The sequence below is a fragment of the Triticum urartu genome, chromosome 6A (genome assembly GCF_056163025.1).
Source record: "Triticum urartu cultivar PI428250 chromosome 6A, HENAU_Tu73, whole genome shotgun sequence".
In the NCBI taxonomy this organism is placed as follows: Eukaryota; Viridiplantae; Streptophyta; class Magnoliopsida; order Poales; family Poaceae; genus Triticum; species Triticum urartu.
The window spans coordinates 171,494,426-171,566,514 of record NC_141878.1 but is presented as its reverse complement, the minus strand read 5'-3'; the positions used below and the strand labels follow the sequence as shown (position 1 = coordinate 171,566,514).

Sequence of the window (72,089 nt, the reverse complement as noted above, 5' to 3'; positions counted from 1 at the left end):
GTGGGAAGGTCCATATCGGTTAATACGAGTCACCAGGCCTGGCGCAGTCTGCCTGGAGACCAGAGATGGCATTCCGGTGAGCAATTCCTGGAATATCGAACATCTTCGCAACTTTTACCCCTAAGGCGCGGTTGCCGGGAGCCCCGGCAACCCCCATTTTGTACTAGCCTTGCCGGCAATGGCATGTAACCCTATGTACAAAGCCAGGCGTAGACCCGGTGCACAGTCAAGGAAAGGAATCCCTTAGTATGTATAGTTTCCTGTCGATTTCCATGTTCTTGCCATCTCTCCTTTCCAGCCATGGCGAGGACACGCGATCCCGCTAAGGACCCGGCTCTGACAAGAAGTGGAGAAGACCGCCCGACACGGCGATCCCCAGCAAACCAAACAAATAAAGTTTACCTCTTGCCCATTCGTGTTCATAACCTATGACTTGTGCATTAGAAAACCTCGCCACCCTTCTTTAAAAAAACTCGGGTGCTCCCATTCCCGGCCCGAATGCTGCTTCGGTTGGAGTGGTCGTAGTAGCCCTTGTTAGAAGGGGGTGGACGGGGGGATGGGCCCTTTGTCTGTAACCAGGAAGATGTGATTCTCCGGCAGGCGCAGAGGGCACCGGCAGGACAGCTTGCCGGGAAGACTCGTTTATTTACACTAAGGAGGCATTTTGCCTCTGCACGAACGTACGCATGCACGGGTTCCCGGCAAGGCTAGACTTTTTCATTAACATGCTGATACAAGTACAGAGGTTACAGGACACAAGCATGGACTCGAGAGATTACATTATCTAGAAATTAAGATTTGGCAAGTGCCTACAATTTAAAAGAAAGATAGGTGCCACGTGATCTCCGTTCTTGCCACTTTCCTCCCAGGTGCGGCAGGTGTAGGCAAGAAGGAAGCAGCGAGGAACGCGCCAATGGAGAGCTTGACGAGGAAGACCCTCGGCAGGGCCCGTGCCGAGGGAGGAGGGCAGCATGGTCAGTCGGAGTCGGCGTCCTCCCGCCTGACGCCCTCGTCGCCGTTGTCATTGTCCTCCTCATCACTCCCGCTCGAGGAGGAGGTTTCGTCGTCAGTGGAGCTCTCCACGCAACACCTTAGACGAGTTTCCAAGTGCCCAAAAACCTTGACGGATGATACGTCCATTTTGCATCATGCTTTTATATCGATATTTATCGCATTATGGACTGTTATTTCACTTTATGTCACAATACTTATGGCTATTCTCTCTTACTTTACAAGGTTTACATAAGGAGGGAGAATGCCGGCAGCTAGAATTCTAGGCTGGAAAAGGAGCAAATATTAGAGACCTATTCTGCGCAACTCCAAAAGTCCTGAAATTCCATGGAACATCTTAAAACAAATAAAGAAAAATCCTCGCCAAAGATGAAGCCCAGGGGGCCCACACCCTGCTCATGAGGGTGGGGGCGCCCCCCCTAGGGCGTGCCCCCTACCTCGTGGGCCCCCTGATGGCTCTCCGACGCCCATCTTCTCCTATATGAAGTCTTTCGATGAGAAAAAAAATAGGAAGAAACTTTTCGGGACGAGACTCCGCCGCCATGAGGTGGAACCTTGGCGGATCCAATCTAGAGCTCCGGCAGAGCTGTTCTGCCGGGGAAACTTCCCTCCGGGAGGGGAAAATCATCACCATCGTCCAAGTAGATTTGCTGCACAAGCTCAAGTGAAGGAGGAAGCAGGGGTGGCGAACAAAATGTTGGTATGGAAGATCTCTTGCTCCCCCCCTGAAGGGTTCTTAGATTACCAAGTAAGGAAGGGAGGTAGGTACCATCACCAACGCTCCTCTCATCAGGAGAGGGCAATCTCCATCAACATCTTCACCAGCACCATCTCATCTCCAAACCCTAGTTCATCTCTTGTATCCAATTCTTGTCTCAAAGTCCGGGATTGGTGCTAGTAGGTTGCTAGTAGTGTTGATTACTCCTTGTAGTTGATGCTAGTTGGTTTATTTGGTGGAAGATCATATGTTCAGATCCTATATGCATATTATTACCCCTCTGATTATGAACAGGAATATGCTTTGTGAGTAATTATGTTTGTTCCTGAGGACAAGGGAGAAGTCTTGCTATTAGTAGTCATGTGAATTTGGTATTCGTTTGATATTTTGATAAGATGTATGTTGTCTAGCCTCTAGTGGTGTTATGTGAACGTCGACTACATAACACTTCACCATTATTTGGGCCTAGAGGAAGGCATTGGGAAGTAATAAGTAGATGATGGGTTGCTAGAGTGACAGAAGTTTAAACCCTAGTTTATGCGTTGCTTCGTAAGGGGCTGATTTGGATCCATATGTTTCATGCTATGGTTAGGTTTACCTTAATACTTTTGTTGTAGTTGCGGATGCTTGCAATAGAGGTTAATCATAAGTGTGATGCTTGTTCAAGTAAGAACAGCACCCAAGCACCGGTCCACCCACATATCAAATTATCAAAGTATCGAACGCGAATCATATGAACATGATGAAAACTAGCTTGACGATATTCCCATGTGTCCTCGGGAGCGCTTTTCCTATTATAAGAGTTTGTTCCGGCTTGTCCTTTGCTACAAAAGGATTGGGACACCTTGCTGCACTTTATTTAATTTTGTTACTTGTCGCTTGTTACAACCTATCTTATCACAAAACTATCTGTTACCACTTATTTTAGTACTTGCAGAGAATACCTTGCTGAAAACCGCTTATCATTTTCTTCTGCTCCTCGTTGGGTTCAACACTCTTACTTATCGAAAGGACTACGATAGATCCCCTATACTTGTGGGTCATCAAGACTCTTTTCTGGCGCCGTTGCCGGGGAGTGTAGCGCCTTTGGTAGGTGGAATTTGGTAAGGAAAAATTTATATAGTGTGCTGAAATTTACTGTCACTTGCTACTATGGAAAGTAATTCTCTGAGGGGCTTGTTCGGGGTATCTTCACCCCGTCCAGTAGAGCAAAGATTTTCTCCTCAACCTATTAAACCTATTGAAAATGAAACTCCTTTTGAATTTCCTTCGGGTATGATGGAAAAACTACTAGCTAACCCTTCTATAGGAGATGGAACAAAGCATCCTGATGAGCACTTAATATATGTGGATTATTTAAGCTTGCAGGTATACCCGATGATGTTGCTAAGAATAAGGTCTTCCCTTTATCTTTGAAGGGAGACGCATTGATATGGTATAGGCTATGTGATGATATGAGATCATGGGACTATAAAATATTGAAGTTGGAATTTCATCAAAAGTATTACCCTATGCATCTTGTTCATCGTGATCGCAATTATATATATAATTGCTGGCCTCGCGAAGGAGAAAGCATCGCTCAAGCTTGGGGGAGGCTTAAATCAATGCTATATTCATGCCCCAATCATGAGCTCACGAGAGAAATAATTATGCAAAGTTTTTATACTCGGCTTTCTGATAACAATCGCACCATGCTCGATACTTCTTGTGTTGGCTCTTTTATGATGAAGACTACTGAATTCAGATGGAATTTATTGGATAGAATTAAATGCAACTCTGAAGATTGGGACCTCGACAAAAGTAAGGAGTCAGGTATGACACCTAAATTTGATTGTGTTAAATCTTTTATGGACACCGATATTTTCTGTAAGTTTAGCACTAAATATGGACTTGACTCTGAGATAGTAGCTTCCTTCTATGAATCTTTTGCTACTTATGTTGATCTCCCTAAGGAGAAGTGGTTTAAATATCATCCTCCCATAGAAGTAAAAGTAGCTGCACCTATTAAAGTTGAAGAAAAGACTGTCACTTATAATGATCCTATTGTTCCTACTTATATTGAGAAACCACCTTTCCCTGTTAGAATAAAAGATCATGCTAAAGCTTCAACTGTTGTTCGTAAAAGCAATATTAGAACTTATACACCTCCTGAGCAAGTTAAAGTAGAACCTAATATTGCTATTGTTAAAGATCTCTTGTCTGATAATATCGATGGGCATGTTATTCAGTTCGAAGGTGAAACTGCTAGAATTGCTAAACCTTGTGCTAAAGATAAACATGGACCTGTGGTAGGCGTGCCTGCTATTTCTGTTAAAATAGGAGATCATTGTTATCATGGCTTATGTGATATGGGTGCAAGTGCTAGTGTTATACCGCATACTTTATACGAAGAAATTAAGAATGAAATTGCACCTGCTGAGTTAGAAGGTATTGATGTCACAATTAAACTTGCCAATAGAGATACTATTTCACCAATTGGAATTGTTAGAGATGTTGAACTCTTGTGTGGGAAAACTAAATATCCTGCTGATTTTCTTGTTCTTACTTCTCCGCAAGATAGCTTTTGTCCCATTATATTTGGTAGACCCTTCTTAAATACCGTCAGTGCTACCATAGATTGCACAAAGAATGTTGTTACTGTTGGCTTGGATGATATGGTTCATGAGTTTAATTTCTCTAAATTCAGTAAACAACATCGTGAGGAAGAATTACCTAGTAAGGATGAAATTATTGGTCTTGCTTCTATTGCCGTACCTCCTAATGATCCTTTAGAACACTATTTGCTAGACCATGAAAATGATATGTTCATGAATGAAAGAAAGGAAATAGATGAAGTGTTCTTTAAACAGGAACCTATTCTACAACACAATTTGCCTGTTGAAATTTTAGGGGATCCACCTCCACCCAAGGGTGATCCCGTGTTTGAGCTCAAACCGTTGCCTGATAATCTTAAATATGCTTATCTTGATGAAAAGAAGATATATCCTGTTATTATTAGTGCTAACCTTTCAGAGCATGAAGAAGAAAGATTATTGAAAACTCTGAAGAAGCACCGTGCTGCTATTGGATATACTCTTGATGATCTTAAGGGCATTAGTCCCACTCTATGTCAACATAAAATAAATTTGGAAGCAGATGCCAAACCAGTTCGTGATCCTCAATGACGTCTGAATCCTAAAATGAAAGAAGTGGTAAGAAAAGAAATACTAAAGCTTCTGGAGGCAGGTATAATCTATCCCGTTGCTGATAGTGAGTGGGTAAGTCATGTCCATTGTGTCCCTAAGAAGGGAGGTATTACTGTTGTTCCTAATGATAAAGATGAATTGATTCCACAAAGAGTTATCACAGGTTATAGGATGGTAATTGATTTCCGCAAATTAAATAAAGCTACTAAGAAAGATCATTACCCCTTACCTTTTATTGATCAAATGCTAGAAAGATTATGCAAACATACACACTATTGCTTTCTAAATGGTTATTCTGGTTTCTCTCAAATACCTGTGTCGTCTAGAGATCAATCAAAGACTACTTTTACATGCCCTTTTGGTACTTTTGCTTATAGACGTATGCCTTTTGGTTCATGTAATGCACTTGCTACCTTTCAAAGATGCATGATGGCTATATTCTCTGGCTTTTGTGAAAATATTTGTGAGGTTTTCATGGATGACTTTTCCGTCTATGGTTCCTCTTTTGATGATTGCTTGAGCAATCTTGATCGAGTTTTGCAGAGATGTGAAGAAACTAATCTTGTCTTGAATTGGGAAAAGTGCCACTTTATGGTTAATGAAGGTATTGTATCGGGGCACAAAGTTTCTGAAAGAGGTATTGAAGTTGATAAAGCCAAGGTTGATGCTATTGAAAAGATGCCATGTCCCAAGGACATCAAAGGTATAAGAAGTTTCCTTGGTCACGCTGGATTTTATAGGAGGTTCATTAAGGACTTCTCAAAAATTTCTCGGCCTCTCACTAATTTATTGCAAAAAGATATACCATTTGTCTTTGATGATGATTGTGTAGAAGCATTTGAAATACTTAAGAAAGCATTAGTCTCTGCACCTGTTGTTCAACCATCTGATTGGAATTTACCCTTTGAAATTATGTGTGATGCTAGTGATTATGCTGTAGGTGTTGTTCTAGGGCAAAGAGTTGATAAGAAATTAAATGTTATTCATTATGCTAGTAAGACTCTAGACAATGCTCAAAGAAATTATGCTACTACTGAAAAAGAGCTTTTAGCAGTTGTATTTGCTTGTGATAAGTTCAGATCTTATATTGTTGATTCTAAAGTAACTATCCAAACTGATCATGCTGCTATTAAATATATTATGGAAAATAAAGATGCTAAACCTAGACTTATTAGATGGGTTCTCTTGCTACAAGAATTTGATTTGCATATTGTTGATAGGAAGGGAGCTGAGAACCCCATTGCAGACAACTTGTCTAGGTTAGAAAATATTCTTGATGACCCACTACCTATTAATGATAGCTTTCCTGATGAACAATTAAATGTTATAAATACTTCTCGTAGTACTCCATGGTATGCTGATTATGCTAATTATATTGTTGCTAAATTTATACCACCTAGCTTCACGTACCAGCAAAAGAAAAAGGTTTTATATGATTTAAGACATTACTTTTGGGATGACCCACATCTTTATAAGGAAGGAGTATATGGTGTTATTAGACGTTGTGTACCTGAGCATGCACAGGAACAGATCCTACGCAAGTGTCATTCCGAGTCTTATGGAGGACACCACGCTGGAGATAGAACTGCACATAAGGTATTGCAATCTGGTTTCTATTGGCCTACTCTCTTCAAGGATGTCCGTAAGTTTGTCTTGTCTTATGATGAATGACAAAGAATTGGTAATATTAGTAGACGTCAAGAAATGCCTATGAATTATTCACTTGTTATTGAACCGTTTGATGTTTGGGGCTTTGATTATATGGGACCTTTTCCTGCCTCTAATGGATATACACATATTTTAGTTGTTGTTGATTACGTTACTAAGTGGGTAGAAGCTATTCCAACTAGTAGTGTTGATCACAACACTTCTATTAAAATGCTTAAGGAAGTTATTTTCCTGAGATTTGGAGTCCCTAGATATTTAATGACTGATGGTGGTTCACACTTTATTCATGGTGCTTTCCGTAAAATGCTTGCTAAATATGATGTTAATCATAGAATTGCATCTCCTTATCACCCATAGTCTAGTGGTCAAGTAGAGTTGAGCAATAGAGAGCTCAAATTAATTTTGCAAAAGAGTGTTAATAGGTCTAGAAAGAATTGGTCCAAGAAACTTGATGATGCATTATGGGCTTATAGAACTACATACAAAAATCCTATGGGTATGTCTCCGTATAAAATGGTCTATGGAAAAGCATGTCACTTACCTCTCGAACTAGAACATAAGGCATATTGGGCTATTAAAGAGCTCAACTATGATTTTAAACTTGCCGGTGAGAAGAGGTTATTTGATATTAGCTCACTTGATGAATGGAGAACCCAAGCTTGTGAAAATGCCAAGTTGTTTAAAGAAAAAGTTGGCATGACAAAAGGATACAAAAGCGTGAGTTTAATGTAGGTGATTATGTATTGCTATACAACTCTCGTTTAAGGTTTTTTGCAGGCAAACTTATCTCTAAATGGGAAGGCCCCTATGTTATCAAAGAGGTCTATCGTTCCGGTGCCATAAAGATCAACAACTTCGAGGGCACAAATCCAAAGGTGGTAAACGGTCAAAGAATCAAACATTATATCTCAAGTAATCCCATAAATGTTGAAACCAATATTATTGAAACCGTAACCCTGGAGGAATACATAAGGGACACTTTCCGGAACGTTTCAGACTCCGAAAAGGAATAGGTATGTGGTACGGTAAGTAAACCGACTCCAAAACAATTTTTAAGGCAATATTTCTCCGTTTTGGAATATTTAGAAAAATAGAAAAATAAGTAGCAGTCCGAGAAGGACACGAGGGCCCCACGAGGGTGGTGGGCGCTCCCTACCCCCCTGGGCGCGCCCCCTACCTCATGAGCACCTCGTGTGCCCTCCGGACTCCGTTTTCTTGCACGTTAGGTATTTTGGTCGGTAAAAATTCATTATATATTCTCCCGAAGGTTTTTACTCCCGTATCACGCAAACCTCCTCTATTCTTGTTTCGAGCTGTTTTTCTGATAGATCTAGATTATCATGACGTCCCCAAGTGCTTCCAAGGACAAGTCCTTCGAGAAGGTCATCAACCCTTACCTCGTGGAGGTGCTGCGACACCCTCAAACCATTGAGATGCGTGATGGGTTGTTGCACATCTGCGATGGTTAGGGACCAAAGGGAACCGGAAGCGTGGAGACGAGGCTCAAAGCAATGGAGCAACAAGTTTTCAAGTGCCAGGGGATGGTGGAGTGTGGAATCAACGCTAGCCACATGATGCTCGCGGAATTCACCAACAACTACAAGCGGGATGCCAAGAACACCGAGGAGGCCATCTTCAAGCTATATGAGAAGATCGAGCACCTCCAAGCCCAAATCTATGACCTGCAAAACCAAAACTGTGAGTATGAATATAGATTCAAAAGAATGAGTTTGGCTGCAGATTTGAGGATTCCGGGGACTCGATCATCCTTCTATGATGGTGAACCTATGCCTTGGAAGATGGATGACAAGCCCGCGTCATCAACAACACCTCCACCTTCTTCACCAACCAAGGAGATATAATCACATGGGTATGGGCACTCCCCTTGGCAACTGCCAAGCTAGGGGGAGGTGCCCCGGTATCGTATCACAATCACAACTCCTATCTTTACCGTTTTTCTTAGTTTGATCCTATTAGTAGTATCTTGATCTAGTAGAATAAAGTTTATGGCATGATCTAGTTTTGAGTTTTGCTTTATGATCTCTCTATGTAATCGAGTCCGTGAGCTATATATAATAAAGATTAGTGTTGAGTCAAAGGCTTGATTATTTTTCCATGATCTTGGGTGAATAAAAGAAAAAAGAAGAAAAGAATAAAAAGAAACAAAAAGTTCATATTGATCTTATTGAGAGTAATGACTTCACATAGAAAGAGTATGATGATTAAAAGTTGTTGGGAGTTGGCAAGCATAGCTTTGGTCATTGTTGCAATTAATAGGAAGTAATAAGGAAAGAGAGGTTTTCACATATAGAAATATTATCATTGACATCTTTTATGATTGGGAGCACTCATTAAAATATGACATGCTAAAGAGTTGATGTTGGACAAGGAAGACAACGTAATGAGTTATGTATTTCTTATATCTGAGATAAAGTATGTTGTCATGGATCCTCTAACTTGTTGAGCTTGCCTTTCCCCCTCATGCTAGCCAAATTCTCAGCACTAAGTAGAAATACTACTTGTGCTTCCAAAATCCCTAAACCAGTTTTGCCATGAGAGTCCACCATATCTACCTATGGATTGAGTAAGATCCTTCAAGTAAGTTGTCATCGGTGCAAAGCAATAAAAATTGCTCTAAATATGTATGATTGATTGGTGTGGGGAAAATAAGCTTTATACGATCTTGTGATGTGGAAGTAATAAAAGTGACGGACTGCATAATAAAGGTTCATATCACAAGGGGCAATATAAAGTGACGTTCTTTCGCATTGAGATTTTATGCATCCAACCATAAAAGCGCATGGCAACCTCTGCTTCCCTCTACGAAGGGCCTATCCTTTATTATTATCTTCTACCTTCTGCAAGAGTCATGGTGATCTTCACCTTTTCTTTTTCATTTTATCCTTTGGCAAGCTCAGCATGTTGGAAAGAACATGATATATATATATATATATATATATATATATATATATATCTAATTGGATGTAGGGGAGCATGAACCATTATTGTTGGCATTACCCTTGAGGTAAAAGGTTGTGGGGCAAAACTATAAGCCCCTATCTTTCTCTGTGTCCGATTAAAACTCCGTAACCACAAGTATCGCGTGAGTGTTAGAAATTATGGGGGACTAAATGATAGTTGAGTATGTGGACTTGCTTTTTAGCTCTGACATAGACTCTTTTCGATGTTATGATAAATTACAATTGCTTCAATGACTGAGATTATAGTTTGTCGGAGCCCAATAAGGTTTATGATTTATACTTTTGCATTGTGAATAGATCATCACTTGAACATAAGTAATCATATGACAAAAGCTATATATGTTGCTGCTATGAGAATAATCATGATGCCTTCATGTCCGTATTTTATTTTTATCGACGCCTCTACCTCTAAACATGAGGACATATTTATTGTTATCGGCTTTTCACTTGAGGACAAGCGAGGTCTAAGCTTGGGGGAGTTGATACGTCCATTTTGCATCATGCTTTTATATCGATATTTATCGCATTATGGATTGTTATTTCACTTTATGTCACAATACTTATGGCTAGTCTCTCTTATTTTACAAGGTTTACATAAGGAGGGAGAATGCCGGCAGCTGGAATTCTGGGCTGGAAAAGGAGCAAATATTAGAGACCTATTCTGCGCAACTCCAAAAGTCCTGAAACTCCATGGAACATCTTAAAACAAATAAAGAAAAATCCTCACCAAAGATGAAGGCCAGGGGGGCCACACCCTACTCACGAGGGTGGCCCCCCCCCCTAGGGCGTGCCCCCCTACCTCGTGGGCCCCCTGGTGGCTCTCCGATGCCCATCTTCTCCTATATGAAGTCTTTCGATGAGAAAAAAATAGGAAGAAACTTTTCGGGACGAGACTCCGCCGCCACAAGGCGAAACCTTGGCGGATCCAATCTAGAGCTCCGGCAGAGCTGTTCTGCCGGGGAAACTTCCCTCCGGGAGGGGGAAATCATCACCAACACTCCTCTCATCGGGAGAGGGCAATCTCCATCAACATCTTCACCAACACCATCTCATCTCCAAACCCTAGTTCATCTCTTGTATCCAATTCTTGTCTCAAAGTCCGGGATTGGTGCTAGTAGGTTGCTAGTAGTGTTGATTACTCCTTGTAGTTGATGCTAGTTGGTTTATTTGGTGGAAGATCATATGTTCAGATCCTATATGCATATTATTACCCCTCTGATTATGAACATGAATATGCTTTGTGAGTAATTATGTTCATTCCTGAGGACAAGGGAGAAGTCTTGCTATTAGTAGTCATGTGAATTTGGTATTCGTTTGATATTTTGATAAGATGTATGTTGTCTAGCCTCTAGTGGTGTTATGTGAACGTCGACTACATAACACTTCACCATTATTTGGGCCTAGAGGAAGGCATTGGGAAGTAATAAGTAGATGATGGGTTGCTAGAGTGACAGAAGCTTAAACCCTAGTTTATGCGTTGCTTCGTAAGGGGCTGATTTGGATCCATATGTTTCATGCTATGGTTAGGTTTACCTTAATACTTTTGTTGTAGTTGCGGATGCTTGCAATAGAGGTTAATCATAAGTGGGATGCTTGTTCAAGTAAGAACAGCACCCAAGCACCGGTCCACCCACATATCAAATTATCAAAGTATCGAACGCGAATCATATGAACGTGATGAAAACTAGCTTGACGATATTCCCATGTGTCCTCGGGAGCGCTTTTCCTATTATAAGAGTTTGTTCCGGCTTGTCCTTTGCTACAAAAGGATTGGGCCACCTTGCTGCACTTTATTTACTTTTGTTACTTGTTGCTCGTTACAACCTATCTTATCACAAAACTATCTGTTACCACTTATTTCAATACTTGCAGAGAATACCTTGCTGAAAACCGCTTATCATTTCCTTCTGCTCCTCGTTGGGTTCGACACTCTTACTTATCGAAAGGACTACGATAGATCCCCTATACTTGTGGGTCATCAACGGAGAGCAGGCCGTTCTCCATCAATTTGAAGTGCAGGATGAGCCCCTCTGATAGGCTATGGGCACGGGCGAAGGCTTTCCACCCGTGGCGGAGATACATGACATGAGGGGCGGGAAAGTCGACATCGACCCTCATGCCGCCATTCCTGCAGCCCCTCATATGCAGCCTCAAAGCTTGTGGTGGGTCGAGCTCCATCTCCCGAGTGAACAGAGAGGGGAGACGGAGGTGACCGTGCACTGACTTGTGCAGCCTGATGAAGAATTCGCAGGGCTGGTCTCCGACATGGCCCTCCATTGGGGGAGGAGCCGCTGGCGGAGGCGCGGCTGTTGTGCCGCCCCGTCCTCCACGGCAGCCTCGGCCTCGCCCCTTCCCTCTTCCTCACGCGGCCGGCTCCGCCACCATGAGCTCTTGGGGAGGAGGGGCACGCTGTCAAGCATAGACTCCCGTCGCTGCCATCGGAGCGCCGGCGTGGCCTCTCGCCATAGCGAGGGGAAGGAAGGAGTCAATATGGAAGAAGATGGATGTTGGAGGATTGAAGGGTGCAATCCCCCTCCCCTTCTTATAAAGTGGTGGGGCCGGGGCTCGGCCGCCCCACTTAACAAATCCGGCCACCAGGGGCATAGGGAATCGGGACCGACCCGCTGCTCCAATCAGCAACGACCCGGTTTCCCGCCTCGCCATTAAGGCCCGTGCCCTCCGCGTCCACCACCTACCATCCTTGGGGTATGGAGGACACATGGTGAGCAGGCCAGGATCGAGAAGACAAGTGAAGCGATTGTTTTCCACCCCATGATCGTGGGGCGCGGGTGCCTTGAAGGCCACGACCCGGGTCCACTTAGTAAATGAGTCGCGCCCCTGCGTTTTCCTCTTTTTATGGGGAAGGCGCGGGCCACCTCTTTACCTTTTGACACGACGTGACGCAAGCGGACCGCAACCGCCCCACGCAAGACCCCCACGTCACGCATTCAACGTGGGTCTTGGGGAAGCACAACTGGTGAGGGAGTTACTATGGTAAAACTCCGCTACATGCGCGCACGCGCACCGTTCTAGGCCTGGCCCAATAACGCTCCGCGCTTATATGTGACCCAGGCCCAGGGGCTCCTGTCGGTGTACAAAAGTAGGGGTCCTTTTTGTACCCCTTTACTTGTGCGCAAGCAGTCGCAGCCACACGCCTGCGGCCGCGCTTGGCGGGACAGAAGAGGAAGCAAAGACACAAGACTACCAGAGCCACGCTCGAGGCAAGAGGCATGAAGAGCAGAGGGGTGAGGTAAAACTCCCCCCGCAAGGCCCTTGCCGTGGTGACCTTCACAACCCCGGCAAGAGCCTTGCCGGGGCGACTTGCCCAACACCAACAAGGCTGCCACCCTTGAATCTAAGAGTCCCGACGCCATCAACCACATCAGAACCAAGGCTCGGGAGGCGCCTCCATGGTGGCATGCAGACCTTTGTGAAGACAAAGGGCCTGCGAGGCCTAGATAGGAACCAAGAAACAATACAACAGCAAGGCTCCTTGCCGAGGATGCCCACGAGGCCCCGGCAAGGCTCCTGCCAAAGATACCCACGAGGCCCCGGCAAGACTCTTGCCGAGGGCGCCCACAAGGCCCCAGCAAGACCCTTGCCAAGAAGATCTGCAAGACCATGGCAAGGCCTTGCTGCCCCGTCGCCACCCCAGCTCAGCGGCCGACCCACCAACTAAGCAGGTACCCACGTTGCAGTACGTGGCTCCTAAGCCAACTAGTCAAGCACCTACGTGGTGGCATCCAGATCTTCGTGAAGACCCTGCCACCACGCCAGCTCAGCAGCCTGCCAGCCTACATGGCGCTGCATGCCTCGTTAGCCTGGGCGCGTGTCGGAGCAAGGCGAAGCGGCGACGGACGGGACGGGCTTCGTTGTCGTCCCCGATAAATCAAGTGGACACCTAAGTAGCGCTTTTAATGCATTTTGTCCCGTGATGTGAGGCGATAAACTCGACTACTGTACAACTTTCCACCTCCTGTGTGCCAATGTAGTAGCCCCTTTTACTATAAAAGGAGGCCCGTGGCGTACTTTGAGGGGATTCGGACTTTTTGGACCCTGCACACTTTGTAGCTAGTCCAAGAACACCAGATAAACACAAACCAGCAGGAGTAGGGTATTACGCATCACTTGCTGCCCGAACCTGGATACCCCCCTCCCCCGCGCGCGCGTTGATCTTCTAAACCCTCTCTTTTTACAGCCCCGTGCCCGCCAACCGTAGTAGGGATTCCCTGTGATCCCATAGGTGTCGTTCTTGAGCACCGACACTTTGACGGCCAGTATGTTTTGAATATTCAGATCCAAAATGATATGCGTTTCTCAGAAAATATTTTACTGGGTATTATATGTACATATTATTCCATAACAAAAACAAGTTTCCAAAGTTACATTTCGTGTAAAAGACACCACTTTTTCGTGAGCTAGAGGGAGTACTTCACTAACTGAATTTGCCCCAGTAATTATTTTGCAAATGGTATATACATATTTGTTCGCATTTGGGTAGTCCCTTCTTCGTAACCAAACATTTTGGTACAGCCAAAACAATACAATCTTGACTCTCGAGAAAAAAATAAATGGGCCTTGTAAGCAACTTACTATACCTTTCATCTCAGCTATCCGGTCCATTGTTTTCTCTGAATAAGCGGGGGACTGGTAAGCATCTGTCAGAATCTCTATTGCTTCAGCTGCCATTTTTCTCCTAGCTTTGGAACTCTCTACAATTCCTGCATGTATATGGGATCACATAGCCAAAGTAAAGATGGTGTACTTCTTGTTCAAAGTATCATATAACGAAATGACAAGGAAAAACAGGTACTTGATACGTCTCCAACGTATCTATAATTTTTGATTGTTCCATACTATTATATTATTTATTTTGGATGTTAATGGGCTTATTTATACACTTTTATATTATTTTTGGGACTAACCTACTAACCCAAGGCCCAGTGCAAATTGCTGCTTTTTTGCCTATTTCAGTGTTTCGCAGAAAAGGAATATCAAACGGAATCCAAACGGAATGAAACCTTCAAGAGAGTTATTTTTGGAACAAACGTGATCCAGAGGACTTGGAGCGGACGTCAAGAAATCAAGGAGGAGGCCACGAGGCAGGGAGGCGCGCCTGCCCCCTGGGCGCGCTCCCCACCCTCGTGGCTCCACCGACCTACTTATTCCTCCTATATATGTCCATATACCTCGAAAACATCCAAGAGCACCACGAAACCCTATTTTCACCGCTGCAACCTTCTGTACCCAAGAGATCCCATCTTGGGGCCTTTTCCAGAGCTCCGCCGGAGGGGGAATCGATCACGGAGAGCTTCTACATCAACACCATAGCCTCTCCGATGATGTGTGAGTAGTTTACCTCAGACCTTCGGGTCCATAGTTATTATCTAGATGGCTTCTTCTCTCTCTTTGGATCTCAATACAAAGTTCTCATCGATCTTCTTGGAGATCTATTCGATGTAACTCTTTTTTGCGGTGTGTTTGTCGAGATCCAATGAATTGTGGGTTTATGATCAAGATTATCTATGAACAATATTTGGTTCTTCTCTGAATTCTTATATGTATGATTGGTTATCTTTGCAAGTCTCTTCGAATTATCAGTTTGGTTTGGCCTACTAGATTGATCTTTCTTGCAATGGGAGAAGTGCTTAGTTTTGGGTTCAATCTTGTGGTATCCTTTCCCAGTGATAGCAGGGGCAGCAAGGCACGTATTGTATTGTTGTCATCGAGGATAAAAAAGATGGGGTTTATATCATATTGCTTGAGTTTATCCCTCTACATCATGTCATCTTGCCTAATGTGTTACTCTGTTCTTATGAACTTAATACTCTAGATGCATGCTGGATAGCGGTCGGTGTGTGAGTAATAGTAGTAGATGCAGAATCGTTTCGGTCTACTTGTCGCGGACGTGATTCCTATATACATGATCATGCCTAGATATTCTCATAATTATGCACTTTTCTATCAATTGCTCGACAGTAATTTGTTCACCTACCGTAATACTTACGCTATCTTGAGAGAAGCCACTAGTGAAACCTATGGCCCCCGGGTCTATTCTCTATTATATTAATCTCCCGTCAACTAGCTATTTCTGGCGCCGTTTATTTTGCAATCTTTATATTCCAATATATATCATAAAAATACCAAAAATATTTATCTTATTATTATTATCTCTATCAGATCTCACTCTCGTAAGTGACCATGAAGAGATTGACAACCCCTTTATCGCGTTGGTTGCGAGGTTCTTATTTGTTTGTGCAGGTATGAGGGACTTGCATGTAGTCTCCTACTGGATTGATACCTTGGTTCTCAAAAACTGAGGGAAATACTTACGCTACTTTGCTGCATCACCCTTTCCTCTTCAAGGGAAAACCAACGCAGTGCTCAAGAGGTAGCAAGAAGGATTTCTGGCGCCGTTGTCGGGGAGATCTACCACAAGTCAAGACATACCAAGTACCTATCACAAACTTTTATCCCTCGCATTACATTATTTTCCATTTGCCTCTCATTTTCCCCTCCCCCACTTCACCCTTGCCGTTTTATCCGCCCTCTTTTTCCGTTCCCCTTCTCTTTTCTGTTCGTCTCTTTTCGCTTGTTCCTTGTGTCCCATGTGCCGTCTTGGCCAGTCCTTTATCTACTCCTTTGTCTCCCGAGAATGAAGTTCTTAATTTTAAATAAAGGGAGGGAGAAAATCTAAAAGATGCTTGGTACAGAATTTGCAATGCTCAAAATAGATCTACTAGGAAGCAATCTACTTTCGTCCTTCTTCGCAATTTTTATGTAGGCATCACTCCTTGGAATAGATATATTCTTGACACCATTACCGGAGGGAATTTCTTGGGTAGCCATACTTCTGATTCTTATAATGCTATGTTAGATCTGTTTGGCCCACCACCTCTTTTTGTTAATGGAACTGTTTTAACTTTGGAACATGTTATGCAAAGGCTGGAAGTTATTGAAAATAAAGTTGCCACTATAGAGTTGATTGAAAATTTGGATAAAAAGATCCACAACCAGATTATCCAATACGGATCTAAGGTAGGAGTTGCTCTTAAATTTTTTAAAGAAAAGGAACCCATAGTTAACGAAAAGATAGATCAAGATTCCACAAGAATTGATAAAATTGAGGATATTATTACCAACTTAGGGTCTGCCTTTTCTTCAGTGAAAAATACTCCAAAACCTTCTAATGCTAACTTTGCCAAATTGATGTACGTTCCTAAAAATAAGGGTGAAACTTCTAGTAAGGGAAATGCGGATCTCAAATCCGTAAGTGTTCACCCCAACTTTCTCGCTATCATTAAGGAACCTCTTGCTACAAATGATTTTCTCAATTTCTTGCCTAGGAGTTTGATCGTTAATAAAAAGAAGGAAACTCCTAAGGGTTATAAGTGTTCCACTGAAGAATTGCGTACCAAAGATGATAATACCTAGATATATTCTTGCTTTTATGCCTATCAAGGGGCGTTAAACGATAGCGCTTGTTGGGAGGCAACCCAATTTTTATTTTTGTTTCTTGCTTTTTGGTTCTGTTTAGTAATAAATAATTCATCTAGCCTCTGTTTAGATGTGGTTTTATGCTTTTAATTAATGTTTGTTCCAAGTAGAACCTTTGGGAAGACTTGGGGAAAGTCTTTGTGATCTTGCTGTAAAAACAAAAACTTTAGTGCTCACGAGATTTGCTGCCATTTTTTTACTGGAGAGTGCGATTAGGTTGATTCTTTTTGAAGATGATTAATAGATAAATTACGCACGTCCAGAAATTTATTTTAGAATTTTTGGGGTTATATAAGTATTATAAACCTACAGATTACTACAGACTGTTCTGTTTTTGACAGATTCTGTTTTTCGTGCGTTGTTTGCTTATTTTGATGAATCTATGGCTAGTATTGAAGCTTATGAACCATAGATAAGTTGGAATACAGTAGGTTTAACACCAAAATAAATTAAGAATGAGTTCATTACAGTACCTTAAGTGGTGATTTGTTTTCTTATACTAACGGAGCTCATGAGATTTTCTTTTTAAGTTTTGTGTTGTGAAGTTTTCAAGTTTTGGGTAAAGATTTGATGGATTATCGAATAAGGAGTGGAAAGAGCCTAAGCTTGGGGATGCCCAAGGCACCCAAAGGTAAAATTCAAGGACAACAAAAAGCCTAAGCTTGGGGATGCCCCTGAAGGCATCCCCTTTTTCGTCTTCTTTTGTCGGTAACTTTACTTGAGGCTATATTTTTATTCACCACATGATATGTGTTTTGCTTGGAGCGTCTTGTATGATTTGAGTCTTTGATTTTTATTTTACCACAATCATCGTTGCTTTACACACTTTTTTGGAGAGACACACATGAATTGGAATTTATTAGAATACTCTATGTGCTTCACTTATATCTTTTGAGCTAGATAATTTTGCTCTAGTGCTTCACTTATATCTTTAGAGCATGGTGATGGTTTTATTTTATAGAAATTATTGATCTCTCATGATTCACTTATATTATTTTGAGAGTCCTTTAGAACAGCATGGTAATTTGCTTTGGTTATAAAACTAGTCCTAATATGATAGGCATCCAAGATGGGTATAATAAAAACTATCATAAAGAGTGCACTGAATACTATGAGAAGTTTGATACTTGATGATTGTTTTGAGATATGAAGATGGTGATATAGAGTCATGATAGTTGAGTAGTTGTGAATTTGAGAAATACTTGTTCTAAAGTTTGTGATTCTCGTAGCATGCATGTATGGTGAACCATTATGTGATGAAGTCGGAGCATGATTTATTTATTGATTGTCTTCCTTATGAGTGGCGGTTGGGGATGAGCGATGGTATTTTCCTACCAATCTATGCCCCTAGGAGCATGCGCGTTGTACTTTGTTTTGATAACTAATAAATTTTTGCAATAAGTATGTGAGTTCTTTATGACTAATGTTGAGTCCATGGATTATACGCAGTCTCATCCTTCCACCATTGCTAACCTCTCTAGTACCGCGCAACTTTCACCGGTACCATAAACCCACCATATACCCTCCTCAAAACAGCCACCATACCTACCTATTATGGCATTTCCATAGCCATTCCGAGATATATTGCCATGCAACTTTCTACCGTTCCGTTATTATGACACGCTTCATCATTGTCATATTGCTTTGCATGATCATGTAGTTGACATCGTATTTGTAGCAAAGCCACCATTCATAATTCTTTCATACATGTCACTCATGAGTCATTGCATATCCCGGTACACCGCCGGAGGCATTCACATAGAGTCATATTTTGTTCTAAGTATTGAGTTGTAATATTTGAGTTGTAAGTGAATAAAAGTGCGATGATCATCATTATTAGAGCATTGTCCCAAGTGAGGAAAGGATGATGGAGACTATGATTCCCCCATAAGTCGGGATGAGACTCCGGACGAAAATAAAAAAATGAGGCCATAAAAAAGGAAGAAGAAGGCCCAAATAAAAAATGAAAAAAATGAGAGAAAAAGAGAGAAGGGACAATGCTACTATCCTTTTACCACACTTGTGCTTCAAAGTAGCACCATGATCTTCATGATAGAGAGTCTCCTATGTTGTCACTTTCATGTACTAGTGGGAATTTTACATTATAGAACTTGGCTTGTATATTCCAATGATGGGCTTCCTCAAAATGCCCTAGGTCTTCCCGAGCAAGCGAGTTGGATGCACACCCACTTAGTTTCTTTTTGAGCTTTCATACACTTATAGCTCTTGTGCATCCATTGCATGGCAATCCTTACTCACTCACATTGATATCTATCGATGGGCATCTCTATAGCCCGTTGATACGCCTAGTTGATGTGAGACTATCTTCTCCTTTTGTCTTCTCCACAACCACCATTCTATTCCACCTATAGTGCTATGTCCATGGCTCACGCTCATGTATTGCGTGAAGATTGAAAAAGTTTGAGAACATCAAAAGTATGAAACAATTGCTTGGCTTGTGATCGGGATTGTGCATGATTAAATACTTTGTGTGATGAAGATAGAGCATAGCCAGACTATATGATTTTGTAGGGATAACTTTCTTTGGCCATGTTATTTTGAGAAGACATTATTGCTTTGTTAGTATGCTTGAAGTATTACTATTTATATGTCAATATTAAACTTTTGTCTTGAATCTTTCGGATCTGAACATTCATGCCACAATAAATAAAATTACATTGAGAAATATGCTAGGTAGCATTCCACATCAAAAATTCTGTTTTTATCATTTACCTACTCGAGGACGAGCAGGAATTAAGCTTCGGGATGCTTGATACGCCTCCAATGTATCTATAATTTTTTATTGTTCCATGCTATTATATTATCTGTTTTGGATATTAATGGGCTTATTTATACACTTTTATATTATTTTTGGGACTAACCTACTAACCCAAGGCCTGGTGCAAATTGCTGTTTTTTTGCCTATTTCAGTGTTTCGCAGAAAAGGAATATCAAACGGAATGAAACCTTCGGGAGAGATATTTTTGGAACAAACGTGATCCAGAGGACATGGAGTGGACGTCAAGAAATCAACAAGGAGGCCACGAGGCAGGGAGGCGCGCCTGCCCCCTGGGCGCGCTCCCCACCCTCGTGGCTCCATCGACCTACTTCTTCCTCCTATATATGTCCATATACCCCGAAAACATCCAAGAGCACCACGAAACCCTATTTCCACCGCCGCAACATTCTGTACCCAAGAGATCCCATCTTGGGGCCTTTTCCAGAGCTCCGCCGGAGGGGGAATCGATCACGGAGGGCTTCTACATCAACACCATAGCCTCTCCGATGATGTGTGAGTAGTTTACCTCAGACCTTCGGGTCCATAGTTATTAGCTAGATGGCTTCTTCTCTCTCTTTGGATCTCAATACAAAGTTCTCATCGATCTTCTTGGAGATCTATTCGATGTAACTCTTTTTTGCGGTGTGTTTGTCGAGATCCAATGAATTGTGGGTTTATGATCAAGATTATCTATGAACAATATTTGGTTCTTCTCTGAATTCTTATATGTATGATTGGTTATCTTTGCAAGTCTCTTCGAATTATCAGTTTGGTTTGGCCTACTAGATTGATCTTTCTTGCAATGGGAGAAGTGATTAGCTTTGGGTTCAATCTTGTGGTATCCTTTCCCAGTGATAGCAGGGGCAGCAAGGCACGTATTGTATTGTTGTCATCGAGGATAAAAAAGATGGGGTTTATATCATATTGCTTGAGTTTATCCCTCTACATCATGCCATCTTGCCTAATGCGTTACTCTGTTCTTATGAACTTAATACTCTAGATGTATGTGGGATAGCGGTCGATGTGTGGAGTAATAGTAGTAGATGCAGAATCGTTCGGTCTACTTGTCGCGGACATGATGCCTATATACATGATCATGCCTAGATATTCTCATAATTATGCACTTTTCTATCAATTGCTCGACAGTAATTATTTCACCTACCGTAATACTTATGCTATCTTGAGAGAAGGCACTAGTGAAACCTATGGCCCCCGGGTCTATTCTCTATTACATTAATCTCCCGTCAACTAGCTATTTCTGGTGTCGTTTATTTTGCAATCTTTATATTCCAATCTATATCATAAAAATACCAAAAATATTTATTTTATTATTATTATCTCTATCAGATCTCACTCTCGTAAGTGGCCGTGAAGGGATTGACAGCCCATTTATCGCGTTGGTTGCAAGGTTCTTATTTGTTTGTGCAGGTACGAGGGACTTGCGTGTAGTCTCCTACTGGATTGATACCTTGGTTCTCAAAAACTGAGGGAAATACTTACGCTACTTTGCTGCATCACCCTTCCCTCTTCTAGGGAAAACTAACGGGGTGCTCAAGAGGTAGCAAGAAGGATTTCTGGTGCCGTTGCCGGGGACATCTACCTGAAATCAAGACATACCAAGTACCTATCACAAAGATCGATATATTGGAATCCTATGTTTGGACATCAGAATTGTTCCGGGTGAGTTCGGGCATTTACCCGAGTACCGGGGGGTTACCGGAACCCCCCGGGGAGTATATGGGCCTTATTGGGCCTTAGTGAGATAGAGAAGAGGAAGGCCAAGGAGGAGGGCGCGCCCCCTAGCCCAATCCGAATTGGGTTGGGGGCCGTCCCCCCTTCCTTCCTTCTCTCCTACTCCTACTAGGGAAAGGGGAATCCTACTCCCGGTTGGAGTAGGACTCTCCCTAGGGCACGCCGTAGAGAAGGCCGACCCTCCCCTCCTCCACTCCTTTATATATGAGGGAGGGGGCACCCCATAGACACACAAGTTGATATCTTAGCCGTGTGCGGTGCCCCCCTCCATAGATTTCCACCTCGGTCATATCGTTGTAGTGCTTAGGCGAAGCCCTGCATCGGTAACTTCATCATCACCATCATCACACTGTCGTGCTGACGAAGCTCTACCCCGACACTCAGCTGGATCTAGAGTTCATGGGACGTCACTGAGTTGAACGTGTGCAGATCGTGGAGGTGTCGTACCTTCGGTGCTAGGATCGATCAGATCGTGAAGACGTACGACTACATCAACCACGTTGTCATAACGCTTCCGCTTACGGTCTACGAGGGTACGTAGACAACACTCTCCCCTCTCATTGCTATGCATCACCTAGATAGATCTTGCGTGTGCGTAGGATTTTTTTTTGAAATTACTGCGTTCCCCAACAGTGGCATCCGAGCCAGGTCTATGCGTAGATGTTATATGCACGAGTAGATATACATATTGCTTGCCATCACTAGTTGATTCTTGATTCAGCGGTATTGTTGGATGAAGCGGTTCGGACCGACATTACGCGTACGCTTATGCGAGACTAGTTCTACCGACGTGCTTCGCACACAGGTGGCTGGTGGGTGTCAGTTTCTCCAACTTTAGTTGAATCAGATTCAATGAACAGGGTTCTTTCTGAAGATCAAAAGTCAATCACTATACCGCGTTGTGGTTTTTGATGCGTAGGTAAGAACGGTTCTTGCTCAGCCTGTAGCATCCACGTAAAACTTGCAACAACAAAGTAGAGGATGTCTGACTTGTTTTTGCAGGGCATGTTCTGATGTGATATGGTCAAGACATGATGCTAAATTTTATTGTATGAGATGATCATGTTTTGTAACAGAGTTATCGGCAACTGGCAGGAGCCATATGGTTGTCACTTTATTGTATGAAATGCAATCGCCATGTAATTGCTTTACTTTATCACTAAGCGGTAGCGATAGTCGTAGAAGCAATAGTTGGCGAGATGACAATGATGATTTGATGGAGATCAAGGTGTCAAGCCGGTGACGATGGTGATCATGACGGTGCTTTGGAGATGGAGATCAAAGGCACAAGATGATGATGGCCATATCATATCACTTATATTGATTGCATGTGATGTTTATCCTTTATGCATCTTATTTTGCTTAGTTCGGCGATGGCATTATAAGATGATCTCTCACTAAGTTTCAAGGTATAAGTGTTCTCCCTGAGTATGCACCGTTGCTATAGTTCGTCGTGCCGAGACACCACGTGATGATCGGGTGTGATAAGCTCTACGTTCACATACAACGGGTGCAAGCCAGTTTTGCACATGCGGAATACTCGGGTTAAACTTGACGAGCCTAGCATATGCAGATATGGCCTCGGAACACTGAGACCGAAAGGTCGAGCGTGAATCATATAGTAGATATGATCAACATAGTGATATTCACCATTGAAAACTACTCCATCTCACGTAATGATTGGACATGGTTTAGTTGATATGGATCACGTGATCACTTAGATGATTAGAGGGATGTCTATCTAAGTGGGAGTTTTCAAGTAATTTGATTAATTGAACTTTAATTTATCATGAAGTTAGTACCTGATAGTATTTTGCATCTCTATGTTGTTGTAGATAGATGGCCCGTGCTATTGTTCCGTTGAATTTTAATGTGTTCCTAGAGAAAGCTAAGTTGAAAGATGATGGTAGAAATTACACAGACTGGGTCCGTAACTTGAGGATTATCCTCATTGTTGCACAGAAGAATTACGTCATGGAAGCACCGCTAGGTGACAAACCCGCTACAGGAGCAACGCCAGATGTTATGAACACCTGTTAGAGCAAAGCTGATGACTACTCGATAGTTCAGTGTGCCATGCTTTACGGCTTAGAACCGGGACTTCAACGATGTATTGAACGTCATGGAGCATATGAGATGTTTCAGGAGTTGAAGTTAATATTTCAAGAAAATGCCCGGATTGAGAGATATGAAGTCTCCAATAAGCTCTACAGCTGCAAAAATGGAGGAGAATAGTTCTGTCAGTGAACATATACTCAAAATGATGCAAACATAGGTGATGTTAGTGATGTCGGGAAATTAATAAGACGACATACTTATGCTCCTAGTTATTGTCAGTTGAGTAAAGATAATGGAGTGGACAAAGTTTTGGTTAGTATTTGTACGCAAGAAGCTGCATGTATGTTTGATCAAGGCGTGCAGGAATTTGGTTATTTTTTCTGGTTGTCACGTACAAAACATGGCCCGTCTATACATGCACAAGAGATATTTTTTATTGAGACTAATCAAAGAATCCTAACCTGGTACTATTTCTCGTAGTCAAGACCGCCGGAGCAACAAGAGTACGTCAACAGATTTAAATGGTGGCAGTTGCTTTCCTTGAGAGATATAGGTTGGGGGCCACCTAATAAATTGTGTTTTGTTATTTTAGGTATTTATTTTGTAATGATTACCTGCTAAAATAAAGCACGTGATCAGTTTTACTTTCCTTAGTTATTTTGACCAAGAGTTAGAGATAGAAAGAAAGTTTGTTCGGTCAACTTCTTAGGCAAGTTTGAGTCCGCAGGTATACTAGTATATATAGTCAGAGTATGGTCAATGTAAAAGGTTAGGTTATATTTGGATATGAAATAAACAAATGTGTTTTCGAGGGTAGACTCCCGTATCAAGTTTTTGAGGTAGCTTTAGAAAATCTCTGTGTTGCGATTTCTTCGAGGAAATTGTTTTGTGCGTGAGGTGCCGTCGTCCAAATTGTTTCTCACGTGCTGAGCCGCAAGGTTCAAACCCTCTATTTCGTGTACATCACGTGCACGGGCGAGAGGTTACTACTGCTGAAGGTGGAGTGTCGTGAAAGATCGGACCGTAACAACAGATCAGATCTCGCAACGAGGTTCGGTCCACATCACAGAATGTCTAGGTACCACAACCACTTGACTCAGTTGGGAGTTAATCTTACTGATGATAGTGTCATTGACAGAGTTCTTCAATCACTGCCACCAAGCTACAAGAGCTTCGTGATGAACTATAATATGCAAGGGATGGATAAGACAATTCCCGAGCTCTTCGCAATGCTAAAGGCTGCGGAGGTAGAAATCAAGAAGGAGCATCAACTGTTGATGGTCAACAAGACCACCAGTTTCAAGAAAAAGGGTAAAGGGAAGAAGGGGAACTTCAAGAAGAATAGCAAGCCAGTTGCTGCTCTAGTGAAGAAGCCAAAGTCTGGACCTAAGCCTGAGACTGAGTGCTTCTACTGCAAAGGGACTGGTCACTGGAAACGGAACTGCCCCAAGTATTTGGCGGAGAAGAAGGATGGCAAAGTGAAAGGTATATTTGATATACATGTTATTGATGTGTGCCTTACTAATGCTCGCAGTAGCGTCTGGGTATTTGATACTGGTTCTGTTGCTAATATTTGCCACTCGAAACAGGGGCTACAGATTAAGCAAAGATTGGCTAAGGACGGGGTGATGATGTGCATGGGAAATGGTTCCAAAGTCAATGTGATCGCCGTCGGCACGCTACCTCTACATCTACCTTCGGGATTAGTTTTAGACCTAAATAATTGTTATTTGGTGCCAGTGTTGAGCATGAATATTATATCTGGATCTTGTTTGATGCGAGATGGTCATTCATTTAAATCAGAGAATAATGGTTGTTCTATTTATATGAATAATATCTTTTATGGTCATGCACCCTTGATGAGTGGTCTGTTTTTACTAAATCTTGATAGTAGTGATACACATGTTCATAGTATTGAAGCCAAAAGATAAAAGTTTAATAATGATAGTGCAACTTATTTGTGGCACTACCGTTTAGGTCATATTGGTGTAAAGCGCATGAAGAAACTCCATGCTGATGGACTTTTGGAATCACTTGATTATGAATCACTTGGTACTTGCGAACCATGCCTCATGGGCAAGATGACTAAAACTCCATTCTCCGGAACAATGGAGCGAGCAACAGACTTGTTTGGAAATAGTACATACTGATGTATGTGGTCCGATGAGTGTTGATGCTCGCGACGGGTATCGTTATTTTCTTACCTTCACAGATGATTTAAGCATATATGGGTATATCTACTTGATCAAACATAAGTCTGAAACATTTGAAAGGTTCAAAGAATTTCAGAGTGGAGTGGAAAATCATCGTAACAAGAAAATTAAGTTTCTACGATCTGATCGTGGAGGTGAATATTTGAGTTATGAGTTTGGTCTTCATTTGAAACAATGCGGAATAGTTTCGCAACTCACGCCACCTGGAACACCACAACGTAATGGTGTGTGTGAACGCCGTAAGCGCACTTTATTAGATATGGTGCGATCTATAATGTCTCTCACTGATTTACCGCTATCGTTTTGGGGTTATGCTTTAGAGACGGCTGCATTCACGTTAAATAGGGCACCATCAAAATCCTTTGAGACGACACCTTATGAACTGTCGTTTGGCAAGAAATCCAAGTTGTCATTTCTTAAAGTTTGGGGATGCGATGCTTATGTGAAAAAGCTTCAACCTGATAAGCTCGAACCCAAATCGGAGAAATGTGTCTTCATAGGATGCCCAAAGGAGACTGTTGGGTACACCTTCTATCACAGATCCGAAGGCAAGATATTCATTACTAAGAATGGATCCTTTCTAGAGAAGGAGTCTCTCTCGAAATAAGTGAGTGGGAGGAAAGTAGAACTTGACGAGGTAATTGTACCTACTCCCTTATTGGAAAGTAGTTCATCATAGAAATCAGTTCCAGTGATTCCTACACCAGTAAGTGAGGAAGCTAATGATGATGATCATGAAACTTCCGATCAAGTTACTACCGAACCTCATAGGTCAACCAGAGTAAGATTCGCACTAGAGTGGTACGGTAATCCTGTTCTGGAGGTCATGTTACTTGACCATGACGAACCTACGAACTATGAGGAAGCGATGATGAGCCCAGATTCCGCAAAATGGCTTGAGGCCATGAAATCTGAGATGGGATCCATGTATGAGAACAAAGTGTGGACTTTGGTTGACTTGTCCGATGATCGGCAGGCCATAGAGAATAAATGGATCTTCAATAAGAAGACTGACGCTGACGGTAATATTACTGTCTACAAAGCTCGACTTGTTGCGAAAGGTTTTCGACAAGTTCAAGGAGTTGACTACAATGATACCTTCTCACCCGTAGCGATGCTTAAGTCCGTCCGAATCATGTTAGCAATTGCCGCATTTTATGATTATGAAATTTGGCAAATGGATATCAAAACTGCATTCCTTAATGGATATCTTAAAGAAGAGTTGTATATGATGCAACCAGAAGGTTCTGTCGATCCAAAAGGTGCTAACAAAGTGTGCAAGCTCCAGCGATCCATTTATGGACTGGTGCAAGCTTCTCGGAGTTGGAATATACGCTTTGATAGTGTGATCAAAGCATATGGTTTTATATAGACTTTTGGAGAAGCCTGTATTTACAAGAAAGTGAGTGGGAGCTTTGTAGCATTTCTGATATTATATGTAGATGACATATTGTTGATCGGAAATGATATGAATTTCTGAATAGCATAAAAGGATACTTGAATAAGAATTTTTTAATGAAAGACCTTGGTGAAGTTGCTTATATATTGGGCATCAAAATCTATAGAGATAGACAAGACGCTTAATTGGACTTTCACAAAACACATACCTTGATAAAGTTTTGAAGAAGTTCAAAATGGATCAAGCAAATAAAGGGTTCTTGCCTGTGTTACAAGGTGTGAAGTTGAGTCAGACTCAATTCCCGACCACTTCAGAAGATAGAGAGAAAATGAAAGTCATTCCCTATGCTTCAGCCATAGGTTCTATCATGTATGCAATGTTGTGTACCAGACATGATGTGTGCCTTGCTATTAGTTTAGTAGGGAGGTACCAAAGTAATCCAGGAGTGGATCACTGGACAGCGGTCAAGAACATCCTGAAATACCTGAAAAGGACTAAGGATATGTTTCTCGTTTATGGAGGTGACAAAGAGCTCGTCGTAAACGGTTACGTCGATGCAAGCTTTGACACTGATTCGGATGACTCTAAGTCACAAACCGGATACGTATTTTATTAAATGGTGGAGCTGTTAGTTGGTACAGTTCCAAGCAGAGCGTCATGGCGGGATCTACATGTGAAGCGGAGCACATAGCTGCTTCAGAAGCAGCAAATGAAGGAGTCTGGATGAAGGAGTTCATATCCGATTTAGGTGTCATACCTAGTGCATCGGTTCTAATGAAAATCTTTTGTGACAATACTGATGCAATTGCCTTGGCAAAGGAATCCAGATTTCACAAGAGAACCAAGCACATCAAGAGACGCTTCAATTCCATCCGCGATCAAGTCAAGGACTGAGACATAGAGATTTGCAAGATACATACGGATCTGAATGTTGCAGACCCGTTGACTAAGCCTCTCTGACGAGCAAAACATGATCAGCACCAAGACTCCATGGGTTTAGAATCATTACAATGTAATCTAGGTTATTGACTCTAGTGCAAGTGGGAGACTGAAGGAAATATACCCTAGAGGCAATAATAAAGTTGTTGTTTATATTTCCTTATATCATGATAAATGTTTATTATTCATGCTAGAATTGTATTAACCGGAAAATTAGTACATGTGTGAATACATAGACAAACAGAGTGTCACTAGTATGCCTCTACTTGACTAGCTCGTTGATCAAAGATGGTTAAGTTTTCTAGCCATGGACAAAGAGTTGTCATTTGATAAATGGGATCACATCATTAGAGAATGATGTGATTGACTTGACCCATCCATTAGCTTAGCATGATGATCGTTTAGTTTGTTGCTATTGCTTTCTCCATAACTTATACATGTTCCTATGACTATGAGATTATGCAACACCCGAATACCGGAGGAACACTTAGTGTGCTATCAAATGTCACAACGTAACTGGGTGACCATAAAGATGCTCTACAGGTGTCTCCGATGCTGTTTGTGGAGTTGGCATAAATCGAGATTAGGATTTGTCACTCCGTGTATCGGAGAGGTATCTCTGGGCCCTCTCGGTAATGCACATCACTATAAGCCTTGCAAGCAATGTAACTAATGAGTTAGTTACAGGATGTAGCATTACGGAACGAGTAAAGATACTTGTTGGTAACAAGATTGAACTAGGTATTGAGATACCGACGATCGAATCTCGGGAGAGTAACATATCGATGACAAAGGGAACAATGTATGTTGTTATGCAGTTTGACCGATAAAGATCTTCGTAGAATATGTAGGAACCAATATGAGAATCCAGGTTCGCTATTGGTTATTGACCGGAGATGATCTCAGTCATGTTTACATAGTTCTCGAACCCGTAGGGTCCGCACGCTTAACGTTCGGTGACGATCGGTATTATGAGTTTATGTGTTTTGATGTACCGAAGGTAGTTTGGAGTCCCGAATATGATCACGGACATGACGAGGAATCTCGGAATGGTCGAGACATAAAGATCGATATATTGGAAGCCTATGTTTGGACATTGGAATGGTTCCGGGTGAGTTCGGGCATTTACCGGAGTACTAGGGGGGTTACCGGAACCCCCCGGGGAGTATATGGGCCTTATTGGGCCTTAGTGGAATAGAGGAGAGGAACGCCAAGGAGGAGGGCGCCCCTCCCCCCCCCCTAGCCCAATCCGAAGTGGGTGCCCCTCTCCCCCTTCCTTCTCTCCTACTCCTACTAGGGAAACTGGGGGAATCCTACTCCCGATGGGAGTAGGACTCCTCCTAGGGCACGCCATAGAGAAGGTCGGCCCTCCCCTCCTCCACTCCTTTATATACGGGGGAGGGGGCACCCCATAGACACACAAGTTGATCTCTTAGCCGTGTGCGGTGCCCCCTCCACAGATTTCCACCTCGGTCATATCGTTGTAGTGCTTAGGCGAAGCCCTGCATTGGTAACTTCATCATCACCGTCATCATGCCGTTGTGCTGACGAAGCTCTCCCCCGACACTCAGCTGGATCTAGAGTTCGTGGGACGTCACCGAGCTGAACGTGTGCAGATAGCGGAGGTGCCGTACCTTCGGTGCTAGGATCGGTCGGATCGTGAAGACGTACGACTACATCAACCGCGTTGTCATAATGCTTCCGCTTACGGTCTACGAGGGTACGTAGATAACACTCTCCCCTCTCATTGCTATGCATCACCTAGATAGATCTTGCGTGTGCGTAGGAAATTTTTTGAAATTACTGTGTTCCCCAACAGCATTGGGAGAGGGACGGGAGGGAGAGAGAAGTGTACCTGGTCGCCCAGGAACGCCTCGCTAGAGCCAGAGATGCAGCGAGGCCTGGGACGGTTCTTGGCGCCGGGAGGCCAAGCACGCGCCATGGCCAGCGGGAAGCGGAGCCGCACGTGGGGGAGAGGGAGGAGACGGAGAGGAGCCGTCGGAGTCCACCGGCGACGAAGGCGATGCCCAACCCAAACCCCTAGCCACAACTAAGAGGCCTTGCTCCGCGAATCTGGCTTGATGGGAGGAAGAGACGGGTCAAGGGGAGGTCTTTGGGGTGGTGCGCGCTGCCGGGAGTGGGAGTGGAGGAGGAGTAGGCGAAGGTGGCGGCCGATGGATGAAGGAGATGGCGGCGACGTGTGGTCACGGGAGGGGTGGAGGAGGAGCGAGTGCGGGCGCGGTTCTAGGGTTCTCTCCATGGGCGTGCTCCTGTTTTATATAACTGTGTGTGAAATGACAAAAATGCCCTTGGAAGGGCACGGGAACTACAGGCGGTGGCACGGGCGAGAGTGGCACTACTCATAGCGAGAAATATCGGACGACTCACGTCAATCAGGTAAATATCCGACGGCCGAGGTCATCTGGGCGCGAGATCGGACGGCCCAGATCCCATCAGAGAAACGATCCGACGGCCAGCAGACACTGAGCTCTGAGAACGCTCAGTTTCCCCTTGGTTTCTTGTTTCTAGATGTTGAAATCTCAAAAGTGGGCTTATATTTAAGAACGGGGGAGCAGCTGATTTTTTCTTTATCTAAAAAAACTGATTTTTAATTGAGGTAAATAATAGAGAATAGGGTTTGTTACAAGTACAAAGAACACGTTATTACTCTCGCAAAATTATTCACCCCAATTTTTTACTCCGACGATGACCCAAAGGTTGGGTTTGGTCGAGATAATGGTAAGCAAGATTGTCGGTGGAGTGCTTTTAAGCCTGAAAACTCTTGTGTTTCGTTCATTCCAAATTGTCCACAAGATAAGCATGGTGAGGGAGGATTGTTCGTTCTGTTGTTGGATCGAACCACTAAGCTAGCGCTGTTGGGACTTAGAGTACCATGCATGAAACAAAAGAGTATTTTCATTCCTCTGCTCTACCAGCCAAAACATAAAAGGACACTTCACACCCAATTTGAGACAGCAGATTGGAAACACCTTGCTTGTCGGTTTGGCATGCCGTCAACGCAGGTACTTGCCCACCAAGCCTCGACCAGTCCATGAAGAGCCAAGTGGAAGTGACCAACCCAAAGATGTGAAGTTTTTCGATGACCAAGAACCAAGGCCTTAGAGTGTAGCGACATGCAAAGTAGGTAAATACCGCAATTTGGCTACCCACGCTTGGCTAATCTATGGGCGGTCCAAATTTTATCTTGAAGTACCAACCACGCAAAGAACTTGACTTTTGGAGGGAGCCCAAGCCTTCCAAACCATTTGGTCCATGGGTGAGTGCACCATCCCTAGGAATTGCGCCCCGTAGGAGGAGGCCACCGCGTAGTGCCCACTAACCGTATGTTTCCACATAATGTCATCCTTAGCGAGCTTGTCAAGATGCACCTCATGCAAGAGCATCCAAATGGTGAAAAATTGTGTGTTATGCTCAATGGAAACGGTGGTGGAGGGTTTGATCTTGAGAATCCACACATTGTGCTTGAGGCCTCCCGCACCTTCCAATTCTTTTCATGAGGAAGCTTTGTGGATGAGCATGGAAATGTCTTTAGGCTTGCACCCAAGGAGCCAATGTGAACCCCAAAAAGAGGTCTCCGCGCCATTATCAACAGTGATGGTGGTGGATGCATAGAAAAAATTGAGGTCCTCCTCATGACACGAGTTTCCTATCCCCCACCCACATCTTGGTAGGCTTTTCCATTCATACCAAGGCCACCGCAAACAAAGAGCACGCGCAAACTTGTTAGTGTTGAGAACCTCATGCCCCCATAGTCAAGTGGCCGACAAACAATCTCTCAATTCAGCTTGCATTTTTTCCATCATCTTGTCCGAGCCGGACCATAGGAAAGCTCTCTCAAGTTTGTTTACATTAAGAAGGGTGCTTGGCGGGATGACCAATGATGTGATGAAATAGACCACTTGGGAAGTGATCACGAACTTGATAAGAGCCATGTGTCGAATGGTGTTGATGTTTGGCCCTCATAAGTTGTCAACTTGCTTGCAACCTTGTCCATAAAAAAATGTAGATCCAACAACTTCAATTGCCAAACTAAGAGATGAAATCCCAAGTACCGCAAAGGGAAGGAAGCCCTAGTCGTTGGGAAACTTTGGGTTATATGATCAAAGTCAAGATGATTGCAACGAGTGGGAACCATTGAACTCTTGTGAAAGTTGGTGTAAAGGGCAAACTAAGGTGTAGCCTAGTGGTGGGAAGGGGTTGATGCCTTCCCACCCATCCAGGTTTTAGGCATAGTACTTGCAATTTGGATTTGTTGGACCAATTATACTGTAGGGGTTTTCTTATAGTCTTTCTATCAAAAAAAAGTTGGTGCAAAGGTCCGTGACCTCCCCAAAGCATCGCAAGATTATCAACATATTTTTATTGATAGGAGCCATGAACACAGCCGCATCGTCCGCATAAAGAGACACTAGTGTAGAATCGGGCTATAATCCCGGTTCGTAAGGGCCTTTAGTGCCGGTTCTAGAACCGGCACTAAAGTGTTGCGACTAAAGCCCCCCCCCCTTAGTCCCGGTTTAGTATAACACCCCCCCCCCCCCCCCCCCTAGTCCCGGTTCAGTATAACCGGCACTAAAGGCCAGCCACGTGGCACGAGGCCGCGCCGTGGGCTGGGGAAACTTTAGTCCCGGTTGGTAACACCAACTGGGACTAAAAGGTTGTTAGTTTTCCATTTAATTTTTTGTTTTATGAATTATGATTTAATTATTTTTCATTTCAAACATATTCAACGGTATTACATACTGTACATGTTATGCATAATATATATATATATATATATATATATATATATATATATATATATAGTGTTACTATTCATCATCCAGGGTGCATCATAAGTTATTCTTCACCCGAGGTAATCTTACGATCATTTCATAATTAAATTATGTTTGGAATTCAAATAGTTACATTCTTATTGATTCACTAGGTAAAATTTGACATAAGAAAATAAAAATATAGGTCATAAGACAAGAAAATTTGCAGTTTATGTGTATTTTAGACTATGTTTTTACGTTTGTAATTTTACATAACACAAAATATTTTTTACAACGATTATATATTTTTTTACGGTCCCTTTTTGCGTCGGAAATAAGACAAATCTTACGGACCGTAAAATTACGATGCATTGATGGTAAAATAGAGGGGGTGAAGAATAACTATTACTCATCCAGGATGACGAATAGCGCGACCCTATATATATATATATATATATATATATATATATATATATATAATTTCTCGTAGAACCGATCAAATATATACTCCCTCCATTCCATAATGTAGTGCTTCCTCTATCCTCGTACTTCAACTTTGACCGTAAATTTAACTATCAAGACCGATTGCGGAGGGAGCAAAAATTATATCAGTAAATTCGTATTCAAAAGAAGTTTTCAATTATATAATTTTTTCTCCCGTCGCAGTTGGTCTCGTTGGTTAAATTTATGGTCAAAGTTGAACCTCGAAAAACACGGGCGCACTATATTTTAAAATGGAGGGAGTATATATATATATCACATCGTTGAATTCGACCAGATGCACGATCGAAGAACCTGAATCTGCGGCCGCTCCCGCGTGCTTCCACGTCCCCAGCCCTGCGTGTCCTCGACAGTGTAGCCGATGCGTCAAGCAGAGAGTCTGGTCGAGGGCAGGTCTCGTGCGTGGGGCAGCGAAGGCGTGTGCAAGGCCGGCGGCTAGTGCGTCGAGGGGTGAGGCGTTGTTGGTGGCTCCCACGTACCTGAAGGCGGAGCCGGAGGCCGCGGTGGCTTGAGTCAATGGCGGAGGATGCATGGCAACATGGTTTCAGCCTTTCAGAAGGGGCTGCGGGGCAGAGCGGAGCGGGCGACGGTTGGCAGCGTGGGCGTGCGGTGTCAGTTTTCGTTTGCGAGGGGATTATGGTTTCGTTAGCGATCCATTTCGTTAACAGAGATTTTGGACAATTAGATTGATGATTAGAGAGCTGATATGCTTAATTGTGGATCTGCACTTTCATGCTTTTACAGGGATAGTAGATAGCAACAAAGAGAAAAATGTCTTTGATACAGAGAATAGTAATCAGATAGTACAATCTCTCCCTTACATTTCTCCAGCCAAATTTGTAATATGATATAGTATCATAAGGAAGCTTTGTTCGGTTAATCCTCTCCCCAAGAGGATTGGAGGGGATTGACAAGGATTGATTCGTATTTTGACTTAAAAGAGGTTTAAATCCCCCTCAAAACCCTTAAATCCACTCGGATTCACACGCAACTGAACAAGGCCGTACGGGTAACGCAGATCCACGTATGTCAACATCAAGTGGAAAACAAAAATTAGAAAGGCATAATTGCAGAAGTTGCATTTTGAACCAAATGGTATTTATCTATGTATAAAACAGGGTGTGAAATCTAACTAGAACTTGAGGTGAACAAAAGACAAGTTTTGATGTAGATGCCAACAACGCTCTACCTAATCCATCAGAAAGCTACAGATAACATGAACGATACATATCAAAGGATTGTCCCCCCTGCGTAACTGTGTACTTCATGGCAAACAGTGAATAACTTCGGTGGCACTCGTGAAGATGTTCGCGGGCAAAAATACCAGGGATCTTCTCATGCAGGATTGCTAGCCTTTCAGTCTTTTACCAAAAGGTCTGATTGCTCCGGGAGTTCACTGTCTTCGCCATTTCTGCCAAGTTCCTTCTGGCAGGGGACATTCATCGTTTGCTGCGAAGAGATAATTCCCGCAATGGCTTTCATGGCAGCAGCAGCCCGGTCACTGCTGACCACTTCCTCACCAGATCCCTCCACAGGTTCAGTAATCTTACAAGGACCATCTTCATTCTGCTGTGGCGGAGGCACAAAAAAGGGTATCTTGCCCCTCTGCCAGTCATGAAGTACCATCTTGGCTGCTGTTGTCAGATCAGGTTCCCCACCCTAAGAATCAAAAACAGAGGTTGAGAATGAAGCAGTAGATCAGCCCACTCATGGGCTGGGGCCTGGCTAGTCTAGGTTTTGAGTTAACAGCGTTCATCAATATTCTAATCATAAAAGTCAGTAGCTGTATGTTCAACTCTGAATATAGTGAAGTCGGATATATTACTTATTATATAAAGACATACAAGTGTTACGAAATTGCAGTACAGTATGTTCATCTCTGAACAGGCAAGAGAAATATTTGGCAAAATTGTAATAGGAACGGACAATATCACAAGTTTACGCTGTACCTTGAGTAGCTTTCCACTCATCTTGCTCAGCTGGACGAGAAAATCATTATCATCAGCCCTGGTGAGAGCAAGATCAGTAAGTATAAAAGATGTGTCATCTCCTCCGGCTGTGGGTTTTAGTTATTATAGTGAAGGAACACCATCAGGTCAACAATGATGTGTGACGTTCATTATGGACCAGAGTACTTAATAACCAGATATGCCAAGAGCTCCAGAGTTCTAAACATTAGGAAGACTTCAAAAGCAACGCTGTGCACAAAAAAACACAAACACAGCTAATAGGCTGCTATTAGCACTATAGCTAATATAGTTTGCAGCTGTGATATATATCATCTTTAGACGTTACTCCCACGGTAGTGATTAGATATGCTTTTATGATCTTGTTTTTACTCCGTTTATGTTATGTGCAGTTTATAAGCATGGGATTATTATTTGATGCTTTAGCACCGCTATTTAATTTTTCAGAATATTAATCAGTGTTACCTAGATACTACGATATCTCATATAGGATAGCTTCGGTGACTGCCTTTCCAGGACCTTGCCGCTAAGAAGCTTTATCAGAAGAGAAAATATGTGTGCTCAGAAAGGAACACAGCTACAATAAAAGTAAACTAGAACCTTCGGTTGTGTGAGTGCATGTGTTTGGGGAGGGGGGGGGGGGGGGTACCAGTCTTGTATTTTGTAAGCTCTTTGTAGATGCTCCTTCTTTACACGCCTTAGAACTTCCCCAATGTGCTCAGAAGCATCATCCAAATTTGTCACCCGTACCTGGTGACAAATATTAGTACGTTATTTACTAAAAAAAACTCAAAACTAGCATTGCTAAACCAGTGCTAGTCAAGAAAAACAAATATTACTGTCATTCCATAAAATAGGACAACTCTGTACCAATACCCTTCCTACAATGCATATCATGAAATAACAATATACATGAAGACATGGAAATGATGGTTGCAATTAAAGGAATATAATTACTTTCATGTTCAAATGGAAGTTCAACACTTCCTTGAAATAGGAACAAAGATGAGAACATAAAAAAAATAAGATGGGAAAGATAAAAACAGATGAAAATGCTTGAATATCTGCAATTTCAAAAAGAGAAGACAAAAAGGGCACAAGTAGAGATACATACCACACCCTTAAGAACTACATCAGTCTCTGTATCATTGTTTTGGTACACAACCCCAGGGCAATCAATTAAGAAGATTCTTTTAGTCATGGTGATGTATTGCCACACCTTAGTCTCTCCAGGAATCGGAGCTACCTTGCAAACCTACAGGTATATAAAAATTCATCAGAAATTTTTCTTAAAAATTGTCATCTAAAGGACAAGAAAGAAAAGAGAATTACAGTCTTGGAGCGTAATGTGTTGATAACTGAGGACTTCCCAACGTTGGGATATCCAACAAATCCAACAGATATGGCTTGCTTGTCACTCCTCAAACGGGCAAACTGCCTTAATACTGAAAGAAGAGATCCCTGGAAGTGGTTCAAAAGTATAAGTGCACACTATAAAGGAGCACAACAATCATAACACAATATAAAAAAAAACTCACTTACTTTTCCAAAAGACTTGTTGATGCTCGCATGGAATGCTAGGGTGGGATAGTCCCTGGACAGAGTACGCAACCACCCTTTTGTTGCCCAAGCAGGTATTAGATCACACTGAACAACAAATGAAATGTGCCCAATCATCATTATGTTGTAATGCATTGCAACAGGTAAACAATCAACATTTGCACTAAGAGCACAACTTAAAATGATACCTTATTTAGTAAGAATACCAGGTGTTTGTGCTTGGCATTCTCCTTCAGATGTTTCTCCAGATGGTAGCATCTCGTGCCCATTGGATCCCTGGCATCCAACACCTGTGGAAGAAATAACAATTTAAGCAATCAATATATACAGATACTAATTTAAAACAATATCTACATGCAGAGAAATTCTATTGATTACATAGTAAAGAGTAACTCTGATGGGGTCACCACATTGTGTAACACTGACCTGCACAACAACATCTGAAGAGTCAAGAACTTTATAAAGTTCACCCCAAATTCTTTTGCTTTGTCCCTTCTCAAACATATTATGCCTGACTAGATCCCTTAAGCCATCTTCCTCTTCATCCTTCGGCAACTTTGATGAAGCATGTTTTTCCTCAAACGCATCTAAAAAGCACAAAATAAAAGTTTACCAAGATACACAGCTATCCTTGACAAATAATACATGCAACTTCATGCAATTAAATATTACTTTAGAAAATTATGGAACTTCTTAAGACTGACACACTTATTCTTTGTCATATACAGTAGCAGATGAACAGCCAGTAGGCCAGATTTCTTTGTTATATGCATGCAAAGTTGAATGACATATTCGGCTCTAGCTCCAGAACTGGAGACCAATCTTAAAGCTAATTGCTCTGACTCGTACCTTGAGAATCATCAGCTTTCTTTATAAGAGATTCATAATCAAGACTGGATAGTTTTGGTCGTTTACGCTTGCCCTTTGGTCCAAAGGCATGCTCAAAAGGCTCAGTGTCAAGAAGATGTGCACGAGCTTGCTGTATAATCAACATGAGCGAACATATGTGAGCAGAAAAATCATCTTACAATATGATACTTCACAATAATGTGGAAGGTTCCAAGCTATTTAACCAAAAATAAAATTGAACCCAGGAGTACAAGTAATTAAGTTAAACACTAGTTTCAGCAAAATAGTGTCAGTCACATACACTAATACTCCATGAGCTGCACGTGCAAAATCAATGATCAGGATGATAGAAGTATACATAAGTGTTTACCTTCTGATGATCCTGCAGAAGCGATAGTGGCAGCTGTTTAGATTTCAGTAACACACTGTAGTTATTTGTAAGCCGTGCCTGGAGTTCTTGCCTGAAATATTCAAGTTCTTTCTGATTGATAACTCGTGTATTTCCTGTGATAACCAAAGAGGCAGAATAATGCAATCAACATTCACTGTTACACCACCAGGCTTATAATGGAATAAATTCGTATACAAAATTAATCGTCAATCATCTGCACTGCATATCCTGTGACAGTATTAACAAATTCAATCCAATAAAAATCATAACAAAGTTTGATTTAACCAACTGTTATGTAGACGATCTGATGTATCACCCACCAAGTTCACTATATGTACTGTGTCTTAGCAATTACTTGAGCCAATCAGTACTCAGACAGACTCTAATCAGCAAAAGAGCTTTAGGCATGGTAATTGCTACACTACTAACTGGATACAAAAATGAAACCATAACATCTTCTCTGCTCTCCTCATACATCTATCAAGCTCCCGACTGCTCCTAACAGCGCGTTTGGTTGGGGGGAGTTAGAGGGAATGGGAGTTTCAGATGGGTGAGACATAAAATCTCTTGATTGGATCAGGGACTTGGGAATTAAGAAGGGAAGTGGCAAGGGAATTAGTAGGCCCAACTCCCATCGATCTCTTCCCTAGGGGGACCCTGGTAATTCAACGAAGGAATGGGAGTTGACGTTTAAGAAAAATTGTTGCAGATTTGTTGGCCCAGATCACGTAGCAAAAGAAAAGGCTCTACAGAAATCCTAGCTAAATACTTGCGGAAGTATTATTTTTCCTCCAAATAAATCGGCGAGCTAACTGCTCCCTAATCTGTAGATGCAACGCCAGGCACGAGTACATCTCAGCCAAGCAGCAAGTTGCATCCCATCTGTTTTTTCAATACATACATTCAGATTTTGCTAGCAACAGATTTTGATTCTTTATCTTTCCATTTACAAACCCTTGCAGATCAATTTTCCTTTCAAATTTTTTTCTTGGCTTCACATGTTACAGGTTGGTTTCATCATTTCCGTGTCCCCTTCCTTTTCCTTTGTTCATGATAATTATTCCACAAATTATTTCCCAGACCACACCAAACATGGGATGGGGACTAATAGTCCACTTCCCAAGTCTAATCCCTCAGACAACTCCCTCTCATAAATTCCCATTCCCTTTCACTTAATCTACCAAACACGCTGTAAAAGTGTACACATCCCTACTTGATCCAAATCAACAGCAACGTAATTACCTGCCCTCGTATCTTAAGGGCATCGATCAAGTGCGCAACAAGAAAAACAAACAGAGAGGTAGGGGGGTTTGCTCACCAAACCACCGGCGGTCAGGCTCGATGCGGGTGTTGGGGAGCTCCTTGGACTGGAGGTCGTGCTTGACGATCTTCCCACCGCGGTCCCTCATGGGCCTTAGTTTGTACATCTTGAGCCGCCGCACCGTGGCCGCGGACCGGCTCCCGCCGCCGGCGCCGCCGCCGCCGCCAGCACCCTTCTTGTCATTGGGGCGGTTGACGTCGAGAGAGTGACGGGGCTTGCCCGACACATTCACTGACCGCTCCTTCTTCTTCCCCATCGCGCACTGGGGGAAGCTCTCTGGTTGGTTTTCCCCTGTTTGTTTCCGTGAGATGAGAGGAGGCGGTTGAAGGAGGCGACGAGGAGGGATAGGCTATCAAAAATATTACACATCACCATAGATTGCAAATATGTACTGGACAGCAGCAATTTGAACAAAATCATGTATTCGACAGCAGCAATTTGAACAAAAACATGTACTGGACAGCAAGAAGTTGAGCAAAAAATGTACTGGACAGCAGCATATACAAGGGGGGAGGAAGAGGGTTCATACCTTGAGGAGAGGAGGGTCTGATTCCCTCTGCCGCCGCGCCGGAGTGCCGCCCTAGACCCCTGCCTTCTCCTGGTATCCTGCAGATCGAGAGAGTACGAGATAAGCAACAATGGAAACCGGCGGCGCCGGAGATGGATCGAGGGAGGGAGGTCCGGCGGCGCAAGATCTGGAGCGAGGGAGAGGGCTGGCTCTGCAGGAGATGTAGCGAGGGAGAGGGGACGCGGCGCGCACGAGCTAGGAGAGGGGTCGGCGGCGCAGCAGAGAGAGCGGGAGGGAGGAAAAGGGCCGGCGGCGAAGCAGAGAGAGGGAGGAAGAGGGCCGGCGGCGCACCTGAGCGAGAGGAAGGAGGAGGTCGAGCGGCGCCAGGAGAGGAGCAGCGATAGGGTTGCGGAAGTGGGAAAGGGCTCGTACTGCGTGATTCCATCGATTTTATCGGGGTCGAGTGGAGGCCTAGTAACGGGTCCGACCCATGACATTCCGGCCCGTGACTGCAACCAAACACACCCTAAGCGCCCGAAGCCCATAGGTAGCTGGCGCCCGCTGCGGCGCATTGTTGGGCCGGCCCGCGAAGGCAAAGGGCAGAAAAGCGCAAAAAAATGCGACTCGCCAGGATTGGAACTTGCAACACCAAGTCTCCGGCCGAACTTAGTTTGACCACTACAGCAAGTGGAGAGTTGTGACTGGTCATAGTGCTATCAGTATAAGAACAAGTGTGGCCGCTATTTTTCTATCACTTAGGTTTTTTATTTAAAAAATCCCATGAATTTTAAACAGTTAATCAATTTTGAGAGAAATGTTTATCATTTTTTGAGAAAAAGTACATAAAGTTAAAAAAGTTCATCGCTTGTGAGAAAAGTTCATCGATTTAGAAAACATGTGATTACTACAAAAAAGTTCATGAATTCAAAAAAGTTCACGAATTCAGAAACTTTGTTGAAATTGGAAATAGTTCATCAATTTAGAAAAAAATTCATTGAATTTGAAAAAAAAATCACTTTTTGAAAAAAGTTCATCAAATTGGAAAAATAGTTCATCAAATTGTAAAAGTAGTTCATCAATTTTCCAAAAAGTTCATCGATTTGTTCAACAAATTCGAAAAAAGTTCATAGAATTTGAAAAAGTTCATAAAATTTGAAAAAAAAAGTTCATCTATTTAGAAGAAAAGGTTCATGAATTTTAAAAACGCACACTAAAGAAAACAAAAAGGAGGAAACAGAAAAAAGATACAAAAAGGAAAGAAAATGCAAAAAAGAAGAACAAAAAAGAAAAAACAAACTAAACTAATGGACAAAATAAAAGGAAAAGACCAAGCATCTGTGCAGCACGCGGGATGGATAACTTGGTGGTTGGAACGAGGCATTTGCGATCAAGGGGTCGCCGGTTCGAACCCCTTATCGCACTTTTTTTGCGCTCGCGACACTGGAAACAATGGGCCGGCCCAGTTTGGAGCGCTGCAGGCGCCCGTTTGCAAAATGCACAGTAACGGACGCCTGCAGCGCCAAATAGGAAATGCCAGGGTTTTGTAGGACAGGCGACGGGGATGGGTTGGTCGACAGGCCATCTGCTGGCCGGGCTGATATTATACTATACTTGGCCAAATGGGTCATGCCTGACAGGCCGGCTTGTTAGCACGCGTGCCTGGCCCGTGGTGGGCCGGCCCAGCACGTGATTAATCGGGTCGTGCCCGGCACGTGTGAAAGGATCGATATGGTTGACTAGAGGGGGGTGAATAGGCAACTAACAATTTTTTTGCTTTTCTTTAACAAGTTAAACTTTGCATCAAAATAGGTTGTCTAGAAATGCAACTAGGTGAGCAACCTATATGATGCAACGAGGATAGGTACACAAGCAAGCAAGAGATATGAAACAAGTAAGCTTGCTTAAATAAAGGCACGAGATAACCAAGAGTGGAGACGGTGGAGACGAGGATGTGTTACCGAAGTTCCTTCCCTTTGAGAGGAAGTACGTCTCCGTTGGAGCGGTGTGGAGGCACAATGCTCCCCAAGAAGCCACTAGGGCCACCGTATTCTCCTCACGCTCTCACACAATGCGAGATGTCGTGATTCCACTATTGGTGCCCTTGAAGGCGGCTACCGAATCTTTACAAACAAGGTCGGGGCTCTCTCCATAACTTAATTGGAGGCTCCCAACAAAACCACAAAGCTTCACCACAATGGAATATGGCTCCGAGGTGACCTCGACCGTCTAGGGTGCTCAAACACCCAAGAGTAACAAAATCCACACAAGAAAGTATGGGGGAACCAAATATCCTTTGGTGGAAGTGTAGATCTAGGTCTCCTCCTTCAATCCCTAGCAAATCAATAAGTTTGAGTGGCTAGAGAGAGAGAGATCAGGCAAGAGCTTGAAGGGCACCAATGATGGAGTGAGAGAGGTCAAAGGTAGGAGAGGAAGCTAGGTGAAGCTCCCTTATATAGTCACCCTCAATTTCCAACCTTTACTGCGAATTTAGCACTGCAGCGGTACAACCGGTCCTCGTCCCGGTACAACCGGGACTCACGGTGTATCTGCAGAACCCTACCAAGCAATACAACCGGACCAAGGGGGCGGTAGTACCGGCTAAGAAAAATAACCGGACTAACCGCCTGGCCACCGCACAATCACCGCATCAAAACAGGAGCTTGACCGGTACTTGAGCGGTGCCTGGCCGGAACAACCGTACGGCCTTGAGCTCTTGGGTGGCTAAGTCCTGAGCGGAAGAACCGCTCGGACCACCGGTGGTACCGGTCATCGTGGAACGACCGGACCAACCGGGCCACTACCGCCCAAGAACCGCATCAAACCAGAAGCGAGAGCGGTACTTGAGCGGTGCATGGACGGAACCACCGCCCCAGCTGTTGCAGAGCATGGTGGCGGTACCACCGCCCGGAGACAGCGGTACAACCGCTCGAGCACAGCTGGTGAGCGACAAGACCCAGCGGTACAACCGCTCCAGAGAGCGGTACAACCGCTGGGCAGAAACAGTGAGCAGAAAAGAAAAGAGGGGAAGAGGCAAGGAAAACTCTCTCACTCACACACACCGGAGGAAGGCAAAGAGAGGGTGAGAAAAGTGTACGTGAACTGATTCCCCCAGAGCTTCCTAATGAGGATTCCCTCTTGATAGTACAGGTACTCTACGACCAAAGAAAATAAAACCGTAGAGGACACGTCTTCGATCTTTTCCTTCGAGAGGTAATAGCAATCCGATGTAAGCCTAAGCATCGAGAACCTGAAACATATAGCACACGTTTAGACCACAAAGGGTTGTCATCATCATCCAAAACATAAAGTAGGGAAATGCCCTTTCAATCTCCCCCTTTTTGGTGGATGATGACAACAACACGATTTGCAAGAGATAAGTCAATGAAATCTAGACGGAACTCCCCCTGAATGTGTGCCCCAACAAGTACTAGCTGTTAGAAAGCATGGGCACACTTTCAGGACTAGACTCCCCCTAGATTTTATAGACTCATCACTCTGAGCTCAAAAGGATAGACAATATAATACTTAGAGGCAATAATAATGATAAAGACCTACGAATAAACGGAGTAGCAAGTCTAGCAAGTCACACACACAGCACGGAACGAAACAAGTCCACAAACAAACACAAAAACACGAGAACAAGAGAAAACAACCCAAGCAAATCCCCGAGACCTATAGAACCCTCTCCCCCTTTGGCATCAAGACACCAAAAAGGAAAAGAGCGAAGCTAGCGACCCAAAGCTCAGGCGTCCTCCTCTGACTCCTCAGTCGCATCTGGATCTTCATCATCAGAGTCGTCATCGTCATCGTGATCAGATACTTCCATGGCATTGTCAGCTGCTGCAAACGAGAATGATGGCTGGGGAGGGGCTTCATCATCAGTCCAGGTGCTATGGGTAGAGATCCAACGCTCCTCTGGGGTGATGCTCTTCTCAGAGCCACTCTGAACCTGCATGTTGAGGTGCTTCATCATTACAATTTGGCGACGCCGTGCGAGCTTCTCATTGACATGTGTCTCATACATCTTCTTCTGGATGTCAGCCTGGAGACAAAAGGTCTTCTTTACCTTGGCAGTAAGTTTGGCCACCCACGAAGGCTTGGCCCCTGGCTCCAGCTCAAAGTCCTCATCGTCAGAAGTAGCATAGACATCCTCAGGAGCATGTTCAGGGAAGCTAGGCTCGGCATGCTTCTTCTTCTTAAGGAGCTTGATCTCATGAACAGTGAGGTTGTCTGGAGAAGTAAGGAGCTCTCCAGGACGACGAACATCCCACACAGAGTTCAGAAAGCACATGACAAATGGAGCGTATATTGAGACTTTACGGTAGATGACCATGTTGTACATCTCATGCCACAGCCAATTTGACACATCAAACGTTGCCCCTGTCCCCACCATGGTCTTCATAGCAACCATCAAATCAACCAGATAGCCATGAATTTCATCTTGATTGCTCACCTTGGGTAAGAGCACATTGCGGAACACTCGGTGCATGATGTCATAGACCTTCTCCAAATCCTTGGATTCTCCAATAATCCCACGGCCCCTAATGTACAGAGGGACAAGCTTCTCCTTAGGCATGGACTCAGGAAAATCATGAGGGCGAATGCCACCCCTTCCTTGCAGACCGGTATCCTCGTACCCAATAGCATTGCAGAAAGCCCTCCAGGGAACGTGAAACAATTCATCGCGACACATGAAGGTGAGAGTGCGCGCATCATCTTCTCCAAAATGAACCGTGGCATAGAACTGATGGATAAGTTGAACATCAAAGTCACAGTTGACTGACATGATCTTGACAAGATCAAACTCCTCGCAGAGAGCTAGTGCCTCACCAAAATACTCCATGTTGTTTCTCCAATGATCAAAATCAATTGTCCACTGCTTGGCATATCTGTTCTTGTTGTGCTTAAAGAGTTCATGAACAATCCGCACTTGCATCTCATTTTGGAACTAAACAGTAACCAACGGGGAGCAATGGGAACCTCATACGGATTCTTTGAGCGGTAGGCTTCCCAATCCTTTGCTTTCCAACGATGCAACGGCATGACAACACGTTGCTTAGCAGCTGCAGACTTTTCACGGCGAGTGGGCTTGGTGGGAATTACAACTTCTTCATCATCTGACACAACCGGGCGCAAGGTCCTTCGTGCCCTCTTCTTGGTCTTGCGAGGAGCAGAGCGAGAACTAGAGCCACCTGAACACACACACACGAAAAGAACACACACAAAAAACCAACAAGGATGAGAGGATTGCACCCACTAGCAGAAAAGGAACAAGTTGCAACAACAGAGAAGATAGAACAGTGCTTAGTGGTTGATATACTCCGGTTGTACCGAATCTTCCGCCGGTAGTACCGCTCCAGCGGTTGTACCGCCCGTAGGGGTGGTAGTACCGCTCCAGCGGTTGTACCGCCCGTAGGGGCGGTAGAACCGCTGACAGTGGCACTACCAGGGAAGATAGATCTAACCGAGGCATACGAATCACACAAGTAATATTCCGAATTCTAAGTGCTGCAAACAAGACAGGAGGCTAACAAAGAACTCTTTTAAGCCATAGATCGAACACTAAATGCGGAAAGATGGGTAAAGCCCTAGGCAAGGAATAACCCTAACCAAAAACTAGAGGCAAAGAACACGAGGCATTACCACCATCCATGGGAAGAGATCGGAAGGCCTCCACGGAGAGAATCCATGGAGAGCCAAGGATCCGAAGCACGAGACACACTCCGGGGCAGGGGTAGAGATGGCCGGCGGCTAGGGCAAGAAAAAGAGGAACGAGGACGAAGGGAAAAAGACAAACCTTCAGCCCCGTCGAGATATATATATATATAGGCCCGTACGCACGCCCCGGTAGAACCGCTTAGGGCAGCGGTTGTACCGCTCGTCTGGTACAGACCGGTGGATGGAGGCGGTACCTCCGGTGCCTGGAAGGCAGCGGTAGTACCGCACGGCAACAACCGGTAGTACCGGACGTGGGTTACCGTGGGATTGTGCGGTGGAACCGCCCAAGTACCGAACGGAAACCCTTGGGACGGCACAACCCGGTACCAGCGGTAGAACCGCTCGTGGTACCGGTTGTACCGCCCGACCACCCAAGCCCAAACCAAGATCAAATGAGTGCAATCCGGAGGGAGGAAGAAGGGGCACAAAGACAGGAGAGAAACAACACCCTAGGAGAACCTAACACAAAGAGCAAAGAGAGAAAGAGAGAAAACAACATGAGAACAGCAATGCTAACTCCAACTCCCCGAAGAGAGGACGGTGGCCGAGGCCACCTATGTTTGAGTCAATTGGTATGGCACCGCGAAGAATTATCCTTGGGTCCATGACCAAAACTCGTCTTTGAAGCACAAGTACCATCAAATATGGCTAATGTGAAAGACACAATCAATTTATGCATAATGGGGGAAGGGAGAGTTCATCGAGAGAACAACACTCCCCCTATGTCCATGCCTACACCTAAACTAGACAACAAGTTGAGCGTGGTAGGGTGTGCAAGGGTTCAAGCCACATTGCTCGAATCAATGATATTTAGCTCATGCCTTAACTCGCGAAATCTTGCTTCATCTAAGGGCTTCGTGAAAATATCTGCAAGGTTGTCATGAGTGTTGACATAGTTGAGCACGATCTCTCCTCGTCTAATGTGATCCCGGATGAAGTGATACCGGATCTCAATATGCTTCGTCTTGAAATGTTGTACCGGATTGAGAGAGATCTTGATGGCACTTTCATTGTCACACCAAAGAGGCACTTTGTCACAAGTGACACCGTAATCCTTTAAAGTTTGCCTCATCCATAGGAGTTGAGCACAACAACTACCGGCGGCAACATACTCCGCCTCAGTGGACGAGAGAGACACACAACTTTGCTTTTTGGAAGACCAACTTACCAAAGAGCAACCAAGGAATTGGCACCCTCCGGAAGTGGACTTCCTATCTGTAACACCCCTGATATAACTTTCCCTATTTGTACTCCAACTCTTGCCGTTTCCGGCGTTAAGTTATATTTATTTCCTCGGGTTCGGGTTTTTGTCTCTGTGTGTTGTTGTCGTTGTCATGCATCTCATATCATGTCATCATGCGCATTGCATTTGCATACGTGTTCGTCTCATGCATTCGAGCATTTTCCCCGTTGTCCGTTTTGCATTCCGGCGCTTCGTTCTCCTCCGGTGGTCATTTCTAGCTTTCTTTCGTGTGTGGGGATTAAACATTTTCGGATTGGACCGAGACTTGCCAAGCGGCCTTGGTTTACTACCGGTAGACCGCCTGTCAAGTTTCGTACCATTTGGACTTCGTTTGATACTCCAACGGTTAACCGAGGGACCGAAAAGGCCTCGTGTGTGTTGCAGCCCAACACCCCTCCAATTTGGCCCAAAACCCACCAAACTCTGCTCCATGTCCTAGAGCGTTCGATCACGATCGCGTGGCCGAAAACCGCACCTCATTTGGACTCTCCTAGCTCCCTCTATGCCTATATATAGGTCCTCCTCGAAAATTCTGGATCAAACCCTAGTCCCCCTCCTCCTCCAGTCGCCGGACAAAAATCCGGACGGCCGGACGTGTCCGCCCGATCCGCCCGGGCCAATCTCGCAAAGCCACGTGGCGCCGCGCCCACTTCGTCGCCTCCCGCCGCCGCCGGCCCGTGGGGCCCGCTTCTGGCCCGCGGGGCCCATTCCCCTCCGCCCCTCCGCGCCAGGCTCCAGGGAGAGGAGCTCCCGAGCCGCCGCCGGCCGCCTTTGCCTCGCCGCACCACCGTGAGCGCCATTGCCGGCCGCCGGAGCAAGCCGCCGCACCCCGCGCCGCTCCGCCGCCCCGCGCCACCACCGCGCCGCTCCACCGCCCCGCGCCGCCACCGCGCCGCTCCGCTGCCACCGCGCCGCCCCGCCGCCCTGCCGCGCCGCCCAGCCACCGTCGTCGCCGACCAGCCCGCCGGCGAGCTCCGGTGAGGATCCGGCGATCCTCGGGAGGCGCGCCCCGATCCAGATCCGAGGCAGCTACAGTAACCCTAGGAGGTGTTTTTTTGCTAACTCCCGAAATTGCAGATCCAAGTGCCTCTGTTCGGGGCCCCGTAAATTTGCATCCGTAGCTCCGATTTGGGCATATAGCAAATCAAAATGTTCATCTCAGAGAGTACATCATTTTATTCCATTGCATAATTTTCATTTGAGCTCATCTTGATGCCCGAAATGCTGTTAGAAGAGGGCTACTTGAGTTAATTGTCAGATCTGCTACTCCGTTTAGCACTTTTGTCATTTTTGCCATGATTATTGTGTGCATGATATGCCCGTGAGTTCTTCATATAATTTGTTAAGGGTTTTGTCATCTTTCCAAAGGTGCAACCCATGTATTTTTAGGATGTGTGTGGTGACTTGTGCAAGCTTGCAAAGTGGTGCACTTGCTAATTCTGTCTTCAGGGACTTAGTGATTTCACTAAGTCCTGGAGCTGTTTATCTCATGATGCCATATGTTCATGTTGTTTCCTAGTGATCCGTGCCTCTTTTGAGGATGATCAGTAAGGATTTTTGTTAATATTGTAGTGCTCTATCCATCCATGTCTTTGTTTGCAATTATGGAGCACCCTAGCTTGAGTCAATCGAGCTCTACTTTTGCTTCGTTGCGAATCTGGGCAGATCGTCAACTTGTTTGCGATTTTGCCGATGTTATTGTAGTCGATCCGTGCATGCTATGCCATTGTTCTTGCCATGTCTAGCTCGCATTTTGTGCCTTCTTAAGGGGTGTATGCTTGTCTTGCCATGACTTGCACCGTAGTGAGTGCATCGAGCTCGTAAACATGCCTTCGTGAATTATGTTTCAGCATGTCCCAGTTTTTCACTAAGTCTGAAACCTGATTATGTTTTTGCTATGTTCGTGTGCTTGTTAGTATATTTTTTGATCCCTTTTGGCTCAAGGTCACTAAGGGACTTTTGTTAAGCTATTTGAGTAGCTCCATGCCATATCTTTCTTTGTCATGTTCAGGTCCTGTAGCATGTTGTTTTGTTGCTCCGAAGAGGGCTATATGATCTGAAATTCCAGATAAGTGTTAATTTCACTGTCTGAGATCTGTTTTACCATTTGCGTTTTTGCCATGCTTGTTTGAACCTCCTAATGGATGAATTGGCCGTAGATCAGTGCTAGACTTTTGTTAAGCATCTTGAATGCTTCCCTGCCATGTATGTTGATGCCATGTTTGAATGCTGTAACATGTTCATCTCATTGCATTTAGATGCCTACTTGCTGTAAATCGCAGACCGGTGTCATATTTGAATCGCTTGCCATTTCCAAACCGTAACTCCGATTCCGGCGTTCTTTATATCGTTTTCAAGCAATTTCATCTCATCTTCCCAGTGGCACACTTGGAATTCCAAGTTGAGGCCAGGTTCATGCATTTCCTGTCATATCTTGCATTTTGCATCCCGCATCGCATCCCGCATAGCATACCATCTTTGCATCGTGTTGTTTGAGTTTGCACGTGGTTGATTGTATCCTTGTTGCTTGTTTGTCTTGTTTGGGTAGAGTCGGGAGACGAGTTATCTAACGAGGAGCCCGTTGAGTTTGCTTTCGAGGATCCAGTCAACTCTGACAACTGTGCAGGCAAGATGATCATACCCTCGAAATCACTACTATCTTTGCTATGCTAGTTTGCTCGCTCTTTTGCTATGCCATTGCTACGATGCCTACCACTTGCTTGCAAGCCTCCCAAATTGCCATGTCAAACCTCTAACCCACCATTGTCCTAGCAAACCGTTGATTGGCTATGTTACCGCTTTGCTCAGCCCCTCTTATAGCGTTGCTAGTTGCAGGTGAAGATTGGAGGCCGTTCCTTGTTGGAACATCTTTTATTTACTTGTTGGGATATCATTATATTGCCTTGTTATCTTAATGCATCTATATACTTGGTAAAGGGTGGAAGGCTCGGCCTCTCGCCTAGTGTTTTGTTCCACTCTTGCCGCCCTAGTTTCCGTCATATCGGTGTTATGTTCCCGGATTTTGCGTTCCTTACGCGGTTGGGTCATAATGGGAACCCCTTGATATTTTGCCTTGATTAAAGCTTTTCCAGCAATGCCCAACATTGGTCTTACCATTTGCCACCTAGCCTCTTTTTCCCTTGGGTTTCCGGAGCCCGAGGGTCATCTTATTTTAAACCCCCCGGGCCAATGCTCCTCTGAGTGTTGGTCCAAATAGAGCCACTTGCAGCGCCACCTCGGGGCAATTTGAGGGTTGGTTTTAGTTGTACGTAGTGTTCATCTGAGTGTGCCCTGAGAAAGAGATATGTGCAGCTCCTATCAGGATTTGTCGGCACATTCGGGTGGTGTTGCTGGTCTTGTTTTAACCTGTCGAAGTGTCTTGAGTTACCGAGATACCGAGTCTGATCGAAATGTCTTGGGAGGAGGTCTATTCCTTCGTTGACCGTGAGAGCTTGTCATGGGCTAAGTTGGGACTCCCCTGCAGGGATTGAACTTTCGAAAGCCGTGCCCGCGGTTATGGGCAGATGGGAATTTGTTAATATCCGGTTGTAGATAACTTGAACCTTAATTTAATTAATATGAATCAACTGAGTGTGTTACCGTGATGGCCTCTTCTCGGCGGAGTCCGGGAAGTGGACACGGTGTTGGAGTAATGTTTGCGCAGGTTGTTCTCTAGCTTCTCGCTCGTGCTTTGCCTCCTCTTCTCGCTCTCTTTTGCGAATAAGTTAGCCACCATACTTGCTAGTAACTTGCTGTAGCTCCACTCATATTTTACCTTGCCTTACCTATGAGCTTAAATAGTCTTGATCGCAAGGGTGCGAGATTGCTGAGTCCCTGTGGCTCACAGATTACTATTACACCAGACGCAGGGCCTGATGATTCCGCTCCAGGAGACGCGTATGAGCTCAAGTGGGAGTTCGACGAAGACTCTCAACGTTACTATGTTTCCTTTCCCGATGATCAGTAGTGGTGCCCAGTTGGGGGTGAACGGGACCGTTGTCGCATGTTGGGTTCTCTTTATTTTGGCGCCGTAGTCGGGCCATGAGTGTTTGGATGATGTAATGTTATTTATGTACCTGATTGACGTGGCGAGTGTAAGCCAACTATGTTATCTCCCCTTTTACTATTATATTAAATGGGATATTTGTGAAGATTGCCTAACTTGCGACATATGCCTTCAATGCGATTATATCTCTAAGTCGTGCCTCGACACGTGGGAGCTATAGTCGCATAGAGGGTGTTACAAGTTGGTAATCAGAGCCTTACCCGACCTTAGGAGCCCCATTGCTTGATCGTTTTTAGCGGCCGAGTTGTGTCTAGAAAAATGTTTTGAGTCATTTAGGAATTATATATCGGAGAGTTTAGGAATTCTTTTTACTTCCCAGTCTCCTCATCGCTTTGGTAAGGCATCCTGACGTAGAGTTTTGACTCTTCTCTTCTCAAATTTCACTAAATTTTTTTAGGATCACGCGGGTATCTTGGAATCGTTCCGATAGTTTTATGATGAGAACATTGTCTTGGTGCCTCCTGTCAGGGGTTTAGTGGAAGTGTCCCGGGGAGTTGAGCTCTGAGGTGTTGTCATCATAATTTTATCGTTGCAGTTCTGGAATACCTGAGTTTAGTACGCCGACATCGAAAATCTCTTTTATGCAGTTCGTTGGTGAGATAACCTCGACGCCACCCAGTACTGGGGCGGGAGTTCAGGAGTATCGCCATAACTTGTATAACGGATGTTTTTCGAAGGTTGAGGTAGATGGTTTCCGAAGGTTTCTTGGTTATGTGTTGAAGGATGGATACAGCTGGATGTAGGATTTGCTAGTTTGGGTGAGATATTATGCTTCCCCTGTATCCCCAACACCTGATTGCATAAACGGAAAGGTTCGGGAGTTTCATAGGTGGGAATTCTAGTAGCTCTAGTTTTTCTTCCACGGATATTGGTTTGAGATTGGGATTTCTTACCTATTATTCGTTCTTGATTCGTACCTTGTTGATTTATTTCTCTACCTTAATTCTACGTGGCTTCTCAGTTTATGGATATGTGTCCATATCAAGAGGAATGCATTCGTTCATTTTGTTCGGATGTGAAGACTATATGTTGCAATTTTCATTCCGTTGGATTCAGCTTCAATATTTATCTGTCAATGTGCTAATGGTGGTCAACCTCTTCAGGATGGCTCCTCCAACGCGCACGACTCCGAATCCTGATCCGCCACCACCTCCCCCTCCTCTGGAGGCATGGCAAGTTGTGATGGCCGCAACCAATGCAAACACACAGCTGATCATGCAAATTCTTCAAGAGCGCAATCAAGGCAGTCAAGGGAATCAAGGCAGCAATCAGAGTCACTTTGCTACACTCAACCAGTTCCTTGCTAATGGGCCAAAGACTTTCAGCAATTGTGTTGAGGCAACCGATGCTGACGATTGGCTTGTGGATCTGTGCAAGCATTTCGAGTGCAGTAACATCAGGCCTGAGGACTTTGTCAAGTTCGCTTCCTTCCAACTCAAAGATCAAGCTGCAGAATAGTTCCAGCAGTACATGGACTCCAGAGGTGGACGTGTTATCACTTGGGATGATTTCCGTCGAGATTTCCGAGCTCATCATATTCCGCAGAGCGTGGTTGAAAGCAAGCGTGAGGAATTCCGCAATCTGAAGCAAGGCACTTTGTCTGTCTATGACTACAACAAGTTGTTTCAGAAGCTCGCCCGCTTTGCCAAGCAGGATGTCCCTGATGAGAAGAGCATGATATACCAGTTCAGGGGTGGTCTCAGAGAAGAAATTCAGCTAGCTCTTGTTCTCTTTGAGCCCTTGAGATACGATGAGTTCTACAACATGGCACTGAAGCAAGAGGCTGCTCAGTTGAGGTGTGATGCTTCCAAGAAGCGAGTCAGAGATGTTACTCCTTCTTCCTCTACTCAAGTGGCCAAGTAGCAGAAGTTTTGGCTTCCTCCTCCTCCATTCCGTCAGTCGTATCAGCAGAAGAGCAAAGGTGGCAGTGGTTCTTCCCACCCACCCAACCCTGGCTTTCAGAACCAGACTTCGTCTCAAGCTCCAAGATCGAGTGCTCCATATCATCGTCCGCTTTCAGAGGTCACGTGCAACAAGTGCCAACAGAAGGGTCACTATGCCAACAAGTGTCTCAACCAGAGGCGTCTTCCTCCTCCTCCTCCTGTCAGATCGACAAGTACAGCTGTGGTCAAGCATAACCCCAAGCATGCCAATGTCAATTTGCTGAATGCAGCTCAGGCAGAGGACTCACCAGATGTGATCATGGGTAACCTTCCTGTTAACGATGTTCCTGCAAAAGTTCTTTTTGACACTGGTGCATCGCTTTCTTTTATTTCAACTCCATTTGTGGCCAAGCATGATTTTGTGACCGAAAGGATTCCTGTTCCATTGAAGATTGTGTCTCCGGGCAAGCAAATGACTTCTAACAATTGCGTCCCGGAGGTCTCTATCACGTTGGGCGATTACAAGTTTCTCTCTTCTCCGGTGGTTCTTGGTAACTCGGATATTGATCTTATTCTCGGAATGGATTGGCTTTCTAAGTACAAGGCACATCTTGATTGTGCAGCCAGGCAGATTCAATTGACTCATTCGTCTGAGGATGTAATTGTCTTTGCCGCTCATGATGATACTATCCGTCTGTTTTCTCTCAATGAGAAGGGTGAATTGGATGCTATCTCTCAAATTCCAGTCATTTGCGAATATCAAGACGTCTTTCCAGAAGAGCTTCCAGGAATGCCTCCGCACCGGCCAGTAGAATTCGTTATTGATCTTGAGCCCGGCATGGAACCTGTGTGCAAGCGTCCTTACAAGCTCGGACCTGAAGAGTTGAAGGAGCTGAAGAAGCAACTCGATATGCAAGAGAAAATGGGTCTCATCCGGCCTAGTTCTTCTCCGTGGGGTTGTGGTGTTCTTTTGTGAAGAAGAAGGATGGAACGGACCGACTTTGTGTTGATTACCGTCCAGTGAACAAGAAGACCATCAAGAACAAATACCCACTTCCCAACATCAATGAGCTGTTCGAACAACTCAAAGGTGCCCAAGTATTCTCCAAGCTTGATCTCCGTATGGGTTATCACCAGATTCGCATTCGTGAAGAAGATATTCCCAAGACAGCATTCAGAACAAGCTTTGGTTCATATGAATACATTGTCATGTCTTTTGGCCTTGCCAACACTCCTCCGACGTTCTCTCGCATGATGAATTTCATCTTCAACGCCTACACCAATGACTTCGTTTTGGTCTACCTTGACGACATTCTGGTTTTCTCGAAGAACAAGGAAGATCAAGCCAAGCATTTGCGTTTGGTTCTTGATAAGCTCAGAGAACATCAGTTCTACGCCAAGTTCTCCAAGTGTGAATTTTGGCTTGATGAGGTTCTTTATCTTGGTCATATTATCTCTGCCAAGGGCATTGTCGTGAATCCTGAGAAGGTGTCTGCAATTGTGAATTGGGAACCTCCTCAGAACGTGAAGCAACTCCGTAGCTTCCTCGGTCTCGCAAGCTATTGCCGAAGATTCGTTGAAAACTTTTCTAAGATCGCGAAGCCTCTCTCTAATCTTCTTCAGAAGCACGTCAAGTACGTTTGGTCTCCGGAGTGCGATATTGCTTTCAACACTTTGAAAGATAAGTTGATCACTGCTCCAGTTCTGACTCCACCTGATGAATCCAAGCCGTACGAGGTCTTTTGTGATGCCTCTCTCCAAGGTCTTGGCGCAGTATTGATGCAAGAGAAGAAAGTTGTTGCTTATACATCTCGCCAGTTGAAGCCTAATGAGAAGAACTACCCCACTCATGATCTCGAGTTGGCGGCAGTTGTGCATGCTCTTTTGACTTGGAGACATCTTCTATTGGGAAGAAAAGTGGACATTTTCACTGATCACAAGAGTCTCAAGTACATCTTCACTCAGCCTAATCTCAACCTCAGGCAAACTCGATGGGTCAAAATGATTCAAGAGTATAATCCGAGTATCGAGTATACTCCAGGCAAGGCCAATGTGATTGCTGAAGCTTTGAGCAGGAAAGCTTACTGCAACAGTCTGATTCTCAAGCCTTATCAACCCGAGCTTTGTGAAGCTTTCCGCAAGCTTAATCTGCAAGTTGTTCCTCAAGGTTTCCTCGCCAATCTTCAAGTCTCTCCTACCTTAGAAGACCAGATTCGCCAAGCCCAGCTTCTTGATGCTATGGTGAAAAAGGTGAAGATTGGGATTGCCAAGAGCCAGTCCAAGTACAAGTGCTACCGCCTTGATGACAAGGACACTCTCTTCTTCGAGGATCGTATTGTTGTACCCAAAGGTGACCTCCGTAAAGTGATCATGAACAAGGCTCACAATTCTCTCGTCTCCATCCACCCAAGGAGCACGAAGATGTATCAGGACCTTAAGCAAGCTTATTGGTGGACTCGAATGAAGCACGAGATCGCTCAATTCGTGAATGAATGTGATGTCTGCAGAAGAGTGAAGGCAGAACACCAAAGGCCAGCAGGTCTCCTCCAACCTCTTGCCATTCCAGAATGGAAGTTTGACCACATTGAAATGGACTTCGTGACTGGGTTTCCAAAGTCCAAGCGTGGCAATGATGCTATATTTGTTGTCATCGACAAACTCACCAAAGTGGCTCACTTTCTGCCTATCAAAGAGTCGATCACTGCAGCTCAATTGGCGGAACTCTATACCTCTCGCATTGTCTCTCTGCACGGTATTCCTCAAGTGATCTCTTCAGACCATGGCAGCATCTTTACCTCGAAGTTTTGGGATTCTTTCCAGAAGGCCATGGGCACCAACATCCGCTTCAGCACAGCTTTCCATCCTCAAACTAGCGGTCAAGTCGAGCGTGTCAACCAGATTCTTGAAGATATGCTCAGGGCTTGTGTGATCTCCTTCGGCATGAAGTGGGAGGATTGTCTTCCTTATGCTGAATTCTCCTACAACAACAGTTTTCAAGCAAGTTCGGGCAAGGCCCCTTTTGAAATTCTGTATGGCAGGAAGTGCCGTACCCCTCTCAACTGGTCTGAAACCGGTGAACGTCAGCTTTTGGGTAATGACTTAATCACAGAAGCAGAAGAAATGTGCAAAGTCATTCGTGATGACCTCAAAGCAGTCCAATCCCGTCAGAAGAGCTACTATGATAATAAGCACTGTGATTTGGCTTTCGAGATCGGAGATCATGTTTACCTCCGCGTCTCTCCTATGAAAGGTACTCGTCGCTTCGGTATCAAAGGGAAGCTTGCCCCTAGATACGTGGGACCTTTCAAGATTGTCAGCAAGAGAGGCGACCTCGCCTATCAACTCGAGCTTCCTTCAAACTTTGCAAATGTTCATGACGTGTTCCATGTCTCTCAGCTTCGAAAGTGCTTCAAGACTCCTGACCGCACCGTCAACTTCGAGGACATTGAGCTCCAAGAAGATCTCTCTTATCGTGAGCACCCAGTTGCTATTCTTGAAGAGACTGAACGCAAGACTCGCAACAAGTCAATCAAATTTCTCAAAGTCAAGTGGTCACACCATTCCGACTGTGAAGCTACCTGGGAACGCGAGGATCACCTCCGTTCTGAGTACCCGGCGTTCTTTCAGTCCTAGATCTCGGGACGAGATCCTTTCGTAGTGGTGGAGTGTTGTAACACCCCGGATATAACTTTCCCTATTTGTACTCCAACTCTTGCCATTTCCGGCGTTAAGTTATATTTATTTCCTCGGGTTCGGGTTTTTGTCTCCGTGTGTTGTTGTCGTTGTCATGCATCTCATATCATGTCATCATGCGCATTGCATTTGCATACGTGTTCGTCTCATGCATTCGAGCATTTTCCCCGTTGTCCGTTTTGCATTCCGGCGCTTCGTTCTCCTCCGGTGGTCATTTCTAGCTTTCTTTCGTGTGTGGGGATTAAACATTTCCGGATTGGACCGATACTTGCCAAGCGGCCTTGGTTTACTACCGGTAGACCGCCTGTCAAGTTTCGTACCATTTGGACTTCGTTTGATACTCCAACGGTTAACCAAGGGACCAAAAAGGCCTCGTGTGTGTTGCAGCCCAACACCCCTCCAATTTGGCCCAAAACCCACCAAACTCTGCTCCATGTCCTAGAGCGTTCGATCATGATCGCGTGGCCGAAAACCGCACCTCATTTGGACTCTCCTAGCTCCCTCTATGCCTATATATAGGTCCTCCTCGAAAATTCCGGATCAAACCCTAGTCCCCCTCCTCCAGCCGCCGGACAAAAATCCGGACGGCCGGACGTGTCCGCCCGATCCGCCCGGGCCAATCTCGTGAAGCCACGTGGCGCCGCACCCACTTCGTCGCCTCCCGCCGCCGGCCCGCGGGGCCCGCTTCTGGCCCGCGGGGCCCGTTCCCCTCCGCCCCTCCGCGCCAGGCTCCAGGGAGAGGAGCTCCCGAGCTGCCGCCGGCCGCCTTTGCCTCGCCGCGCCGCCGTGAGCGCCATTGCCGGCCGCCGGAGCAAGCCGCCGCGCCCCGCGCCGCTCCGCCGCCCCGCGCCGCCGCCGCGCCGCTCCGCCGCCACCACGCCGCTCCGCCGCCACCGCGCCGCCCCGCTGCCCTGCCGCGCCGCCCAGCCGCCGTCGTCGCCGACCAGCCCGCCGGCGAGCTCCGGTGATTATTGTGTGCATGATATGCCCGTGAGTTCTTCATATAATTTGTTAAGGGTTTTGTCATCTTTCCAGAGGTGCAACCCATGTATTTTTAGGATGTGTGTGGTGACTTGTGCAAGCTTGCAAAGTGGTGCACTTGCTAATTCTGTCTTCAGGGACTTAGTGATTTCACTAAGTCCTGGAGCTGTTTATCTCATGATGCCATATGTTCATGTTGTTTCCTAGTGATCCGTGCCTCTTTTGAGGATGATCAGTAAGGATTTTTGTTAATATTGTAGTGCTCTATCCATCCATGTCTTTGTTTGCAATTATGGAGCACCCTAGCTTGAGTCAATCGAGCTCTACTTTTGCTTCGTTGCGAATCTGGGCAGATCGTCAACTTGTTTGCGATTTTGCCGATGTTATTGTAGTCGATCCGTGCATGCTATGCCATTGTTCTTGCCATGTCTAGCTCGCATTTTGTGCCTTCTTAAGGGATGTATGCTTGTCTTGCCATGAATTGCACCGTAGTGAGTGCATCGAGCTCGTAAACATGCCTTCGTGAATTATGTTTCAGCATGTCCCAGTTTTTCACTAAGTCTGAAACCTGATTATGTTTTTGCTATGTTCGTGTGCTTGTTAGTATATTTTTTGATCCCTTTTGGCTCAAGGTCACTAAGGGACTTTTGTTAAGCTATTTGAGTAGCTCCATGCCATATCTTTCTTTGTCATGTTCAGGTCCTGTAGCATGTTGTTTTGTTGCTCCGAAGAGGGCTATATGATCTGAAATTCCAGATAAGTGTTAATTTCACTGTCTGAGATCTGTTTTACCATTTGCGTTTTTGCCATGCTTGTTTGAACCTCCTAATGGATGAATTGGCCGTAGATCAGTGCTAGACTTTTGGTAAGCATCTTGAATGCTTCCCTGCCATGTATTTTGATGCCATGTTTGAATGCTGTAGCATGTTCATCTCATTGCATTTAGATGCCTACTTGCTGTAAATCGCAGACCGGTGTCATATTTGAATCGCTTGCCATTTCCAAACCGTAACTCCGATTCCGGCGTTCTTTATATCGTTTTCAAGCGATTTCATCTCATCTTCCCAGTGGCACACTTGGAATTCCAAGTTGAGGCCAGGTTCATGCATTTCCTGTCATATCTTGCATTTTGCATCCCGCATCGCATCCCGCATAGCATACCATCTTTGCATCGTGTTGTTTGAGTTTGCACGTGGTTGATTGTATCCTTGTTGCTTGTTTGTCTTGTTTGGGTAGAGTCGGGAGACGAGTTCTCTAACGAGGAGCCCGTTGAGTTTGCTTTCGAGGATCCAGTCAACTCTGACAACTGTGCAGGCAAGATGATCATACCCTCAAAATCACTACTATCTTTGCTATGCTAGTTTGCTCGCTCTTTTGCTATGCCATTGCTACGATGCCTACCACTTGCTTGCAAGCCTCCCAAATTGCCATGTCAAACCTCTAACCCACCATTGTCCTAGCAAACCGTTGATTGGCTATGTTACCGCTTTGCTCAGCCCCTCTTATAGCGTTGCTAGTTGCAGGTGAAGATTGGAGGCCGTTCCTTGTTGGAACATCTTTTATTTACTTGTTGGGATATCATTATATTGCCTTGTTATCTTAATGCATCTATATACTTGGTAAAGGGTGGAAGGCTTGGCCTCTCTCCTAGTGTTTTGTTCCACTCTTGCCTCCCTAGTTTCCGTCATATCGGTGTTATGTTCCCGGATTTTGCGTTCCTTACGCGGTTGGGTCATAATGGGAACCCCTTGATATTTCGCCTTGATTAAAGATTTTCCAGCAATGCCCAACATTGGTCTTACCATTTGCCACCTAGCCTCTTTTTCCCTTGGGTTTCCGGAGCCCGAGGGTCATCTTATTTTAAACCCCCCGGGCCAGTGCTCCTTTGAGTGTTGGTCCAAATAGAGCCACTTGCAGCGCCACCTCGGGGCAACTTGAGGGTTGGTTTTAGTTGTACGTAGTGTTCATCTGAGTGTGCCCTGAGAAAGAGATATGTGCAGCTCCTATCAGGATTTGTCGGCACATTCGGGCAGTGTTGCTGGTCTTGTTTTAACCTGTCGAAGTGTCTTGAGTTACCGAGATACCGAGTCTGATCGGAATGTCTTGGGAGGAGGTCTATTCCTTCGTTGACCGTGAGAGCTTGTCATGGGCTAAGTTGGGACTCCCCTGCAGGGATTGAACTTTCGAAAGCCGTGCCCGCGGTTATGGGCAGATGGGAATTTGTTAATGTCCGGTTGTAGATAACTTGAACCTTAATTTAATTAACATGAATCAACTGAGTGTGTTACCGTGATGGCCTCTTCTCGGCGGAGTCCGGGAAGTGGACACGGTGTTGGAGTAATGTTTGCGCAGGTTGTTCTCTAGCTTCTCGCTCGTGCTTTGCCTCCTCTTCTCGCTCTCTTTTGCGAATAAGTTAGCCACCATACTTGCTAGTAACTTGCTGCATCTCCACTCATATTTTACCTTGCCTTACCTACGAGCTTAAATAGTCTTGATCGCGAGGGTGCGAGATTGCTGAGTCCCTGTGGCTCACAGATTACTATTACACCAGATGCAGGGCCTGATGATTCCGCTCCAGGAGACGCGTATGAGCTCAAGTGGGAGTTCGACGAAGACTCTCAACGTTACTATGTTTCCTTTCCCGATGATCAGTAGTGGTGCCCAGTTGGGGGTGAACGGGACCGTTGTCGCATGTTGGGTTCTCTTTATTTTGGCGCTGTAGTCGGGCCATGAGTGTTTGGATGATGTAATGTTATTTATGTACTTGATTGACGTGACGAGTGTAAGCCAACTATGTTATCTCCCCTTTTACTATTATATTAAATGGGATATTTGTGAAGATTGCCTAACTTGCAACATATGCCTTCAATGCGATTATATCTCTAAGTCGTGCCTCGACACGTGGGAGCTATAGTCGCATCGAGGGTGTTACACTATCCACTTTGTCTCCCGCCCAATCGGAATCCGAGTACCCTACAAGCTTGAAGTTTGATCCTCTGGGGTACCATAGGCCAAAATTTGGGGTATGAGCCAAATATCGAAAGATTCGTTTGACCGCCACATAGTGACTTTCCTTAGGTGCGGCTTGAAACCGTGCACAAATTCCCACACTCAACATGATGTCCGGTCTAGATGCACAAAGGTAAAGCAAGGATCCAATCATGGAACGATATACCTTTTGATCCACCACTTTACCATTGGGATCTAAGTCAAGTTGGCACTTGGTGGGCATTGGAGTGGAAGCCGGCTTGACGTCACTTAGCTTGAAACTCTTGAGCATGTCTTGAGTGTATTTGGATTGATTGATGAAAGTTCCTTCTCTTCTTTGCTTCACTTTGAACCCTAGAAAGAACTTCAACTCTCCCATGGAGGACATATCGAACTTTGAGGTCATGAGAGCGGCAAATTCCTCATTGAAAGCTTTGTTAGGAGAACCAAAGATAATATCATCAACATATAATTGGCACACAAACAACTCCCCTTTGACCTTCTTAGTAAAAAGAGTGGGGTCGATTAGCCCAACTTCAAAACCACGGTCTTGTAACAACTCGGTAAGGTGGTCATACCACGCACGTGGGGCTTGTTTAAGGCCATAGAGCGCCTTATCGAGTTGATACACATGATCGGGAAAGTAGGGATCCTCGAACCCGGGGGGTTGCTTGACGTAAACCAATTCATTAATGGGACCATTAAGAAAAGCACTCTTCACATCCATTTGTTGTAACTTAAAATTATGATGAGAAGCATATGCAATTAACAAGCGAATGGATTCAAGACGAGCAACGGGATCAAAGGTTTCACCATAGTCGATACCCTCGACTTGGGAGTAGCCTTGTGCTACCAAACGAGCCTTGTTGCGAATGATAATCCCATGGGCATCTTGCTTGTTCTTGAATATCCACTTGGTTCCAATGACATTGTGGTTCCCCGTTGGCCTTGGCACCAATCTCCACACTTTGTTGCGCTCGAAGTTGTTGAGTTCTTCGTGCATGGCATTGAGCCAATCCGGATCTTCTAGCGCCTCATAGACCTTGTGGGGTTCCACACAAGAGACAAACGCATGATGCTCACAATAATTTGCTAATTGTCTACGAGTGCTTACCCCCTTTCTTAAGCTTCCAAGCACATTCGTCATGAGATGATCCTTGGTGGAGAGCTTGGATGCAATCTTGGAGGCACGACGCTCTAATTCCTCCTCGGTGGTGAGTTGAGGAGCGGTTACTTGATCATCTTGAGCGCCGTCATGAACTTGTTCTTGATCTTGAACTTGCTCGGGGGAAAGAACTTGACCTTGGGCATCACTTGGTGTGTCAACACCGTCTTGAGTATGATCTTGCCCTTGGTCTTGTTCATGAGGTTGAGGGCCTTCACTTTGTTCTTCGGAAGCGTGTGGGCCTTGGGTTGGTGATGGCTCCACTTGAGTGGAGCATTGTCCTTCTCCTTCGGCCACAAGGGGTTCCTCAATGGGTAGGATAAAACCAACACCCATTCTTCTTATGGCTTGAGGAGGAATTTCATCACCTACATCACAAGTGCCACTTTGCTCCACTTGGGAGCCGTTATTCTCATCAAACTCCACGTTACACGTCTCCTCAATAAGTCCCGTGGATTTATTGAGGACACGGTAAGCATGAGAGTTTGTAGCATAACCAACAAATATGCCCTCATGAGCTCTAGCCTCAAATTTAGACAACCGAACACCTTTCTTGAGAATGAAACACTTACACCCGAACACCCGGAAGTACTTGACGTTGGGCTTGTTACCGGTGAGTATCTCATATGGAGTCTTGTTCAAGCCGATTGGATGCATGACACGCGGTGTTGATGGCTTTGGCCCAAAAGTTGTACGGAGACTTGAACTCCGCCATCATGGTCCTTGCCGCATCCATCAACGTCCGGTTCTTCCTTTCCGCAACACCGTTTTGTTGAGGGGTGTATGGTGCGGAATATTGATGCTTGATTCCCTCATCACTAAGAAATTCATCCAAGGTGTAGTTCTTGAACTCGGTGCCGTTGTCACTTCTTATTGTCAAGATCTTTGCATTGTGTTGATGTTGTGCTTCATTTGCAAAGTCAATGACGGTTTGTTGGGTCTCGCTCTTCCTCTTGAAGAAATACACCCACGTGTACCTTGAGTAGTCATCCACAATCACCAAGCAATACTTCCTACCTCCAAGACTATCGAAGGATGGAGGCCCAAAGAGATCCATGTGAAGGAGCTCCAAAGGCCTCTTTGAATAAATGATAGTCGTGGGAGGGTGAGCCTTCTCATGTAGCTTTCCTTCGATACAGGCATTGCAAGCACGATCTTTAGCAAAACTAACATTCGTTAGTCCACGGACATGGTACCCCTTGAGGAGACTTTGCAAAGATCTCATATTGACATGGGCTAAACGGCGATGCCAAAGCCATCCCACATCAACTTTAGCCATTAGGCATGTCGCGGTCTTAGTGGGTCGCTCCGAAAAGTTAATCACATATAGACCGTTCTCGACATGCCCAACAAAGGCTACTTTAAGAGTCTTGCTCCACAAGAGGGCCACGGTATCGATATCAAAGAAAGTGGCAAAGCCCATGATTGCAAGTTGACGAACGGAAAGTAAATTGTATGCAAGGGACTCAACAAGCATGACCTTCTCGATAGTGAGATCATGAGAGATGACCACCTTGCCAAGTCCCAATACCTTAGAAGATGAGGCGTCACCCCACTCGACATTGGTGGGCATAGATGGAACCTTGTGCACGTCCACCACCAAGTCCTTTCTTCCGGTCATATGATTTGTAGCTCCGCTATCAAGCAACCATGATCCACCACCGGAAGCAAACACCTACAAGAGATCAATGCTTGCTTTTAGGTACCCATTTTGTAATGGGTCCTTTGATGTTAGTAACAAGGGTCTTAGGAACCCAAATAGACCGTTCAATGTATTCATGAAGAGAACCAACAAATTTGGCATAAACATGCCCATCACTAGCACGGCATAACACATAAGAAGGATTAAAATCGCCGGCTTTGTTGGGAGGGGTGACATTGCCCTTCTTGACATTATTCTTCTTCTTCTCCTCGGGGGCACTCTCTCCCTCCCTCACAAAGGTTTGCATGAGAGGAGGAGGCCGTTTGGTCTTGTCATTCTTCTTCTTGTTCTTGGAGTCGGGGACGTACCCAACCCCTTCCTTGGCCACACCTCCCTTTTGGTTGGTCAAGAGATCGTTGAGGTTCTTCTTGCCTTGTATGCAAGTCGCAAGACCTCTCTCAAGTTGCTCCTTCAACTTAGCATTTTCCTCAACAAGATGTATATGCTCACAACACGAGTTAGTAGCATTTGCATTATCAATTAAAACCATATGAGGAAAAGTTGCTTTCTCCTTAGTTAGCTTCACTTGGAGTTGATCATGAGACTCCTTGAGACTAGCGTGAATACCCTTCAAGGCCTTGTGGGCCTTGTCAAGTATATCAAACTCCTCTTTGAGTCTAGCAAGATCAACCCCGAGTTTGGCCTTCTCGGAATTTAGCACACAAGAAACAACGAGGGCATGATCATAATCTTTCTCTAACTTAGCATGATCTACGTTGTGTGACTCCTCAAGAGCCAAACAAAGACCACGCTCTTCCTCAAGAGCATTGGAAAGATCCGAAATCTCATCGGCATAGTCACGACTATGTCCTTCCATCTTAGAGATGGTGTCTTCGTGAGCCTCGATCATGTCATTGGCCTCACCAAGTTGTTCCAAGAGAGCAATAAAGTGCTTCTTGGATTTTCCCTTGAGTTTGCCCATAAAGGCCTCAAACTCGTTAGCCTCCACATTAGCTCCCTCAAATTCATTAATGCTATCCGTTTGGGAAGGATGATTAATGATGGTAGTTTTGATGTTGGAGGTTACCTTGTTGGTGGCTTTAGCCATGAGGCACTTGGCGGTGATGCTCTCGTTGGGTGAGTCGAAGAGAGACACCCGTGACGTTGTTGCAATGGCAACGGAGGCCATGGCAACCGACTCATCTTCTTCATCATCGTCATCGTCCTCATTGTACTCTTCTTGCACAACCAAGGCCTTGGGATGAGTCTTCTTGGTGAAGTTGTTCTTGTTGGGGAACGACTTGGCCTTGTCCTTTCGGATGAGTTTGCCACCATTGTCTTCCCTCTTCTCATACGGGCATTCTGCAACGAAATGACTCACGTTGCCGCAATTGTAGCAAGTCCTTACACGTTGCTTGCCCCTTGTACCACTCGAGTTGTTTTTGCTAAAGTTTGGCCTTGAGTTTTTCTTGCTCCAAAATTGCCTTGAAGCAAGTGCCATGTGTTCATGATATGCATACTTCGTATCTTCGGGGTTGCTCTCCTCTTCTTCCTCTTCTCCGTCTTCCACTATGAGCTTGGCCTTCAATGCAAGGTTAGGCTTCTTTGCCCGTTGAGAACGGAGCACCGCATTGTCGGTGGTCTTGTCCAAAATGTTCATGGCCACAAACTCATCCAACACTTCGCTTGAGGTCAAAGTGTGGAAGTCCGGTCTTTGACGAATTACGGAGGACATGGCCTCGTGATAGGGCATCATTGCCTTGAGGAATTTGCGCTTGATCCAATTGTCATCCGTGTCCTTGCTCCCGTGATCTCGTAGTGAGACCGCGAGTTTGGTTACTCTCCGATAGAGCTCACGAGGTTCTTCATCTTCCTTCATTGCAAACTCATCGGCCTCATCTTGTACCACTTCATAGTTGGAGCGTTGAATGCTTGCGCTTCCCCGGTAGAGAGACACGACACAATGCCATGCATCTTTGGCCAAGGCGAAAGGACGAAGATGAGGTAGGTCTTCGGGTGGAATAGCATCTTGAATGATGAAGAGAGCATTCTCATTGAATTGATTGTCCGCGGCTTCTCGAGGAGTGAAGTTGCTTGGATCATGTGGATAGAAACCTTCTTCAATGATTCTCCAAAGGTTAGTGTTCACATGATTTAAATGACGTTTAAAGCGATAAACCCAAGAATCAAAATCCTCATTTTTCACAATCTTAGGGGGAGGACCGGCATGATTCAAATGAGTGGAAGGAACCGGTCCACCATAAACAAGTGGTGGTTCCACATGGGCAAAGATGTCGGTGCCATTCTTGCCACTAGAAGAAGGAGCCTTTTCACTACTAGCTTCCCCCTTGTCGGGGATAGCATCCGTCACCTTGTTGGCGGGATCACCCACTTTCAACAGTGCGGTGGATAGTTTAAGCCCCTCAAGAAATTTAGTAAACATGCTTTCGACTTCGGTCGTCATGGAGGTTTTCAATGTCTCCAAGGCCACATTGAACTCCTCACGAGAGACCGAAGTTCCCCCATCTCCCGTAGACGAGATCGGATTCACACCAGAGTGCTCCTCCACACCGTCTACGGTATCAACCATACTCTTTGGACGGTAAAGTCCTTAATAAAGAGACGAGGCTCTGATACCAATTGAAAGGATCGATATGGTTGACTAGAGGGGGGGGTGAATAGGCAACTAACAATTTTTTGCTTTTCTTTAACAAGTTAAACTTTGCATCAAAATAGGTTGTCTAGAAATGCAAGTAGGTGAGCAACCTATATGATGCAACGAGGATAGGTACACAAGCAAGCAAGAGATATGAAACAAGTAAGCTTGCTTAAATAAAGGCACGAGATAACCAAGAGTGGAGACGGTGGAGACGAGGATGTGTTACCGAAGTTCCTTCTCTTTGAGAGGAAGTACGTCTCTGTTGGAGCGGTGTGGAGGCACAATGCTCCCCAAGAAGCCACTAGGGCCACCATATTCTCCTCACGCCCTCACACAATGCGAGATGCCGTGATTCCACTATTGGTGCCCTTGAAGGCGGCTACCGAACCTTTACAAACAAGGTTGGGGCTCTCTCCACAACTTAATTGGAAGCTCCCAACAAAACCACGAAGCTTCACCACAATGGAATATGGCTCCGAGGTGACCTCAACCGTCTAGGGTGCTCAAACACCCAAGAGTAACAAAATCCACACAAGAAAGTATGGGGGAACCAAATATCCTTTGGTGGAAGTGTAGATCTAGGTCTCCTCCTTCAATCCCTAGCAAATCAACAAGTTTGAGTGGCTAGAGAGAGAGATCGGGCAAGAGAGCTTGAAGGGCATCAATGGTGGAGTGAGAGAGGTCAAAGGTAGGAGAGGAAGGTGGGAGAAGCTCCCTTATATAGTCACCCTCAATTTCCAACGGTTACTGCGAGTTTAGCACTGCAGCGGTACAACCGGTCCTCGTCCCGGTACAACCGGGACTCACGGTGTATCTGCAGAACCCTACCAAGCCGTACAACCAGACCAAGGGGGCGGTAGTACCGGCTAAGAAAAATAACCGGACTAACCGCCTGGCCACCGCACAATCACCGCATCAAAACAGGAGCTTGACCGGTACTTGAGCGGTGCCTAGCCGGAACAACCGTATGGCCTTGAGCTCTTGGGTGGCTAAGTCCTGAGCGGAAGAACCGCTTGGACCACCAGTGGTACCGGTCATCGTGGAACGACCGGACCAACCGGGCCACTACCGCCCAAGAACCGCATCAAACCAGAAGCGAGAGCGGTACTTGAGTGGTGCATGGACGGAACCACCGTCCCAGCTGTTGCAGAGCATGGTGGCGGTACCATCGCCCGGAGGCAGCGGTACAACCGCTCGAGCACAGCTGTTGAGCGACAAGACCCAGCGGTACAACCGCTCCAGAGAGCGGTACAACCGCTGGGCAGAAATAGTGAGCAGAAAAGAAAAGAGGGGAAGAGGCAAGGAAAACTCTCTCACTCACACACACCGGAGGAAGGCAAAGAGAGGGTGAGAAAAGTGTACGTGAACTGATTCCCCAGAGCTTCCTAATGAGGATTCCCTCTTGATAGTACGGGTACTCTACGACCAAAGAAAATAAAACCGTAGAGGACACGTCTTCGATCTTTTCCTTCGAGAGGTAATAGCAATCCGATGTAAGCCTAAGCATCGAGAACCTGAAACATATAGCACACGTTTAGACCACAAAGGGTTGTCATCATCATCCAAAACATAAAGTAGGGAAATGCCCTTTCAACGTGGCCCGCCTAGGGTCGTGCATGGGCCTGGAGGCTGGGCACACGTGCCGGCCCGACACGGCCCATTTAGTTTTTTATTTTTTATTTTTTAATGTTTTAATGGTAAAATAGGCTAAAAATTAGTTGGGCTAACGGATAAACGTGCCGATGGGCCGACCCGTTTAATAGTTGTGCCGTGCCTGGGCCCTGGGGGTCAGCACGCGTGCCGGCCCGGCACGGCCCGTGTACTAAGCATGCCTGGTCAGGCCGTGCCGTGCCTGGCCCATTTAACTTAGGGCAGGCCGTGCCGGCTCATTTGGCCAGGTATATATTGTATCCACCTCCTGAGGCTACGGGGCCGTGACCCATTTGCGACGGACACCATAACGGACAAGTATCCTCCTACCACAAATGAAGGGAGAAAAGGAAGACTAATCACTTCCTCTGTTTCTAAATATAAGCCTTTTTACATTAAAAATAATATAAGTTTATTTAGAGATTTCAATATGAACTACATACGGATGTATATAGACATATTTTAATATGTAGATTCACTCATTTTGCTCCGTATATAGTCTATTAGATCAGGAGCGCGCCTTGGCGCGAGGGTGTCGGTCCGAACATTTTGGGGAAGCATGTAATACTAAGTCATTAGGAATTCAGGGTTTAACGTACGGGCTTATAGTATATCAAAAAAGCAGAGAAGAAACATTCAACTATGATAGAAGCAAAATATGATGGAGTTCAATTCGACATTAGATGATAAGGTAGTAGTAAGTTCAGTGGTTTATAATACCACAAAAGACATCCACTTGACATGTATTTCGATAACTAAACCGATAATACATGATAGAAATTAGTAAGAGCAGGAACACAGCGAAGAAGAGCAAATAGCATAATCCAATTGCCTTGGCGGCCTACTTCATAGGCGCCAATTCATACAAGCAATTGAAAAAAACAGACATGCCAGAAGATTGTTGCATGAATGAAACGATGAATAATGGCCAAGGCAACCGTATGGATAGTTTATACAGTTTAACGGAAATGAAATTTCAAAGAGAATCTATATGCAGTTGTACTCAAGCACAAAGCATCGTAGAGGAGATAAGGTGATACACCCAGAGGAATGCATATCCAAGCAAAGGTATATCCTGCACACTATATACCAGCAAATATGATAAAGAGTAAAGAACAATAACGATTAATCAAAAGCAAAGGGTGTTTGTGTGCAGAAGATGAGAATCCACCTGATAAGACACGAACATAAACATAACATTTCACATCAGAAGATGAGAAGCCACCTGATAGGAGTACAGACAGCTGCTTTCCTCACACTTGTTTACACAAACACTTACATAAAGGAAGCTGTCATTGTAGGTTCAGTCTTTGGAGCAGAACGTCATCGCTACATGATTCTTGCATAGTACAAATCTAAAAGCACCTGGAGACCTCCAAAAGACAAATGTTCCACTACTAAACTTGACTAATAAGAACTAAAAGTATGTTGCCTACTAAGCACTCAAGCCTGCTGATTGGGACATGTTTTTTTTAAGGCTATCAGAAGCTATCTTTAATAGTCATCAGTCGCTCCTCTGACTTCACTCCAATATAATGTAACCTCTGTGTCAGTTCCTCAATGCCTGCCAGCGCTGATTTCATAATCCATTTGGTATTAGCTTGCCCTCTTAGGTGCCGAGCAGTTGTTGAGTTTGTATCTGGTCAGAATATGAGCTCATATACCTAACAGCATAGTACCAGCCTTTGCGTAGTTTCGTGATAGTCTCATTTCCTTCCAACAACCACGTGACCAAATGCCTAACTTGATTTTGAAGTGTTATGACATGGGTGTAGTGGTAGTCTCTAATTTCTTTCCCACGCACGTTTTCCATATATCTAATAGCTTCTATAACAGCACTGTCTTCTGCATCTTCATAGGTATGTGAAACCATACCAGATATTCAGGTAGGAACAAGCAAACCATCAAGCTACTCTAAGGAAGAATTGAAAGTAACTGTCACACAGGCCTTGCCACCCGGACGTATCTTGTGATGGTAAATTGCAGGGGGCAATTTTAAAGCTTCCAGCATAAGCCCAAATATGTGGGAATAGGGGATTACTATCAGATAGTCATCTTCCCATAGGTTCATAGTGAGGTCAAAATAGTTGTTTCATGAAAGAACATCTAGGTAGTCAGATGAGGGTTTGAATCAGATATGCCAGTTCATAGAAAGTTAGAGCATGTGTTTAGAAGATTACTCTAGGTTCAGGTGTTCTTGTCCTTGACGATGTTGAACCTGGAGATCCCTCGTCACAAATCACACCAATGTCCATGGCGTCCATGCCTAAGGTCTTGGATCTGAGCCTGTAGTGTGAGATTGAAGTGAGGAAAAAGTCAATAGTGAATGAGAGAGGAAAGCAGGTGTTGAATTACCTTTACTTCGAAGAATGGCTGCCGAAGACGCTGGTGGAGCCGTCGCTGGGCACACCTCATATTCAATAGATTTGGATGATGAAAGGGAAAAGCGCTTCATATTCGAAAGATTCACATGATGAAAGGGAGAAGTGCACAGGTTCAGGGCATTATACCAAAAGCAAAGCAGAGCAGGATCGCATCACACTAACATATTTACAATGTAGTGACTTTTTTGAGGGAATACAATGCAGTGACAGTAATATTTTGAGTGTGGCTTACCGTACCCCATTTGTCCCCAACCATATCAAGCCCAGTAAGGTTCACAAAGATGAAAAGGTTCAGAGCATCGAATTCTATTACATACCAGTTGTGTTTTACCATAGGCAATGCAACATGTGATACACCAAAAGGATCGAGGATTCAAGGTTCAGTTCATCGTACTAAAAGGCCACAAATAACCATTCATCTATTAATAATCCTAGATGTTGAGTCACAGGAATAAGAGCGGTACTAACAATACATCAGAGCTTATATGTGCACACAAATTCATGTTCATTATTCATTAAGTGACTTTACATCACCGATAGGAAGTGCAGCTCGCTGCAACCCACTTCTAGCCAACCTGGTAGTACACTATTAAATAGATCCAATGAATGCAAAGGTATAAGGGCAGCAAACAGATGAACTTTTAGTTTTCCTAATTTTTTAAATATTCCAAAATGGAGAAAAAATATCATTGAAACGTTTTGGAGTCGGTTTACTTATCGTACCACATACCTATTCCTTTTCGGAGTCTGAAACGTTCTGGAAAGTGTCCCTTATGTACTCCCCCGGTGTTACGGTATTAATAATATTGGTCTCAACATTTATGGGAGTACCTGAGATATAATGTTTGATTCTTTGACCATTTACCACCTTCGGCATTGTTGATTTTTAAGGCACCGGAATGATAGACCTCCTTGATGATGTAAGGGCCTTCCCATTTAGAGAGAAGCTTTCCTGCAAAAAATCTTAAACGAGAGTGTATAGGAAAACATAACCACCTACATTAAACTCACGCTGTTGTATCCTTTTATCATGCCATCTTTGAACTTTTTCTTTAAACAACTTGGCATTTTCATAGGATTGGGTTCTCCATTCATCAAGTGAACTAATGTCAAATAACATTTTCTCATCAGCAAGTTTGAAATCATAATTGAGCTCTTTGATATCCCAATATGCCTTATGTTCTAGCTCAAGAGGTAAGTGACATGCTTTTCCATAAACCATTTTATACGGAAACATGCCCATAGGATTCTTATAAGCAGTTCTATAAGCCCACAATGCATCATCAAGTTTCTTAGACCAATTCTTTCTAGATCTATTAACAGTCTTTTGCAAAATTAATTTAATCTCTCTATTGCTCAATTCTACTTGACCACTTTGACTGAGGATGATATGGAGATACAATTCTATGTTTGACATCATATTTAGCGAGCATTTTACTTAAAGCACCATGAATAAAATGTGAACCACCATCAGTCATTAAATATCTGGGGACTCCAAACCTCAGAAAATATAACTTCTTTAAGCATCTTAATAGAAGTTTTATGATCAGCACTACTAGTTGGAATAGCTTCTACCCACTTAGTATGTAATTAACAACAACTAAAATATGTGTATACCCATTAGAGGAAGGAAGGAAAATGTCCCATATAATCAAAGCCCCAAACATCAAATGGTTCAATAGCAAGTGAATAGTTCATAGGCATTTCCTGACGCCTACTAATATTACCAATTCTTTGACATTGATCACAAGACAAGACAAAAACTTACGGGCATCCTTGAAGAGAGTGGGCCAATAGAACCCGGATTGCAATACCTTTTGTGCAGTTCTATCTCCAGCGTGGTGTCCTCCGTAAGACCCGGAGTGGCACTTGCGTAGGATCTGTCCCTGTTCATGCTCAGGTACACAACGTCTAATAGCACCATCTACTCCTTCTTTATAAAGGTGTG

The 72,089-nt window shown here is 44.5% G+C and overlaps 1 protein-coding gene and 1 pseudogene across 2 annotated transcripts; both read right to left on the bottom strand.

The window, feature by feature from the left end:
• Positions 1-34,526: 34,526 nt before the first annotated feature.
• LOC125517572 (nuclear/nucleolar GTPase 2) lies at positions 34,527-40,535 on the bottom strand. 2 transcript variants are annotated; one of them, XM_048682776.2, is made up of 13 exons: positions 40,421-40,535; positions 40,091-40,167; positions 39,559-39,910; positions 38,220-38,353; positions 37,850-37,979; positions 37,427-37,587; positions 37,189-37,290; positions 36,983-37,087; positions 36,773-36,901; positions 36,555-36,695; positions 36,090-36,190; positions 35,423-35,480; positions 34,527-35,132 (listed from the first exon to the last, which is right to left on the bottom strand). In XM_048682776.2, exons 3-13 carry the CDS (start codon positions 39,815-39,817, stop codon positions 34,830-34,832), a joined length of 1,623 nt encoding a protein of 540 aa, XP_048538733.2. In that variant the 5' UTR covers positions 39,818-39,910; positions 40,091-40,167; positions 40,421-40,535; the 3' UTR covers positions 34,527-34,829. The 2 variants fall into 2 exon arrangements, with proteins under 2 accessions (XP_048538733.2, XP_048538734.2); XM_048682777.2 differs by having other exon boundaries at positions 39,559-39,852.
• Positions 40,536-69,238: 28,703 nt separating this feature from the next.
• Positions 69,239-69,828, bottom strand: LOC147964614 (uncharacterized; annotated as a pseudogene).
• Positions 69,829-72,089: the final 2,261 nt, after the last annotated feature.

Coding starts and splice junctions, on each gene's coding strand:
- LOC125517572 (XM_048682776.2), bottom strand. CDS start 39,817: ATGGGGAAGAAGAAGGAGCGGTCAGTGAATGTGTCGGGCAAGCCCCGT. Junction 36,902..36,982: donor TCAACAAGTCTTTTGGAAAA/GTAAGTGAGTTT, acceptor AACCACTTCCAG/GGATCTCTTCTTTCAGTATT. Junction 36,191..36,554: donor ATGTAGTTCTTAAGGGTGTG/GTATGTATCTCT, acceptor ATTTGTCACCAG/GTACGGGTGACAAATTTGGA.